General features: G+C 46.2%; 1 protein-coding gene across 2 annotated transcripts; it reads left to right on the top strand.

Annotated features, from left to right (window-relative positions):
- The first annotated feature begins 20,118 nt into the window (after positions 1 to 20,118).
- Positions 20,119 to 69,002, top strand: GOLGA7B (golgin A7 family member B). Of its 2 annotated transcripts, none has more exons than XM_083149581.1 (5): positions 20,119 to 20,605; positions 37,881 to 38,006; positions 52,430 to 52,582; positions 58,983 to 59,084; positions 63,086 to 69,002. In XM_083149581.1, the coding sequence occupies exons 1-5, from the start codon at positions 20,597 to 20,599 to the stop codon at positions 63,194 to 63,196; spliced, it is 501 nt and encodes a 166-aa protein (XP_083005707.1). In that variant the 5' UTR covers positions 20,119 to 20,596; the 3' UTR covers positions 63,197 to 69,002. The 2 variants fall into 2 exon arrangements, with proteins under 2 accessions (XP_083005707.1, XP_083005708.1); XM_083149582.1 differs by lacking the exon at positions 20,119 to 20,605 and adding an exon at positions 33,816 to 34,108.
- Positions 69,003 to 72,089: the final 3,087 nt, after the last annotated feature.

Below are 72,089 nucleotides of genomic sequence, written 5' to 3'. Positions count from 1 at the left end.
TGTCGCCAGAAACCTCAGGGTCACCACCAGCCGTTCCTCAGCAGGTATAGCCATGCGATACTTGGTATCCTGCTTCTCAATGTGGGGAGTCACCAGACGCAGCAATTCCTGGAATGTGGCATCATCCATCCTCAAGAAGTTACGAAAATCGTCTGGGTTATTCTCCCTGATGTCCCTGAGCAGTGGCATGTGCGAACGAGTCTGACGCTGAAGTAGCCACTGCTTTGTCCAGCATGATCTTTCTCTCCTGCGCTGGGCTCTCTGACGCCTGAGCTTCAAAACTGCATAATAGAGCAGGTACTGCTGCTGGTGACTACCCATCACTACATTCTCCATAGTGCAGGGTTAAAAGACACTTTGTAATGGCAGGCAAAACAAAGTAATGTGTAAATAGCTATGTCCAGCGTTCAGCAGGTATAAACCAAGCCTCACTAGTAACAAAGCAGAAATACACTGGTTTAAAATGGCTGCTGCTATTCCTATCCCCCTCTGCTAATCCTCCCCCTCTGCTAGTCCAGCCCCTTCATTCAAATTTCAAAGGCCAATCTGACGACGGTCGCATGTGTTCTTGCAAAAAAACAAAAACCAGCGATCCGACCGTCTTAACGACCATCGCGGGCGCATCGGGATCGGATCTGTATCGTTCCGCCAAAAAACCACAATTTTTGCTAATCGTTTGCTGGGGACTGCCTGGGAGCTCCCGGGAAGTCCAAGGGAAAACGTTCCATGGTCGTCTATCGGTCGTATACGATGGTGGTCGTCCTGGTGTGTACCCTACATAAGAAACAGTATCCTGGTTCCACAAATGGCATGCTGGAATTATATCAATGTCCTTTTGATACAGTGGCATTTGACAGCGAAACTGTCCTATGCTGATCAGTGGGCACAATAGGAACCAGCTCCTCCATCTTTGCTTGGACAGTTTATTACACGGGAATGTTGACATGGTTTTAATATTGACTCCAAACTGTAAACAACTGCAAAATGCTGACACATGAAATACTGACACATTTTAGGATCACAGTTTAGAGGTGGGGATTCGTCCTAAATCTGTCAACATTCGGTCCCTGCCGACACTATGGTGTGGTTGTCGACAAAACACACTCAAACAGCTCTGACCCCTGCAGTGTGCGACTAGTTAGGGTGGACGGTGGACCATCCCGGGACCCTGCTAATCTCGCACTTCAAATGTTCCTCACCTCTTCCCCCTCCCACGTTTGTCCTCCCATTATCAGCTCCCCTTTGTCCTCCCACCCCTTCGCTCACAGCACCCCCTCTAATCCCCACCTCTAAATCCAGCACCCAACAGGTTTTGCCTTGGAAAAAAAATTATGAATTGGCGGCTACATCAGTGATGTAATAATGAGTTATTCCGAGAGACTACAAACTGGGTCATTAGAAAAGCAGGTGACTGTGTGTTACTGAGTCACAGCTAAAAGCAGATACAGTACAAGCGTGTTCTAATCACTATGGCAACGCTATGAATAGTTAGTGAAATCCCATTGCCTCTACCTGAATACACCGAGGACAGTCTCCAGCGGCAACATCTGAGCGTCACATGACCTGCAACATGACAGATACATGCCACACCATTTCCTATTAATACTTTTATTTTTTTATTACAAAATCCAGATGAGAGAAAAGCAGATATACATGATGGTTAATAACCAGGGGAATGAATACACAGGGCTAGCATACAGTAGCAAGCATGAAAACATTGGAGATACAGGGACAGATGTATCAAGCTTCAAAAAAGTAAAAAAGTGGAGAGTGATAAAAGCCAGCCAATCAGCTCCTACCTGCCATGCTACAGGCTGGTTTTGAAATGGACAGGTAGGAGCTGATTGGCTGGTTGTTTATCGCTCTCCGTTTTATCACTTTTTGCCAGATTTGTCTCTCCACTGTCCCTCTTTGTGTATAGTCATACTTGCCTACCCTCCCAGAATGGCCGGGAGAGTCACAGAAATCAGTTCTACCTCCCAGGCTCCTGGAAAGGGTGACAAACCACCTTCCACGACCTCTCCTCGGCAGGGGGGACCGTGGGGACCAAATCACATGACTTGCATCACCGTGGTCACAGAGGGGGCGTGGCCATGATGGGGGCATTACACAGAGGGGGCGTGGACATGCAACTGCAATGACCCCGCCCCACTCACATGTTTATTTGGATAGCCCCTATATACTGTATATTTATCAACATCATTGATACTAAAATAATGTGAAAAGGGGGAGTTTTTACACCCTTTCCACATTATTTTAGTTTCCCCTAAATGTACTAAAGGGCGATTGGATGAGGTTTGTAAAGTTCTCCTCTAAGCCCTTCATATTGCATTTTTTTCAATAAATTACATTTCCCATATTTGTAATAGCCTGGAAAAATTGACTAAAAACCAATGTAAGAAATACCAGTGAGAGCCCTGTGATTGTGCTGCTCCTTCAGATACAGCTGCAATATCAGGGCTTCCCTCTGGTTCCAGTCACGTGCGGTGTTAGATTGGCTCACAGGTGTACAGCGCAAACCCCTGGTGGTCCCTGCTGCCAGAGGGTACATCTTCTCCTCTAGGAACCTGATTCACAGACTGTGTGCACTTGTGTTATACATTATACATAATTTATATTCTCCTGCACGGACTGTGTTGTATCTTCTACAGTGCATTCCTGATATTAATCGGGTACAGTGTTATGCATGAACTAGCTGTACTTACTATTCCACTCTGGGAGAAGCCTGACCAATGGGAAGCAAGTACATTATGCTGCATTGGAGGTGGATGACTCGCATCATTAGGCCGAGCCCACTTGCAGGTAGTTATCACGATTCGTGTACGCTTAAGTAGGGGCGGGGCTAAAATGATCCAATTACAGTACCATAAAATTTTGTCATTATGCCCCTCCCACTTCCGGCAGACCACAAATGTACTGTAATTTTTCTCCCAAAGGGATAAAAAAAGTGATCAGCGCTAAACATCATATCATGAAGATTTTCACCTTTTGTTTATGAAAAACTTTCTGTGCTAAATGTATGCACTTTGGGGGTGATTCAGCTTGAATCGGTCCCCAGCATATATGATGGTGTGGCTCTGCGCATCGAAGATAATACGCATGTGCAAGGCTGCTGTGCAAATACGTTTGGCAACTATCACAGTCGCGGAGGCGTTTGCACAGAGGGGGGTGAGTAGTGGACAGACAGGGGGCTGGTGCATGGGGATGATCAGACTGTATTTTACAGTATCTGCGATCGGGAGAAAAATCCTTCGATGGTCTGCCACCATCAACAGATCTTTCTCCCAGACGGCTGCATCCGAATTCATGTGCCAGTGAACACATCCATTCGTATGAAGATGCGGCCATTTGCTCTGTGAAGGGGGGGCAGGCGTTCACTTGCCTGGCGGGTAGCATTTAACCTCTCGCTAAGCAGCAAATTTATGCTGTTTTCCGAGCCAAGCTGAATCACCTCTTTTATATGCAGCTTTGTAATAATGTAGGGATGGGCACCGGCCACTTTTCACGTTTTGGGTTCTGATTTATTTATAAAAAAAGCATAAAAACTGCTAAAATCGCAGATTTTTTTTTCCTGCTCCTACGCTATATTAACCTCAATAAAATTCATTTCCACTCATTTCCAGTCTATTCTGAACACCTCACACCTCACAATATTGTTTTTAGGGCAAAAGGTTGCACCGAGGTAGCTGGATAACTATGATAAGCCACACAAGTGTGCGGCACAAACACGTGGCTCATATAAGAGTGGCACTGCAGCGGCAGACAGGATGGCAGTTTGAAAAACTAGGCCCCAAAAAGACCCCTAACTGGCTTGATCGTGTTTACCATGTGCAGCCGAGGAGCGGTGGGCGTTTCGTGCAGCACTGAGTTTGTCTGCAAGCGTGTAACTGTTTTTATCAGTTTAATACCCAATAAGCCAGCTAAAAAATAAAATAAACTAAAAATAATAAAAAATTGGGCAGTACTAGGCACCAGACAGGTAAATACGGCAGTACTAGGCACCAGACAGGTAGATTCGGCAGTACTAGGCACCAGACAGGTAGATCCGGCAGTACTAGGCACCAGACAGGTAGATAGTTAGATACGGTAGTACTAGGCACCAGAAAGGTAGATACGGCAGTACTAGGCACCAGACAGGTAGATACGGCAGTACTAGGCCCCAGACAGGTAGATACAGCAATACTAGGCACCAGACAGGTAGATACGGCAGTACTAGGCAGTGTGCACCAGACAGATAGATACGGCAGTACTAGGCACCAGACAGGTAGATAGATACGGCAGTACTAGGCACCAGACAGGTAGATACGGCAGTACTAGGCACCAGACAGGTAGATACGGCAGTTCTAGGCACCAGACAGGTAGATAGTTAGATACGGTAGTACTAGGCACCAGACAGGTAGATACGGCAGTACTAGGCACCAGACAGATAGATACGGCAGTACTAGGCACCAGACAGGTAGATACAGCAATACTAGGCATCAGACAGGTAGATAGTTAAATGCGGCAGTACTAGGCACCAGACAGGTAGATACGGCAGTATTAGGCAGTGGGCACCAGACAGGTAGATACGGCAGTACTAGGCAGTGGGCACCAGACGGTAGATACGGCAGTACTAGGCACCAGACAGGTAGATATGGCAGTACTAGACACCAGCAGAATGATATTATAATAAATATATTGCAGTAGGTAGGTACTGGTTGGCAGGGCACCAGCAGCCTGGAATTTATTACAGCACTGCAGGACAGGTATTATGTATTAATTAAATATAGTAGCCTAGGTAGTAGGTACTAGGCAGTAGCACTGTCAGTGGCACCAGTGAACTGAGTAGGTACCGGCAGCCTCTATTCAGTGCAGGCACTAGCAGCACCAGTGGACTATATATATATATATAATATAATATTATATTATATACATCACAGCACCAGAGGTAGGCCCCAGCACAGAGGAGACAGTAGTTCTACAAGTACACAGTTAGTTACACACAGCAGAATCAGTTCACTAGTTTACTTTACACTGCAGTAGTTACACAGCTGACTGTCCTCCTTGCTAGTGTGATCCCACCCTAAGCAGAGGACAGAGTACACATCAGCACTGAGGGAGCCCCAGCAGACAGCCCCAGCGACAACTTCAGTTAAAGTTCAAGCCCCAGCACCAGAGTGTTAGGCGCCGTGGGAGCGCTTCTGAAAGGACAGAGCGGCATGTACGCTTAGCCGCCTGTCCTTCCGGCTCTGACGTCCGGTTGCCTAGCAACCAGGGACGCCGGAGGACGCAGCGTCGGAGCGTGACGCCCGTCCTCCCTCCTCACGTCTCTCAGCGCCTGAGACGTGGCAGCGCCGTTGCTTAGCAACGGCAGACGCTGCTAGGCAGAGAGGAAAAGCCGCGAAATTCAACAGGCCGCAGGTGTCGGAAAGGACTCGTTATGACAGGCGGGACTCAGGCCTCCATTCTCATTGGCTCCTAGCCTTCTTATCTAGGAAGCCAGCCCTGCAGTCCTCGCCGGTGATAGCTCCTGTTTGGACCTATCTGTCTGCTGCTCTCCGGTCCGTTTCCCTGCTGTTCCCAGCGGCTCCTTCGTGGTCTCCTCTTCCATTGGTTCCTCCTGTGTCGTGAGTTGCCCCTTTGGGGTAGTTTCATTCACACCTTCTTTATTGTCATTACCTTACTCATTACCTGTGTTCTCTGTCTGCCGCATTGGCAGGTCATTTATGTTGGGAAGGTCCATTTCTTCCCACTCATTCTCTCCCCTTGTCTCCCAGTTTTTCTGGGGTTTTCCAGTCCCTCCTGCTCTTTGTATACTTTGGTATTGTGTCTTATATTTTGTATGGTTCCCTGGGCGACGGTTGTCGCGGGTTGTGGCGACCAGGTCGCGGGCGCTTAGTTGCGTTAGCCAGGGCCCGGCAAGTCGCCGTTTGTTAATTTCAGTTAGGCCCCTCAGTCAGCTTTCCTCTTGACCGTACCCTAGGAGGGTCCCCGGCTCCTTGTCCTCTCATAACACCTGGCTGCACCGGAGCTTGGGTGGGCTTAACCTACCCATTCAAACGTGGCGGCTACAGGCGAAGCCTAGTAACACCTGCAGGAGTCGGTCACCCAGCCTGGGGGGTACAACAGAGGTAGTATAGGGTTTGGCCGTGGCTGTCCTAAACAGCAGTCCCAGCGGTGGGGTCACACCTGAAACCTAACACAGAGCCACCAACACACCCTCTCCCAACCCTCTCCTAGACTGGAGTGAAGATGGCGGGTGCGGGAGACGCTATTTAAAGCATCGCGAGAATCCGGCCCCGGGGCGATGACGTTTTGCGGCCGGATCCGAGTCAGGAGGGAAGCGCCGATCGCCGCTCGGCTCCAGGCTCGGATTGATGACATTCGTGCGGGCTCGGATCTAGGAAATCCGAGCCCGCACATCCCTAGTTTTATTAAGTCAATATTACTATGATATATGATATATACAAGGATAAAAGCATCAGACATTTATAAAGCAAAGATTAATTTTGGTTTCCCACCCAACCCAAACCTAATTCTCTCTGCAGTGCAGCATGGTTTTGCCCAGTTGCTTACTTTTTTTTTTACTCTAGTTACAAATTAGAATCAGGCCTAGAGTGTGTATTCCAGAGCACTTTCTTGTTTTTCCATGAATTACCGGTAACTACTTTTTCCCCGGCCTTTCCAAGCTCCGTTTGCAGGAATGACAATGAGAGGATAATATGCTTTTTAGCTTAATGACATTTAGAAACCACTCAGAGGCATTCTAGAGATGTTTACAAACTTGAAATGTTGATGCATTTCCACTAGCAATTGGATTTGGATAACGCCGGTAAAATTACTTAAGGTTTTCCATAAATCTTGAGACTTGGGTAGATTAAGTTAATCAAAAATGGACACAGATGATTTGGCAGCTATATACGTTTTGTACACAGGGCAGGGAAACTATTCCAAGAATAATCTTCCACAGACCTTTTTTTATATTCAAGTTGCTGTTCATTATATAACTTTTAGACAATTGAGGGGTACATCAAGCGTTTTCCCAAAGCCTGAACATAATACCTGCAATAGAGTTTTTGTACTAGGTGCCTACTGTATTCATTGTACACAAATTTCATAAACATACTAATAATATCCTGTAAGCAACTGCTATCACCAAACAGTATTATAAACCATTTATATTGGCCCTTATTCTGGTCCGTTCGCACGGACCAGAATCTTCGCAAGGGCATCGATGGTGGGTCATTTCTGCGCATGTACATACGCCAGGTGCATGCGACCGTGGTGAACAGATTGTTTGCTGGGAGCACCCACCCAAGTGTGCACCGAACGTCAGCTGTCCGCCCACTTCCTTCAGAATACACACGCACATCTAAGGTTGCCGATCGAATGTCGTGCCGATAGATATTTTTTGACCACATGCCTTAGCTCGAATGCAATTTGTGGGTGGGGGGCAGAAGGAAGCTTTCTGCGGCGTCGTGTTCGGGGAGAGGGACCGCTGGCATCGTCCGTCTGGGTAATTTAGCACTGTGAAAGAGCACTAACGGGCGGCGTAATTTGGAAAAACTGTTTAAAACACTAAGGGGCCCCCTGATTGGCTGAGAGAGCTCAGCCAATCAGAGGGCCGTCCAGTGTTTTAATTTTGTTTTTAAATTCTGCTGCCGCGCTGACCCCCGCTGCCCGCTAGCGCTCCTTCACAGTGCTATGCTACTCCGCCACCCTCTACAAGCACCCCAAGTGCCGTCTCAAGATGGCATGTGACATCGGGTGCTGAAAGGGGGCACTTTTTGCACCATAAGATGCGATTGCATGTGACGGACATCGCACTTCGATGTCGCATTGCATCCGATTGCATGTGTATGGGCAGCATAAAAAGCTAAGTATACTGTATATATATTCTTTATTTTATGGCACAAGTTGTTTGCAATATATATACACATATATGCCCGATGGTCTCTACTTGGGTTATTGTATAATGGTTCAACGGTGTCTAGAATGACCATGTTATGGTTGACCACGCTTAGTCAAACCCGACTAGTTAGATGCCTAAAGATAGTCAACTGCGTCTACATTGACAATAACAAAAGTTAGATACAAGCGTAAGTCAACGGGAGCATGGTCAACAGTCACATGGAGTTTTTCACGTTGTGACTGTTGACCATGTTCCTGTCGACCTAACTCTTGTTTCTAACTTTCTTTACTGTTGATCTGGACATGGCCGACTTTCTTTAGGCGTCTAACTAGATGAGTTCGACTAAGCATGGTCTACCATAACATGGTCAGTCTAGACATCATTGATCCATCGACCGTATACATGTAATGCCATTATTTGTCATTTTCTGTTTAAGACGGTTGGCACAGTGATGGGCACTTAATGATTTCCTTACTGCAGGAAACTTATGGCCCAACCACCAGTGACTGCTCGTTACTGAGAGATCAATAAATATCAGTTGTGCTGTAACTTGTTATTTTCTAATTATTTTGAACTAATTCTTAATACAATGTTCTACCTCAGTCAAGCAGCACCAGAGTTTAATCCCCTCCCTTGGACTCTGTGCGCTGAATAAGCTCCGTAGAGTTTAATGGGATGACCAATACATTTCTCGTCCATGAGCTCTTTGGCGATACTGTTGCATTTTATTTTCCTAAGCTCTTAATACCATAATTGATGAGACTGTAATTGAGGCATTCAGCCCAAGGCTTAACTGTCCCAGAGTTTAATACGGTCATGATGTGTTCTATTTCCAACCTCCAAACATTTTTTATAGATCATCATAATACTGAAGATTATGGGAGCCTTGTAAGTGAGAGAAATATTTGGCTATTTGGATCTGGATACGAAGGGGATCATAGATTTTGGATTTCAGAATTTCAAAGGAAGCCTTATTTTCAAGATTAGCGGGAGGGCTCAGAAGGAACTTTGATTTGCCAAAGATTCTTCCTTCAGATTTAAAGTATGGGTAATTTTGAAATCTTCTCCAGTTATTAGTAGACCTCGTAGAATTTGACCTTTACTTACAGTAGGGCGACTTTGTCTTTCGGAATTAGAAAGATCTCTGTTTATGGATGTAAATTAGTACCCGGTAGTGCAGATATTGAAAATAAATTCCATTAATACTTTTCCTCTGAGACTTGGAGTGTAAGTATTCGTTCTCAGCTTCGTCCATCCACGTGAAGTGGTTTCATAGGGGAGAGTACCGGGAGATGCAGACATTCAACCAAACACAGTACAGCACTCCTGTACTCTTATGTCCTTCTTATTCTAGTGCGGATCCTTAATATGTTTTCCCAGCACTCTCTTGTATTTGTTTTATTTGTTTCTTGAACACGTGTTGAGTCATGTGATGTTTTTTTTATATGTGGAATTTACCTAGATTCCCTCCCGTCCCATTTTCTATTCTGTATCCTAATCTGTTTCCTCATAAATCTCAATAAAAATGATTGTTACAAAACATTATTTAAGTCATTTTGGTTCCTAACAGTTACCAAGTTCTGGAATCAATGGATAGTTTCTCATCATGGCTATTATTATTTTTTTAATTGTAGTACTGGAACCAAAACACATTAGCACAAGTTGGTCAACAATAGTTTCCCAATCCAGGCCAAAGTTTTGTAGGGTAGTCTACTAATTATGGTAGTTTTATACTCACATATCTCACACTTCTCTAGAGAATTGAGGTCACCCATGAACTCCTTAATTCAGATCATCATGACCACTTTTAAAATGTACATTAGGTGTTCCTCGCTCTCTGAATCCAGTTCATGAAGGACTCATAAGGACAAGGACAGCTATTGGTTGTATGAATTTACTGCTTAGTTCCACATTCAGAAGAAATGAACTAGGGATGATGTTTTACTATGCTCCAAGATGAGAGCCTTCTCTTACCCCTTTCACACCAGCCTATATTCCCGGGCAAATTTGCTGGAATTTCAACCCTGCTAACTAGCATTAGCATAGCGGGTTGATCCCACTAGCAGCCTGGGTTACTGGCAGGTGTGAATGGGTCCAACCCGGCTTCTACTCAACGGAGTCGGTTTGTGGATCATGGGAGACGGCGGCAGCCAGGGTGCCGGACCCTCGGGATCCCGTCCATGAGGGGGTGGTGCGGGTGCCGGTTTGGGAGGTCAGGCCTGTGGGGGGCGGGTTCCGGTCAGGGGGGTCTGGCCTGTAGTTGCAGGTGTAGAGCGTGGCGCTGGGTGGAGAGCGCTGAGCCGCTGCCAGCAGTAACGTCACGCATCTCCTGAGGGAAGCCGCTGGGTGACTAATGGGCATAGTTACTCCCTGAACCAATCCCCGGCCGGCCCTGCGAGCATCATCCCACTCACTTAGGTGGACACATGAATTAGGTGGACATGGCTAAGGATGACAGGGTCGGAAGGTCGATACAAGCATTAAGTCGGCAGGAAGGTAGATGGTCAAAGGGTCAACATGAGTTTTTCACTTTTTTTTTTGAGCCGACATGTGCCGACAGGCAGTATTTCATACCCTACCATCCACTACGGAGTGGTGAGAGAATATAATAGTGTGCCAGCGATGCCGAGCGCAGCAAGCCATGCGGGGGGAACGCGGTACTCTGATAAAGTGGCTATGTTGACTTACTTTAAAATTTGGAACAAAAAAGTTAAAAACTCATGTTTATCTTTTGACTTTCGACCTTCCCATTGTCGACTTAATGCTTGTGCTGACCTTCCGACCCTGTTGATCTACTTCATGTGTCGACTTAAGCCCTGTTGACCTTTAGTGGTTGACCTAATGTATGTCGACCTTCATAGGGTCGACAATATCTAATTTTCTCTGCACATGTTACATCTGCCCCACCTGCAGTGCACATGGTTTTGTCCATCTGAGAAGGAATTTGCCTCTGAGAGTGAGCCAAAGTCAAAGTACAAATGTATTTTCTATATGTAATATTAAGCGAGTACGAAGCGGAACATGACTCTGAACTGTATGACAATTGCACTGGGCATACAGCCGGCAGTCACGTCCTACAGATCAAACCTTTTAATGCCATTATATGTGAAAAGATTTTTATTAGTGTTTTCATTTTATAGTGAGTACATGTAACAAATAAAATAAAAATAAAGATGAGTCTCTAAGAACCCTATAGGTAACAAATATTAATATAGTATAATAATGCGTAGCCTACATTAGGCCTGATTCGCAGCATCATGCACTTGACTATACATTAGATGTGGGTTTACTCCTATATTCAGAGACTGCTGAATGTACATGACTGTACCCCTTCTATACATCTCTGTGAGAGTATCAGCCTATCCTGGCTGCTCACATCACCTGATCTTTGGAGGGGTACTTGTGTATTATCACGGCGCCCACGAAATCGGCCGAAAATCGGCCGATTTTCGGCCGCAAATCACATGGAAAAATCGGATGCGATTTTGCGACCGATTTTTGGCCGATTATCGGCCGATTTTTCATGCTGTTCCATCATTGCACACCTTGCACACCCCTGATTTCCATCGTAGTGCATCGCATGCAATATAGTGGCATGTGATGCATGCCATGCGATGCATGTGAAGCGATTCGATTTGTAATTGTACAATCACCCTGATGGCTGCTTACAATGTTAAATGCACTGCCATTGTTAACGCCACCCCCACTATCAATGCCAACCCGAAGCGTGGCGAGCATATCGAGCCCGCGAGGGGTGGCGGTACACGTCCTCCGACCTTATCATACCCCCACTATCCACGTCGGCGTGGAGTTGATTTTAGATAGTGTGGACGCGGAATACATGTAAAGTAATCCGCGTCCCCTCGCGGGGCTCGCTGCACTCGCCTCGCTGCGCTCGCCACACTATCTAAAAGCAACTCCACGCCGAAGTGGATAGTGGGGGTATGAAAAGGTCGGAGGACGCGTACCGCCGCCCCTCGCGGGCTCGCTGCGCTCGCCACGCTTCGGGTTGGCGTTGATAGTGGGGGTGGCGTTAACAATGGGGGTGCATTTAACATTGCGAATCACATCGCATCGCATGCCACTTGCTGGCATGCGTTGCTATGCGATATTTAATTGTACAATCAGGGGCATTTTCCCGAAAATCACATCGCATACCATCGCATAGTACCTGGGGGTGTGCAAGGATGGAATAACATGCAAATCAGCAGGAAATGGCCGAAAATCGGCAAAAAAATCGGCCGAAAATCGGACGCAAATCGGATGCAAAATCGCATCGCAGATCAAATCGGCCCAAAAAATCGGCAGAAAATCGGCCGCAAATCGGCGATAAATCGGATGCGATATCGGATGAAATCGGGCGCCATGATAATACACAAGTACCTTTGGAGGATATTCTGGTTGATTCGCAAGGCTGTGAATTCGCAGCCTTGCAAGTCCGCCTTTTAAATGGTGGCCCTGCTGCCACTCAGTGTTCGTGAGCACTGGCTGTGAATGGATGTTTAACATAAACCTCCAATAGCAGGCTGCGGAGGAACACTCCCAAGATGTGGTGCGTGCACGTGTATATAAAGAGTACCCCGGCCAACCAGTTTGTTTGCCTTAGCCACACGCACCCGACATATGCACATGTGCAGAAATGCGGCTGCGCATACGCAAAACATGCGAATGAATGAACCTGAGTAACCCCCTTTGGGTGTGTGCTTACCTCTGAATAGGCTACAACGGAACGCCATACAGATGGAGCCCCTCTCATTCAGCTCCAGCGCCCGCCAGACTATCCCCGCTGGCGAGCGCTGGCTGACGGGGACTCCATCAGAGTGGGACACGCAAGCATCTCACACGCATGCTCATCCCAGTCACTCTGTGGCTCGGCGGTGGAAACCCTGCCTGTCTCCACTCCAGGGAGATGGGCAGGGTTAGAGGGATGCAGGGAGGCGGTGGGGGCCCGTGAACAGTGACGGTGAGGCGGCGGGGGGCTCCGTTGGAGCGTCTCATGCGCACCCGCTTCTGATTGATGGTGGTGGCTGGTGAGGGCTTGCGATTCTATCGCCAGCCCTTGCAACAATGAGAGGGGCCCCATCTGTACACACCCAGTTACACCCATTACACCCAAGTGGAGATCCCGCTGACGTCTTTGTTGTTCTCTGTAGCCCTGCAGACAGATTAAAGAAACAATGGGTGAGATTCTATGCTATGCGCTAAATGCGCATGTTTTATTTGCGCACCACATCGCCGCAAATCGCCAATTTTAAAATCGCATTTTTCAGTCAAAATGCGCATATTTAATGTGATGCGCATTGGAGGCTGAAAAGTGCGAAGAGGGGCGATTTGCAGCGAAGTGGTGCGCTGTATTTAGTCCTGAAAATGTGCGATTTTCATGTCTGAAAATCGCACATTTGCAGGACATCGCAAAGTTGTAAAAAAAAAAACGAGCGCGGGGTCCCCCGCCCGAGTGTAACCAGCCCCGGGCTCACTGAGCCGGTGCTGGTGACATAAAATCAGGGTCCCCGACAAATAGGGGTCCCCTTGATTTTATGAAACCAGCACCAGACTCAAGGTCCGGCGCTGGTTCCCAAAATACAGGGGACAAAGTGATTAGGGGTCCCCCGTATTTTAAGAACCAGCACCGGACACAACCAGCCAGCAGGGTAATGCCACAGCCGGGGGAAACTTATTATATAAGCTCCCGCGGCCAAAGCATTAACCCCCTGGCTGGTCAGCATGGGCAGGGGTCCTGGGGAAGTGGGGACCCCCCCAATGAAGGGGTCCCCCCCCTCCAGGACTTAGCAGCCCATGCTGATAGTCCGGGGCTGTCCCCGATGCCCCTGGCCGGTGGGCATCGGGCTGATGATTTGTGTAAAAAAAAGAATTAAAACTATTGTTTTACACTGGCGAACTATGAGTCCCAGCAAGCCTACCCCGCATGCTGGGACTTGGGGAACCACAAGTCCCAGCATGCGGAGCATTAAAGGGCCCGCTGGCACTTGTAGTTCTGCAGTGAAAAAAATAGTGCACAAAATCACACTGACACCCTGTAAAATAAAACTTTAATACACACAAAACACACACACACTGATACTTACCTACCTTGAGCCCGTATGTCGGTCCCTGGATCCTGGGTCCGTCCTCCGGGGCTCCAGGGCTGCAGAATCCGGGGTCCGGGATCCGAGGAAGTCCAGAGGGGTACCTAAGGAAGCAAATCCAACTTACCTGGTTCCCGGCGGCGACCTCGGACTCCTCACCGGTGACTGCGCTTCTCCCATCTGCTACCCGGCTTGCAGGACTTTGACCGGCGCTGAGATGTTTCCTCCTCGGCGTCTCTGGACAGAATGATTTCTTGGCCAATCAGGAGCCGAGAAAGTCGGCTCCTGATTGGCCAGAAATCATTCTGAATACAGACGCAGAGGAAGTAACATCTCAGCGCATCTAGAGCAGAGATGTTTCCTCCTCGGCGTCTCTAGTTAGAATGATTTCTGGCCAATCAGGAGCCGACTTTCTCGGCTCCTGATTGGCCAAGAAATCATTCAGTCCAGAGACGCTGAGGAGGAAACATCTCAGCGCCGGTCAAAGTCCTGCAAGCCGGGTAGCAGATGGGAGAAGCGCAGTCACCGGTGAGGAGTCCGAGGTCGCCGCCGGGGACCAGGTAAGTTGGATTTGCTTCCTTAGGTACCCCTCTGGACTACCTCGGATCCCGGACCCCGGATTCTGCAGCCCTGGAGCCCTGGAGGACGGACTCAGGATCCAGGGACCGACCTACGGGCTCAAGGTAGGTAAGTATCAGTGTGTGTGTGTTTTGTGTGTATTAAAGTTTTATTTTACAGGGTGTCAGTGTGATTTTGTGCACTATTTTTTTCACTGCAGAACTACAAGTGCCAGCGGGCCCTTTAATGCCCCGCATGCTGGGACTTGTGGTTCCCCAAGTCCCAGCATGCGGGTTAGGCTTGCTGGGACTCATAGTTCGCCAGTGTAAAACAATAGTTTTAATTCTTTTTTTTTACACAAATCATCAGCCCGATGCCCACCGGCCAGGGGCATCGGGGACAGCCCCGGACTATCAGCATGGGCTGCTAAGTCCTGGAGGGGGGGGACCCCTTCATTGGGGGGGTCCCCACTTCCCCAGGACCCCTGCCCATGCTGACCAGCCAGGGGGTTAATGCTTTGGCCGCGGGAGCTTATATAATAAGTTTCCCCCGGCTGTGGCATTACCCTGCTGGCTGGTTGTGTCCGGTGCTGGTTCTTAAAATACGGGGGACCCCTAGTCACTTTGTCCCCCGTGTTTTGGGAACCAGCGCCGGACCTGAGTCTGGTGCTGGTTTCATAAAATCAAGGGGACCCCTATTTGTCGGGGACCCTGATTTTATGTCACCAGCACCGGCTCAGTGAGCCCGGGGCTGGTTATACTCGGGCGGGGGACCCCGCGCTCGTTTTTTTTTTTTTTTTTAACCCTTTCTTTTATTTTTGACAGCAGAACCCTGCACAGAACATTGCGATCTGTGCAGGGTTCTGGCTAATTTGCCTAACAGACCCAGGTCTGAAATTAGTGCGATAATTAGGCACCTAAAAAATGCGATGTGCAAATGTGCATAGCATTAAATATGCGACTTGTATACTTTTGTATTGGAAAACATCTGGATGCGATAAAAATGCGAATTAATCTCGCATTTTTATTCAGCATACCTTATCGCACATAATATGCGATTTTAGTCCCTGAGCACATCACATTAAATTTGCGATTTCTATGAAAAATGCGATATCGCCATTTTGTGGTCTAATTACCGCAAAATAAGCAAAATCGCATCCCATAGAATGTCACCCAAAGCCTCATTTATCCTTCTGGCCATACATGGTTGACAGTTCATAATAATAATAGTTATTTATATAGCACCTTTCTCCTAATAGGACTCAAAGGGCTTTATAGCAATGGTTCCCAAACTGTGGGCCTTATTCTAGTTCACTCTTTCTGACAAAATCCTTCTTAGATGGACAAAACCATGTGCACTGCAGGGGGGCAGATGTAAAATGTGCAGAGAGAATTAGATTTGGGTGAGATATTTTGTTTCTGTGCAGGGTAAATACTGGCTGCTTTATTTTTACACTGCAATATAGATCTCACTTTAAAGTAAAACCCCACCCAAATCTAATTCTCTCTGCACAAGTAACATCTGCCCCACCTGCAGTGCACATGGTTTTGTCCATCTAAGAAGGAATTTGTCAGAAAGAGTGAACCAAAATAACCCCCGGTGTCCCGGGACACCTGCAGGGTTGGTGGTTCAGGACCAATTAAAATTATTTATGGTCAATGTAATAGGCAACACTATAAAAAACATGTGGACAAATAGAAGTGAAACCTAATGGAAACATAGAAATAATTTTACATAATTAAATAGATTTTTCTAAATTTCTCAGTAAGGGTAGCCATGAAAATGATTTTATGGCACCATGCTTCAAAAAATTTGGAAACCACTGATTTACAGCATAAAATACATAACAAGCTTAACAATGGGGATTTGTGAAATGCCGATTAACAGGAAAGCCTTGAGCTTTCTTGAACTGTTCAGAGAAAAAGAGTTTCATTGAACCAGAGGCATAAATCTGAAAGCTTGACCCCCAACTGACTTCATGGAGATTCTAGGAGCAGTTAAAAAGTCCATCATCTACAAATCGCAGTCATCGAGCAATGCAGTACAGAATCAGAAGCTGCTTCAAGTACCTTGGGCCCTGGTCATGCCACTATCCACGACAACACAAATTGTTCAGTGTTTTGGAATGTGGAACCCCAAAGTCCTATTGGCTGGCTATACTGTATTCTTGTCCTGTGATCTACTGTATCAAAAGGACGTCTGTTTTATCACGGTTCACTTAAAGCCAGCTGGCACACCTTCATTCCTGGAGTTCAGCAAAACAACCTTTTGAGGGTTGTTACTGCATTTCCAGTACCTGGCACAAATCACATATACATATATATATAATTGTGTATCACCAGCATAGCAGTGGCAGACCAGGCCATAATGTCTGATTATTTCACCCAACGGTAGTACGGATACACCTAAAAGTATGGGAGATAGTATCGAACCCTGTGGCTACAATGAATATACTACAGAAGAAACTCTGGGATCTGCCAGTGAGAAATTGTTTGAACAAGCCAAGGACTGTCCAGCCCTCAGTAATTCTTCAGGTGCTTAATTAGAAGTACATGGTCCAGGGTGTCAAATGCTGCCGCAACAAATGCAACCAAGCAGTTGTGATAAATGAAGATACAGATGGAGCCTTCTTAAGCTAGCCTGCGTTATTTTATTTCTGTGCAGGGTAAATACTGGCTGCTTTGTTTTTACACTGCAATATAGATATCAGTTTGAAGTAGAAACCCCACCCAAATCTAACTCTCTCTGCACATGTTACATCTGCCCCACCTGCAGTGCACATGGTTTTGTCCATTACAGAGAGAATCTGCTTTTGCAAGTGAATCAGAATCAGGCCCAGTGGCGTAACTATAAATTTTGCTCCCCCCTGCCAAAAAGTTTGTGGCGCCCCCCCTTCCCCCGGCTCCTCTCCAGCGGGTTTTCCCAGCAGGTGATGTGATGACATCACATGCATAATGGAGAAGCTGAAGCAGGAGAGAGGAAGAGAGACCAGCAGACACTGCTGCTTCTGTTGGCTCAGACGCATCGCAGGCCGTCCTAGCACACCCATCTGCCCGCCCATCCTGTACACAGTAGCCAATAGCCAGCTCTGTGTACAGTCAATTGAATCAGTGGGGGGATTTGTCGTCTCTGCCATAGCCACACCCGGGCTGTGGCTGACTCGCCTCCAGTGCTCAGTCAGAGGGCAGCGGCAGGCAGAAGCATGTCAGTGCGTCGAGTGGGTGCCAGCGCCCACACAGACCCCAGTGCTGCTTGCTCCCCCAAGCGGCTGCTGGGGCTGCCTTACAGTAGTTACGCCACTGATCAGGCCCATAAAGTGTAAGCATCACTGTGTCCGAGAATGATGTGAATGATGAGAAATATTTTCTATAAAGCACTGCAGAATATGTTTGCACTATGTACATAACTATTAATTAATAAATGATGACTGTGCATGTAAAAATAGCAGGCGGCGTCTATGCTGGAAGACATTCATACAGCCAATGTACTATAGCAAAATATTCTATAAGCTGCATGGGTACTTATGTAGTATCTGGGCTGCCGATTTTTTGATTGTATGCCTTAAGTTAAGGCATACAATCAGATGCGATGCGATGCGATATCGCATCGCATCGCATCCGATATCGGATGCGATGACCCGATTTTTCCATAGGAATCAATGTTAAAATGATTCCTATGGAAAAATGGGTCCTTTTCATACCCCTACTATCCAAGTGGGCATGGAGTTGGATATAAACCTGTGGCGAGCGTAGCGAGCCACCGAGCCCGAAGCGTGGCGAGCGAAGCGAGCCCCGCGAGGGGACGGTATTCGTCCCCTCGCGGGGCTCGCTTCGCTCGCCACGCTTCGGGCTCGGTGGCTCGCTACGCTCGCCACAGGTTTATATCCAACTCCATGCCCACTTGGATAGTAGGGGTATGAAAAGGACCCATTTTTCCCATTGAATTCCATGTTAAAATGGACTCAGTCCATTTTAACATTGATTCCTATGGAAAAATCGGGTCATCGCATCGCATCGCATCGCATCGAATCGCATGGTCGCATGCGATGCGATGCGATCTCCCGATCCGACCCGATTTAGAAATCGGCAGCCCAGATACTACATAAGTACCGCTGCATGTGGCTCGGAAGCCGGCTCCACTTCTTTATGTCTCCCTGTGTCCCTCTCTTACCAAACATTTCATATCTATACCGTATATAGGGCCGGACTCAGGTAGCCCTGTGAGGTCACATTGCCACTGCAGTCTGAATCATCATTGGGGATCATTGGGGATGGCAACAAACTGTTGCAGCAGTGGCAATGCAGCATTGAGGGGGTGCATTATGGCCAAAGTAGGTGTGTCCTGACCATTTGGGGGAGGTGTAGTGGCTGCATGACATACCACGCAGCCACTGCGACCTCAAACATGGCTACGCAGCCAAGGGTCAGACAGTAGCAAGCGACCACTGAGTTGTATAGTGAGGCCCTTACAGTTCAGCAATGCAAAAAGTGAAGTTGTAATATATATATATATATATATATATATATATATATATATATATATATATGGTAGTTAGATGCTCAAAGACAAACTGCGGCACTCCAGGGTCTTGTACAAAGTCAAAGTGGCATTAGTAGCCAAGGGTCAGACAGTAGCAAGCGACCACTGAGTTGTATAGTGAGGCCCTTACAGTTCAGCAATGCAAAAAGTGAAGTTGTAATATATATATATATATATATATATATATATATATATATATATATATATGGTAGTTAGATGCTCAAAGACAAACTGCGGCACTCCAGGGTCTTGTACAAAGTCAAAGTGGCATTAATTACTTAAATGCAAGAAAGATCCGACGTTTCGAGGATCAAGTCCCCGTTTTCAAGGTGTAGGTGAGACTCACCTACACCTTGAAAACGGGGACTTGATCCTCGAAACGTCGGATCTTTCTTGCATTTAAGTAATAAATGCCACTTTGACTTTGTACAAGACCCTGGAGTGCCGCAGTTTGTCTTTGAGCATCTAACTACCCTAAATATTTTCCGGAGGGCACCGGGGCGATACTGTCTTGGGAGAATGCCAGGCCGCAACGCCGAGTGTATATATATATATATATATATATATATATATATATATATATATATATATATATATATATATATATATATAATGTGTGTATATATGTATATACAGCTGGAGCCCCTCTCATTCAGCGCCAGAATGTCCCCACTGGCGAGCGCTAGGTGAGAGGGACTCGGACACGTGCTTCAGGGAGACGGGCAGGGTTAGGGGGTACTGGGAGGTGGCGACAACCAATGGGGACTGGCGGGGAGCTCCAACGGAACCGGGCACGCAAGCTTCTCGTGCACACGCGCCCCCATCCGTATATATGTATATGTGTATATACATATATATATATATATATACTGTTTATAAGCACATATTTAATGTATATTTTAGTTGACATTACTTACTGTGATCACTGTATTACACAGAAACCCTCTTAGAATCTCATTGGCATTATCTGCACCCCTGTGTGTTTGATCCCTGCCTATATTTAGCTGACGTGTCATATAGGTGTCAGGCTGTAGCATGCAGATTCCCAGTCTCCTCCCACGGATACTCCAAGCCCAGCACAAGACAGTGCGGATGTTCTTGGCTGTCACTAGTGGAGCCTGTACAATTCAGCACCGCGGACAGCGGCACGGAGAGCCCGGCCAGAAGCTTCAGCACCACGGACAGCGACCACGGCAGGCTGATCATTGCTTCAGTCCCGTTCAGCACCACGGACAGAGGCGTCAGCACATCATCCCGGGGGTGCAGGGAGCTCCCCCCACACCAGCCCCAGGGCGTCAGATCCCCGGGTAAGCATCCAGCACAGAGACATTTAAATCCTAGACATTTAAATCCAAGCGTGAACCGTCAAGACCCAGGCAAGACAATCTGCAGCTTGTATCAATCATTGGATGCAAAGTGTCACACAGACCGGGCTCAGAGGACAGGTCGAAGCCTTATCTCCCCCGGATCCTGCACTGGACCTCAAGGTTTCCCCTCTCTGTGCATCAGACCTGCGCAAAACATGGCCGAGGTAAGGAAGTCCCAGTGCCTTGGTTTTTTTTTCTCTCTCTTTTGGCTGGGGTGTAGTTATCTGCAGCAGCACGGTCTATCCTAATAGCAATGTGGCATGGTTTGCATGATGCAGTCAAAGTTTTAACTCTATTTCTGCCTCATGGTTCAGTTTATCAGTATATAGAATATACCTGTATCCCCAGACAAATAGCCATTTGCTGAGATAATGATACTGGCAGCAGTAATTCAGTCATGCACCATTCATTATAGTAGCACCTACTATGGTACTGCGCGTGTGTGTATGTGTGTGTGTGTCATTTTCTCCTGGTGTGGACACGTGTAAACCAAGTCTATACACATGTAAACATCTGTACCAACTACTTATTCCAAAAGTGACACTAGCAGGCATGGTTGGGTGTGGATTATTAGGTCAATATGTAATAGGTCGACATGGGCAAAGCCCTCAATTATTGTAACGTGTATCCTCGCCTGGCTCGCTTCGTTCAGCAACACCTTACCATTTCCAATTGTAGTCCAAGTGGATCCTAAAGTACGACCAAGTTATCTGAGTGAAAAAATCACCTTTTCATGTGTTAATCATTTACCTGTCAATCTAATGCTTGTGTCGACCTATTGTCAATGTCAAAGTAGTGAATGTTGATCTTTTGGCAATGTCCACTTTTTGCCTATCGACCAATAGTTGGTGACCTATTGACGGGATACCAGGAGCTGCTCGCACGTTCTTTACAATCCAAAGCACATACTTTTTATTTTTCTAACTTTTGTTTCTATATTATGTTTAGAAACATAAACATACAGTAAATTTTGCTTCTTGTTATTTCCTGAACTATTTTCTTTGGCGTTTTTGTGATTCAGTGTAAACATAGCAAAAGCCTGTGCAATAGTGGGGCAGATGTATTAAGCCTGGTGAAGAGATGAATATATACAGATGGAGCGCCCTTTATTCTTGCAGGGGCTGGCGGTAGATTCGCCAGCCCCCGCCAGTTGCCGGAAGGGGACACGCGCATTCTTACTGCGGAGCTCCCCGCCGGTCCCCACTGCTTTGCCGTCGGTCCCCGCTGCCCGATCCCACCTCCCCGCCCCCCCTAACCCCACCCGTCTCCCTGAAGCAGAGACAGGCAGGGTTCGCATCCCCCACGACCAGGAAACGGAGACGCGCGTGCCTGTGGGATTCTCGCGTGTCCCAGTCAGTTGGCTGGCTGAGAGGCGCTCCGTCTGTAAGTGATGAAGTGGAGAAAAAGTGGAAGGTGGTAATGCCCGAGCCAATCAACCTCTAACAGACATTTTACAAACATAGCTGATTGGCTGGTACTTTATCGCCTTCTACTTTATCTCTTTACCAGGCTTAATACAGTACATCTGCCCTAGTATCCTGTATATATAAATATCTGTGTATATATTCATATATCTACTTTATAATATCCACCTGACAATGCACATTTGTATTGGACCCCTAATGTTTATTACATCTGTTTGTTTTGACAACGTACAACGCCTCTCAGTCAGTGTCGGGGATTGACAGAATGTCCCCTCTAGTGACCGCTGGTGGAGTGGCGCTCCATTTGACTGGGACATGCGAGCCTCGCACACGAATGGGCATCGCAGTTTTTTGGGGACGGGAACCATATTGTGCTGTCTCCCCTTCCGGCGGCTGGCGGTTGGCGATCCGACCGCCGGACCCCTGCTAAACGAGAGGCATCGTACAGAATTTTTTAAAATTACCTTATTAATAACTTATACACTATATTCCTCAAACTCTATCATTTAGATTGGTCCCTATTAGCTGTTGTGTCTTAATACTGCAGTTTATACTGTATGTGGCAGAAGTTAGTAAAGTGCTGGAATTGTGGAGTTTTTGTTTGCAGCAGCATAGGGCTCTGTATAATAATCCGTGAATCTTAGTAGAGATTGGGCCGCAGCAGTCACGAATTGCAGCTTTTTTGCCAGCATCTCTACACAATGGCAACTTGCCTCCGTTAGCTGTTAATTGGGCATGAATACAGGGCACACTCATCATATGAAGCTTTGGTTTTTGACTTTGGTCTTTTTGTAGTAGAAAACTTTTCAGAACTTTTTATTGCAGTAGACCAGGGGTGGCCAACCCGCGGCTCTCGAGCCGCATGTGGCTCTCCCCCTTGCTAAGTGCGGCTCCTGCTGCCCTCCGTCCCCGCCCCCCCGCTGCCGGTTCCCCGGCCCGAATCCATCTCCTTGAGGGGAGGAGAGCGCGCATTGTGCATCTCTCCTACCCCTTAGTGTTCATCATTGTGACTGGGCCGTCCGCCAATCAGAGCTCGCGGGCCGGCAGCCAATCAGGAGCCAGCCCGCGAGCTTTGATTTGTGGATGGACCAGTCACAGGGAAGTGAGGGGGGGAAGGAGACGTGCGCTGTGCTGTGCTCTCCTCCCCTCTGTGACATGCAGGAGTCGGACTGCAGGAGGACTGTCCCCCCCCCCCCCGGGATGATGCGGACTGTCCTCTCCCCGCCCGGCAGCAGCAGCAACAATGGTAAGTGCTGCTGCTGGGAAATTATCACGGGGGGCATAACTAGCACTGTGGGGGGGGGATATGTGCCATTGTGGTAACATATCTGGCACTGGGTACATAACTAGCACTGTGGGGGCATATGTGTGGCATTGTGGGGACATACCTGGCACTGGGCACATAACTAGCACTGTGGGGGCATATGTGTGGCATTGTGGTAACATATCTGGCACTGGGCACATAACTAGCACTGTGGGGGCATATGTGTGGCATTGTGGGGGTATATATGGCACTGGGTGCATAACTAGCACTGTGGGGGCATATGTGTGGCACCGTGGGGCATATATGTGTGGCACTGGGGGCATATCTGGCACCGTGGGGCATATATGTGTGGCACTGGGGGCATATCTGGCACTGTGGGGCATATATGTGTGGCACTGGGGGCATACCTAGCACTGTGGGGGGCATATCTGGCACTGGGGGCATAAAGTTTTGTCATGTAGCCACTCCCCCCTTGTGTCATATGACTACTCCCCTGACCACACCCCTTTTTTGCCGCGCGCGCGCATGATGTCGGCTCTTTGGCTTGATTGCCGATATTTTTCGGCTCTTTACCTCGGACCGGTTGGCCACCCCTGCAGTAGACATACAAAATACTATAATATTATTCTCTATTAACCATTGTTACAGCTTGCAGTGATTGAAAAATACATGTATTGTATGCCAAATTGACCCCATCACATACATTACATGAAAAAGAAAAAAATAACTACAATCAAATGCTTCGTTTTTTGATGTTAGGAAGTTGCCCATTTGCATCCTGCCTAAATATTTTATCATCATGAATGGAATTTAAATGAACGTACAGTTAATGATTTATATAGCAGATTATTTTATCATTCACTGTATCCAATTATTGATCATAGACAGTCAGTTTGAAGTTCTGTTTCATTTTATCACGTGCCGATTTCCTTCATTTTATATAAACTTCTGGAAATGTGAAGTAACTCCCTGTCTTGTCCTATCAATTACACATTTACACGTTGTAACTCAATAAATGGTAATCCTTCAGGCTCCTAATGACTAATCCAGCTCAGACTACAGTATGTCTGTTAGATTTCAGGAAAATCACTGTAGATGAGTGTAATTGGAAGGAGCAGTAACTGTAGTGGGTTGTCTGGGTGCCATAGATATGTCTATTGGATGTCTGTCTCAAGCTTACTTTGCCTTTCCAAACCGCGGTAACACTTCCCAATGATTTCTGTTGACCTTTATATGAATTAACCTGAACATATACATTCATTACCCCCCATCTATCATATTTAACTTTGTTCTAGTGTCTTGCATTATTTCATTAATTCACTTTATTTATTTATTTATTAATTGACAGTATGTTATTGTTATGATATTTTACAATGGGTAATGCTGGGTACAAGCTGTGTGTACTGTGAAACGGAGCACATGTTGTACACTGGATTTACATGAAGTCTTTGGTCTTTATTTTGGTTAGCAGGTCACAGCATACCATGTCAATGTCAAAGGCAAGTGTACAGATGGAGCCAGCCTTGTCCTTGCCCGGCGCCTGCTAGAACATCCCCTCTGGCGAGCGCCGGCGGACAGGGACTCTATTAAACTTGGACGCACATGCGTCTCACGCGAATGCGCGTCTCAGTCTCTCAGTAGCTGGGCAGCGGGTCGCTGCCCATCTCCTCTTCAGGGAGACGGGCAGGGTTAGGGGGGGGGGGGGGGGGCGGCGGTTGGGACGGCTCTGTCGGTGGGGGAGGTGGAGTGGAGCTCCGTCCTCATGGGGCGTGCGCGTCTCGTGTGCGCACGCCCCCTGGCGGGAGCTGGCATCTGGCGGGGGCTGGCGATAGTTTCCCCGGCCCCTGCAAGAACAAGGCCAGATCCATCTGTAGTTACAGCATGCAGCATACAGGTAATTACAGCATAGACTGTTCCCAATGCTCCAGTGGTCCCTACCGTAGCCCACACCCTGGCCTATCGCTTGGGCAGCTAATCCGCCATTAAGAGCATTTGAAACACTTATATCAGGAGAGCACAGGTGCTGCTGATTCCACAACTCTGCTGATGCTACTGCTTCCAAAACCTGGCCTGGATCCTCCACATTACGCTCATGCTGTCTCTGCCACATTATGTTCAATATCGTTAACGATGCACGCGGCTGCGGGTCCTTTATGACCCCCTCTGTCATCTGTACATGCACCTCAATCTGACAATATCATCAGTGACTGCATGTACAGAGCGGTTGATGTCACTGACCGATACCATGAACGATATCGGTCAGTGTCTATGCATTATATCGTTCTCCCGCGGCACCACCAATATAGTTATCCATGCCAGCGGCCATTGGAATTGCTTCAGTGTATACCCAGCATAACACACATACAACAAGTAAGTGACCTGTTCACCACATGTCTTGCGATACAGAAGAACCAATACAGTTGGCACATACAGAGGTCTTTTATCAGTTGTCTGGTGGTTTAGGTCCTTTTTGGTTCTTAATATTTGACAATAAGCAAACCAAATGAGTGTTTGTGTATGTGAGGAAATATGTGTAGCCCCAACATTAAGTCATTTTTTCATACACGACATGATGGTGAATATTAAAATTGTTCCCTTGGGCAGGAGAGCAGTTATGTCTCTTCGTCAGATGTTGTTTATCCACAGAAATCATATTGCATCTATCTCATTTGTCTTTAATAGCCTCCAGGAAGCAGCAGACAAACAGCATGTGCACGGAATAGATTAAACCATTTTTACACTGAGCCACAACTTCCAGTTTCAACAGAATTACATGTTATTTTCTCATTCGAATCCAGCCGAATGTCATTTTTAAATGTAGTAGCCTAGATTTGGTCACCTCCAGGAGAAGGCATAGGAAGAGGATGTTCTAAAAAGCCTTGGACCTATTTATGGCTGTATTCATCTAAGTGTTGTAATTCTCATCTATTAGCAATTACAATATGAGTCATTTTTCACAGAGCACAACAGTGTCAGCAAATAAAATAATGTGGGTGATTGTGAGTGGAGTGAGAATAGTTCTATTTTTGGTGGTATGAGTGGGAGGACACTCGTATTCAATGTATCTGAGAATTATACATAAGGGGGAAAGGGCTTTGGTTCATTCCAGTGACTCATGCTAGGACGCCTGACAGGGAACCATTATAATTATTATTATCATTAGCTGCTCCTTTGTACTCATTCAATAGTTCCAGAATACAAAAAGATTATCTACCGCCATATTTATAGAAGAGAATTTAGAACTCCATTAATGTTAATTCCAATAGGAGCGATGCACCAACTGCTACTTCAAACTGACTCACTGGCAGTTGGTGAGTCTCCCCTGTTTGAATTTTGAACTGTGCTGGAGCCACCACTGGCTGTACCTCATTGCCACAGATTTGAATGCGTACATACGTTATACACAATACATTTGGTTGTAGGCGCATAACTAGTCCTATAAGTTTCTGTGAAAATTGTGCAATTATGTTTAATTGTTTTGAATCCCGTGGTCACCTGCCGATGTCATCATCATCATCGTTGTTACCTCAGTAACAGATCACACAAACACCCCCCAAATATAAACCGATTTTGAAGCTCTGTGTATATTCGCTGATGCACACGTGCAGGGCTTCTATGCAAGCACCTTTGGGGACTTGCATACTCTCCGAGGCGCTGGCAAAGTGATGAGCGTGGAGGAGGTGGGCAGGGGGGCATGCTCATGCCACAAAAACAATGGGTGCGCCCAGGAAAACTCTGGGCATCGACATGTGAATGCTGTTGGGTACCTTCCTTCCTCGGGGGGTTGGCTAACATCACTGGATGCCAGCCGCCCGCCGGGTTCTCGAAGCAGGCTGAGAGGTGATTTTCGAGCACTAGAGAAATCATTCGATGGTCGCCGAAGAATCTATTGTTGGTTTTTCTGTATCAATGTGATTGGTCGGGTGACCTTTTTCTTTACATTGTCACGTGGCTGCTCTAGAGTGCGCATTTAAGGGTACTGACTTTTTTCTTCCCTTGATTGATTTTGGACCCGCAAATGGATATTAATGCACAACATCCATTCACAGTGCAGTGGGTACATTCTCTCTATGGCGGGGGGGGGGGTTCAAATGCCCGGTGGGCGGTGTTAGGAGGCTCGCTAAGCAGTACTTCCACTTCCCAGACCCTAAGACCAGGGCTGGGTTAATGGTCTCATGGGCCTGGGGCTTAGAATGTTCAAGGACCTATTATGAGAAGTGTAGGAGGTGAGGCCAATGTCATGTAGGCACGTAGAACCCATACACTATAAGCTCCAATGTCTCCCTAAATATATACAAAAATTTGTAGATGGCCCAGATGTGCTAAGCTTAAAAAGTGATAAAATGTAGACTGATAATCAATCAGCCAATCAGCTGTCATGGTGTGTTTGAATAATGTGATTTAGCTGCTGATTGGTTGGGGGTTTATCAATCTCCTTTTTATTGCCCTTAGCAGCTACTGTACTAGACCCTGCATCAGGGAGGTCTGGAAAGGGGTTGGAGGAGGCTTGGAGATATGGCCGAAGTACAGCAAGGGTATATTGAGGCAAAATGCATCCCAGGAGTGCCAGCAAACAGGCTCAAAAGCGCCTTAGCACAGGCTAATTCAGGTTGGATCGGTAAGCTGCAAACATGGCAGCTTAACGAGCACCTGAGATGCTACCTGGCCAATTCCCCCCCCCTCCCCCAGTGCATCCTCTCGGTACCATGCGAGGAAAGGTGTATGGGAACACATCCCCTCGCATGCCATCAAATTATTTCTCCTGCCTTCAATTTATTTACGAGCGCCACCACGAAGATGGGGCAGGCAACTGTCGTCCTGTGACATCATCCGCCTACCCCCAGCAGGCATTGGCCTGCCCACATACCCATGGTCCAGCGCCATCACCACCCCTGGCCCTCCCTCCCATCGAATGATTTCTCCTGCCTTCAATTTATTTACGAGCGCCACCACGAAGACGGTGCGGGCAGCTGACGTCCGTTGACATCATCCGCCTACCACCGGCAGGCATTGGCCCGCCCATGTACCCATGGTCCAGCGCCATCACAACCCCTGGCCCTCCCTCCCATTGAATGATTTCTCCTGCCTTCAATTTATTTACAAGCACCACCACGAAGACAGGGCGGGCAGCTGATGTCCTGTGACATCATCCGCCTACCACCGGCAGGCATTGGCCCGTAGGCGTACCCATGGTCCAGCGCCCTCAGCACCCACATCCACCCCTGGCCCTCCCTCCCAGCAAGGAACGGCCCAGCGAGTGTGTAACTTGCCTATGCCGTTCATTGCCAGCGTCTGTACATGCGCAGATATGTATTGCGCATGTTCAGACCCCTAAACATCGGAACGCGGCCGGATTCATGTTGTTCCGAGTGAACTTGAATCAGGGCCACAGTTTAATTTGCTGCTGTGTGAATTCTATATCAGGATTATGGTGAGGTGAAGCATGATGTGTTTGGGGAGGACAAGGCTAAATGTTCGATTGTTTGACTTAAAAAAAAAAGTTCAAAACATTTCATATTGGGCTCCATGTGATCTGGATCCTTATTACAGTACATATACTGTATACCTGCCACTTACTGTAAGGTGCATGGTTTGTAATCTGGGCTTCTTTTCCATGTGCATACCATTTGTGTACCCCTTTTCAATCTACAAGCCGGGATTTTGTACCCGGCTCCAACCTGGATGCGACCTTCGCTTGTGCACCCTTTCACACTAGGGTCCCCACCCGGCATAATGCCTGGCGGGTGATGTCATTGGGTGAGGGCATCTCCCAGCACCGGATTTTGCACTGTAATGAACGGGACCCGGGTCGCATAAATCCAGGTTACCCGTTTACACTACACAGTGACCAAGGTTGAACCCGTGTTCAACCCTGGTCACTACCTGGGTTGAAATGCCAGGTTTCACAACCTGGGTTATTTCAACTGGAAGCATTTCCACCTGCCTAAAATCCCAGGTTTTGCGTGCTCCTATGCAAAAACCCAAGATAGGGGAAAAGGCCTATTAGCTAGCACCCCACCCACTATAGATTGAGTTTATTACATTACAGACATGGGTTTGAGCTCAATATTTCTTCTTCTTTGCATATAACAGTAGAGCGTAGTGGGAATGTGATGCAAACAAAGCCCGCCCGCTGCACTTTATTTACTATACTGCTATATACCGCTATACTATTCATTAAAATGAATGGGATGTGGACACCAGCTCTTGTCCACTTCCACTGGAGTGGATCTTTTACCACTCAACATTCCAACTGGTGGTAGATTAACACATTGATGAGGTAGGTACCTTATCTGTCTTCTGGTAAGTATACTTGTCCTTGTAACGTCCCCCATCTGCTACTTGCCTAATTTGCAAGAAAAGAAGGGGGTATGGATCCGCACAGACTAATACATTGAATTTATATATATCTGGAAAACATGGAAAAACCAATATATTGGACTACTTATAATAGATTAAAGTAGTCGTGGATTGGTGGTGCGCCCAACACATTCAGTATTTGTAACTGAGTGAAGGGGGGTTGTCTGCAAGAAGCAGACCAAAAGACAAATGTGCCTTTTTGGGCGCACTCTTTATTGTACAATATTCGATATGATTAATACATTAAAACATAACTTTTAATAGGCTTCTTACACTAAAATACTGGGAGCAATAATTAATTTACAATCAGTCGTTTGATGCATATTCAATTGACTGTCCATCAGAAATCAGAATTCACATATAACATTGAGACAAGACATAGACAAACATACATTGAGAGACAAGCTGTACCAATCGCTTGTCTTGATGTGCAACAAAATCTCTAGTCGCACTCTGAGATTTGATATCCTCAGCAAGATATCGATTTATCTATAGTACCAAATTACTTCGAATATCAATTGCCTCGGCAAAATATCAACTGATGGCTCAGCCGCTTCAGCTCTGACCATCTCTCATGCTCTTCAATTGTGATGTAAAGCCAGTTACTGCCCCTTATGATCAGGTTGAGAGGAGAGAGACCCTGTATAGTATTTCGAAATGAAGAAAAAAGACCCCGTGAACAGTACTCCTACAACCGGTGGCTCCTGAGCATCTACTGTTGATTCACCCGTCTAAGTTACCAACCAGTCAGTTCGCCAAGAGTCTCCTCTCTGGCTAGTGAACTGGCCCCCTCCAGACTCTGCTGGATTCTGGCCTATAGGGTGGGGGGTTTAGGTAACCTATTGGACTGAGTGTCGAGTGAGAATGTCAGGTTGGTTGTTATAAGGGAGTTATGATATAGTGCACTTCTGCTTTCCAATTCAGCTTCGTGAGTCACCCTGGTGCTTTGCAGTATTGCAGGGAGACACTACGGGCTGGATGGATGAGAGAGTGTTTTTGAAAAAAGTGAATCCCAGTAATAGGTTGTCGGTTGACCAATTAATTGGGCTTCTGCTTTCAGAGATCTGCAAGCATCGAATCACTGATGAGAGAGTCCCAATTGAACGGTTGCCTAACCAACATTTAGGAAAAAAGTTTTTTTTAAGATCAAAGTAGAATTGTGACAGAGTAGAAAAAATGTTTTTGTAGGGATTAAATTCAACAGTGATATTCTCCTCCAGGTACTCTGTGCTTTTTTATACTGGGTGAATGAGATCCAGCACAACTCTGGAAGTCCCAGTGTGTACCGAATCACAGTCAATCAATTAGTAATCCTTTAATTGGATAAATTATCACCTGAGGGGGTGCAGCAAGTTTGATAATTCATGTATAAACAGTCAGTTCCTTGAATGTTAAATCGCTAATATACTTTATCTAAAATGGATACAGTGTAGATTATATGCATGTCTACAGACAACAGTAACATTTGCACTGGGGAATGTTACATTGATGCAATTCCAGACACTCAATATATTTGGTTAAACTATCTGTTTATTAGGAGGTCAAATAAGTGCACAATAACGTATCAGTTAATGATAACACATACACATATCTAGCATAGAAGATTCAACTGTAACCACACTAATTTTGAACATAAAACAAGTATAGGCTGCTGTCAAATAAATATATCGTGAGGCTGCTGTAACTTGACAAAGCAGAAGAATGGACCAAAAAGAATAAACCATTGGGCTGTGCCTGCTCCGTTAAATAAGGAGTTATGCTGCCGACAATCAACCTGAAGCTGCTATGAAGGTAACAATCGCTGTATATACTAGCTCAGGTTTGATCTATATAAGATAATAGACCAAATCCCTAAAAGTTCGCTATGTCAGTTATACTCTGCTAATTGACAGGTGCCGGTTTATTGCCCGTGTTTGGCTGTGTGAGCTTGATAAATGTCCAAAATTCATATGAATACACTCAATCCAATAATTAGCACATATCTTGCCTGCATAAGCACATTGCTATTATTAATGCCCCTGGATACACTGAGTATATAAGGAGAGAGGGTCATGCCCCTAATTACGGTCTATCACATAGCATATGGTACCTAAATAGAATAGTGTATTACACTCGGTGTAGACCTGCAGTGTCTAACGCTCGCAAGCTCAGCTGAGCTGCGGCGTGAGTTACCTCCTCTGTACGCTTGTATTTACCCAGCCGGGGACAGCGTTTCCTAGATGCGGCAGCTGGCAGGTAACTTCTCTGTTCTCTCTGACAGTGTGTGATGCAGAGGATGGTCCGTGCATGTGCGGCTGGCGGTGGCGGGGACGCGTTTCGCCTGTGGCTTCCTCAGTCCGCCATCTCTGAAAGCAGAAGCCCAATTGATTGGTCAACCGACAACCTATTACTGGGATTCACTTTTTTCAAAAACACTCTCTCATCCATCCAGCCCGTAGTGTCTCCCTGCAATACTGCAAAGCACCAGGGTGACTCACGAAGCTGAATTGGAAAGCAGAAGTGCACTATATCATAACTCCCTTATAACAACCAACCTGACATTCTCACTCGACACTCAGTCCAATAGGTTACCTAAACCCCCCACCCTATAGGCCAGAATCCAGCAGAGTCTGGAGGGGGCCAGTTCACTAGCCAGAGAGGAGACTCTTGGCGAACTGACTGGTTGGTAACTTAGACGGGTGAATCAACAGTAGATGCTCAGGAGCCACCGGTTGTAGGAGTACTGTTCACGGGGTCTTTTTTCTTCATTTCGAAATACTATACAGGGTTTCTCTCCTCTCAACCTGATCATAAGGGGCAGTAACTGGCTTTACATCACAATTTGAGAGCATGAGAGATGGTCAGAGCTGAAGCGGCTGAGCCATCAGTTGATATTTTGCCGAGGCAATTGATATTCGAAGTAATTTGGTACTATAGATAAATCGATATCTTGCTGAGGATATCAAATCTCAGAGTGCGACTAGAGATTTTGTTGCACATCAAGACAAGCGATTGGTACAGCTTGTCTCTCAATGTATGTTTGTCTATGTCTTGTCTCAATGTTATATGTGAATTCTGATTTCTGATGGACAGTCAATTGAATATGCATCAAACGACTGATTGTAAATTAATTATTGCTCCCAGTATTTTAGTGTAAGAAGCCTATTAAAAGTTATGTTTTAATGTATTAATCATATCGAATATTGTACAATAAAGAGTGCGCCCAAAAAGGCACATTTGTCTTTTGGTCTGCTTCTTGCAGACAACCCCCCTTCACTTGCCTAATTTGTAATGAGTGTGTGCCCACAACGCAGACTCGATAATCCATATAAACAAACGACGTGACCATGGTGTAGCTGGTGCTGTCACTGCTGGGAAATTGTTTAATAAATGGCCTTGCAGCAGATGATGATGTTACAGCATCCCTGATTGTTCACTTAATATGTTCCAGTCTCCGAGGAAGCTCTCCAGCTCTCACATGTGCTCACTTTGTCAGATCTGGCGCTGGCGATAGAAGTGATGCTCAGCACAAGTTACTAATTAGCAGCTCTGTCTGAAGAGTTCTGGCAAAAACATGTGTTGTAAATAGAAAGATTATTCCGTACAGTGACAAACAGGCTGCCACTCATGTAAGGGGACGTTGTTTCTGCAGGAAGAGGCATTTAAAGGAAGACATATGTTCTGTGTATACCCTGAATGTAATAATGTAATTTCTTCATTTCGCTGTGAATTTTACCTATGGGCTGCAGGAAAGCAGCCCCCTCACCCCCAGTAAAATTTGCCACCTTGCTCAGTGTCAGTGAAGCCAGATGCAGTGCACTGACTTCACTGGCTGGCAGTGACTTCCTATTGGAAGTCCTACCTGCCAGTCACCTGCAGTAAAAGCAGTCCCATTAGTAGGTGTTTCCTCCCTCCTGGACTGCCAGGTGGGCTTTGATAGGTAGAGAGCTGGCTTCTGTGGGAAGCCACTTCCTGCTTTCCTGTGCAGACCTAGCAATACTGCACATTTTCCTACAGTTTATTTAGAAAATGTGGAGGTGGCATCTTATGGCATACCCTCCAACATTTACAACTCAAAAACTGGTACAGGGGGTATGGCCATGGGTAAAGGGGGGTGGCCTTGACCCTACATATGCCAATTTCTTTAAGCGTCCCATTTAAAAAAAAAAATACTGCGTTTGTTGTCTCTACCTGGAATAGTCCATCTCGACAACTGTGCATGGTCTGGCTGGAAGATTGGCCGGCGCTGTCCCTGCTACCAGGTTCTCCAAGCTGCGGCACATCAAGCCGCCCGCTGGTGATGTCATGCCGCCCACTCTTCGATCCCCGCGGCGGCACCTTGTGCTGTAACGGTTGGGTGCAGCATGGGAAGAGAAATCCAAATTCTGTCACTGGCACTGCTGATTGGCCATACAGTATGCCAGGACTTGTAGTCTCTCCACAGCCGTGACATCCCCCAACCGCATGAATTTCCCTGAGCAGTGAGAGGCAGGCCTGCCATGTCCCTTCGCCGTGCACCCTGGGAAATGTAGTCCTGGCCGGCCGCTCCCCCATGCTCTCTGGGGAGCAGTTGGCGATGTTATGAACTACATCACACAGAGTTCCTCAGTCAGCCAGAGTCCCTCAGTTTATTTTAGCTGGTACATACCGTTAAAAAATGTTATTGTACCAGTTAAAACGGTACAGTTGGAGGGTATGTTATGGTAGAGCCATGATTGTCTGTAATGGTCACTATTCCAAATAATACTGTGTTGAGACTGACTATACTGATCTGCAGGCCTAATGACATTGGATTGAGTCCTTTGGCTATTACTTAACACACGCTGCTGTGGATCCGTAGAGGAGAGTTATATTAATACCATAAAATACTTTTTATTATTCCTCCTTCTGGGTTATATTTGTATATAAAGCAGTGGTATAACTAGAAAGTGTGCGCTCAATGCCCAAAAAAATTCTATTGTATTTTTTTTTACCTAAATGCTTGTTGCCAGGAGTTTCATGCTTGTTGCCAGGGGTTACATGCGCATTGCCAGGGGTTTCTGATTCATTGCCTTGGTTTTTTTTTTTACTTGTTACCAGGTGGTTACATGCTCGTTGCCAGGGGATTTCATGCTCATATATATATATATTCCAGGGCCTACATATAAATATAAATATATATATATATATATATATATATATATATATATACGCGGAGATGAGGACCGGCACTTGGCTTATCCAGATGGATGACGCTGGGGTGCCTTCCACAACGATAATATACATGCGGATTCCAACAATAATGGAAGCAAGAGGCGGCACTCTCCAATAGTGAAAAAAAGCTTGTATTAAAACATGGTTAAAACGATGTCAGTCATAGGTGGTCTACAGTTTCGAGGCTTACGCCCCTTCCTCAGGACCACTGACAATATCACAACAAACAACTGTGAAATGCAGCAAACAAACGAAATAGTATAACAAACCACTTTAAATAAGCAAGCACACTTACGTGAACCATTAGGCCGCCCGGCTCTGCCTAATGGTTCACGTAAGTGTGCTTGCTTATTTAAAGTGGTTTGTTATACTATTTCGTTTGTTTGCTGCATTTCACAGTTGTTTGTTGTGATATTGTCAGTGGTCCTGAGGAAGGGGCGTAAGCCTCGAAACTGTAGACCACCTATGACTGACATCGTTTTCACCATGTTTTAATACAAGCTTTTTTTCACTATTGGAGAGTGCCGCCTCTTGCTTCCATTATTGTTGGAATCCGCATGTGTGTATATATATATATATATATATATATATATATATATGTATATATATATATGCATTTTTTGGGGGATAACGGATTATTCTGTATTTTGGAATATTTTTATATTTCAATGATGTATCTTGAGGTACAGATGGAGCGCCTCTCATACAGCACTGGGAATTGGCAGATGGCACCATCAGGCGAGCGTGTCCCCGTCACTCAGCGGCGGGCGGTGGAATCCCTGCTCGTCTCCACTTCAGGGAGATGGGCAGGGCTAAGGGGGGTATGGAGAGGCGGTGGGAACCAGCGGAGAGCTCCGTCAGAATGGGTTGCGTCAGCGTCTCTTGTGCATGTGCCCCCTTCTGTCAGATAGTGGGGTCTGGCGGAGGCTGGCGATCCTGTTGCCAGCTGCAAGCTGAATGAGAGCGGCTCCATCTGTATCTTGCATTTATGTTGTATGAACAAATCAAACACACATACAAATATATTTTATGTGTGTGTGAAACAAGGTACTAAAACAGAAAACAAAGTTTGTGTAATATCTCAGACACTGAATTTCAATGCCAAGCAATCATGTCCTTGCACATATTTACTGCCAGTTACAGATGTCCCCAGTAGTGCCAGTTACAGATAGCCCAGTAGTGCCAGTTACATATCATGTCCTCAGTAGTGCCAGTTACATATCATGTCCTCAGTAGTGCCAGTTACATATCATGTCCTTGCACATATTTACTGCCATGTCCCCAGTAGTACCAGTTACATATCATGTCCTCAGTAGTGCCAGTTACATATCATGTCCTCAGTAGTGCCAGTTACATATAATGTCCTCAGTAGTGCCAGTTACATATATGATGTCCTTGCACATATTTACTGCCAGTTACAGATGTCCCCAGTAGTGCCAGTTACAGATATCCCAGTAGTGCCAGTTACATATCATGTCCCCAGTAGTGCCAGTTACATATTATGTCCCCAGTAGTGCCAGTTACATATCATGCCCCCAGTAGTACCTGTTATATATTATGTCCCCAGTAGTGCCAGTTACATATCATGTCCCCAGTAGTACCAGTTACATATCATGTCCCCAGTAGTGCCAGTTACATATCATGTCCCCGGTAGTGCCAGTTACATATCATGTCCCCGGTAGTGCCAGTTACATATCATGTCCCCGGTAGTGCCAGTTACATATCATGTCCCCAGTAGTGCCAGTTACATATCATGTCCCCAGTAGTGCCAGTTACATATCATGTCCCCAGTAGTGCCAGTTACATATCATGTCCCAGTTAGTGCCAGTTACATATCATGTCCCAATTAGTGCCAGTTAATTATATATTATCTCCCCAGTAGTGCTAGTTACAGATGTTCCCAGTAGTGCCAGTTACAGTTGTCCCCAGTAGTGCCAGTTACTTACATATCATGTCCCCAGTAGTGCCAGTTACATATCATGTCCCCAGTAGTGCCAGTTACAGATGTCCCCAATAGTGCCAGTTATATATCATGTCCCCAGTAGTGCCAGTTATATATTATGTCCCCAGTAGTGCCAGTTACATATCATGTCCCCAGTAGTGCCAGTTACATATCATGTCCCCAAGTAGTGCCAGTTACATATGTCCCCAGTAGAGCCAGTTACAGATATCCCCAGTAGAGCCAGTTACATATAATGTCCCTAGTAGTGCCAGTTACTGATGTCCCCAGTAGTGCAAGTTACTTATCATGTCCCCAGTAGTGCCAGTTACTGATGTCCCCAGTAGTGCCAGTTACATATCATGTCCCCAGTAGTGCCAGTTACAGATGTCCCCAGTAGTGCCAGTTACATATCATGTCCCCAGTAGTGCCAGTTACAGATGTCTCCAGTAGTGCCAGTTACATATCATGTCCCCAGTAGTGCCAGTTACATATCATGTCCCCAGTAGTGCCAGTTATTGATGTCCCCAGTAGTGCTACTATTGACTGTCTATCTGTTGTCCCATCATCCGGAAAATGTTTCTATATACAGTATAAATGGATTTGATCAACTGTTTTCCTGTTCAAGTAACCCAGCACCAGTAATCATTTGTAGCGGCCTGACAGTCAGGATTCCGATGGTCTGTACAGACCAGTGTCGTAACTATAAATTTTGCTCCCCCCTGCCAAAAAAGTTTGTTGCTTCCCTTGCCTCCGACGCATCCCAGGCTACCCTAGCACGCCCATCCGCCCGCCCATCCTGTACACAGAAGCCAATAGCTGGCTCTGTGTACAGTTAATTGAATCAGTAGGGGATTTGTCGTCTCTGCCATGGCCGCACCCGCGCTGTGGCTGACTCGCCTCCGGTGCTCAGCCAGTGGTCAGAGGCAGGCAGCAGCATGTCAGTGCTTCGAGCGGGTGCCAGCGCCCACACAGACCCTGCTGCCTCTTGCTCCCCCAAGCGGCAGTTGGGGCTGCCTTACAGTGGTTACGCCACTGATACAGACATCGGAATCCTGACTGCCCATGTGCTTGCAATGAGGGAGGATAACCCCTGTCAGTCGGGATCCCAATTGTCAGGTATTTAACAGTCAGGATTCTGTTGTCGACATCCACACTCTGAGTTATATATATTTGTATCTGTTTTATTTACTAAGCCGCTCATATATTCCAGCATCTCTGATCATTTCTATGTGTTCCTGGACAGCCCTGACCTCTCTTTTGCCTCTTCTATCTTCCAGATGCATAACCTTCAGGAGCTGCGGAGAAGCGCTTCCCTGGCCACCAAAGTGTTTATACAGCGGGATTACAGTGAAGGAACCATGTGTCAGTTCCAGACAAAGTTTCCAGCAGAACTTGACAGTCGGGTATTACTGCATTCTGATTAATCCGAGTCACACTGAAAATATTACCATCGCTCTCAGCTCTTTCATTTGTACCTATGTAATTCTTCAAAGGGGAAAAAAAGCAGCTAGTGTATACAGTATGTGATTATGCAGACAAAAGGTTGTTATCCAAAAACTGGCAGATGAGTTGGGCTAAGAATATCATTGCTGCAAGCTGTGATTGTATAGTCCTTATACCATAGCTGCCTATCCTCCTGCATTCTGCAGGAGACTCCCTGAAATAGCAGCAATCTCCCTCTCTCCCTCATTAGTCTAGCAATCTCCCTCATGTCACCTAGCCCACATTACACTGTTACATCATAGTTACCTTCCCTCCTGCATTCCGCAGGAGACTCCCTGGCATAACAGCAATCTCCCTCTCTCCCTCATTAGTCTAGTAATCTCCCTCATGTCACCTAACCCACATTACACTGTTACATCATAGTTACCTCCCCTCCTGCATTCCGCAGGAGACTCCCTGGCATAACAGCAATCTCCCTCTCTCCCTCATTAGTCTAGCAATCTCCCTCATGTCACCTAACCCACATTACACTGTTACATTTTTTTGGGGAAAAGGAATGAGAGATAGATACATTTACATTAAATCATCAGCACCATTTCCCAGCTCTTACTAACTGCTTTGGGCTCATCTACATTTGTATATAAGTAATTTTAAAAGATTCTTCTCAGATGCAGCAGTACACACCCACGCTTCTAGGTGCAACGTGCACAATCTCTTTTCACAATCTCTCCATATATGGAAATAGACACGCCCTTTGGGCGGAGCATGACACCCCCCCTCAAAATTCTATTACCAACTATAATCTCCCTTAAACTAGTTTTCAAAAGTAGGCAAGTATGCCCTATACTGTATGTGTGTATAAGGCGCCCATAATTTATTGCGTCATACCTATACATTAACTTAAGCTAACTTCACTTAAAATAACTCACACTGACACAAAATAAACCACACGGAGCACAAATAAAGACAAATAAAGACACGGGCAACCAAGTGCTAAGGTTAACAATCACTTATGGTTTGGTGACCATGTTTAATTAAATTGAACTAAATTTTGTAGCCGAAATGTAAATGCTCTGCCAGGTTAACCCCTTCAGTGGCAATCCCGAGAATTTTCCGGGCTGTGCCTCAGTGCCCAATCTGGCAAGCCCGGAAAATTCTCGGGATTGCCACTGTTTGGAGCCGGGCAGCGCCGCCTCCTCCCTCCTCCTCCCCCCTCCTCCCCCCTCCCCTCCGGGTTCCTTATTGAAGTCCCAGGCGCCGGCTTATGACAAGCCGGCTGCCGGGGACAGCGACGCGGCGCGGGGGGTGCAGGTCCGGGCAGCCGCTGATTGACAGTGCAGCCGCGCTGCCCGGACCCAGGGAGGTAGTGGTGGTTTTTTGTTTAAGGGAGCGCTCCCCATAAAAAACTCACCCAGTGGGTAGGGCACCCCCCCAAAAAAAACACCACTGAAGGGGTTAAAGGGTGGTGAGTCCCGCACGATGCAGGTTATGCTTCTCCTGGAATTTTGGGCTTTGTTGACTGGGCTGGCGTTGGTAGCACCCCAACATGGAAATGGTGACAGCATGCATACACCCCAACTTGGGAATGGTGAGTGCAGGTGTGCACCCCAACCTAGGAATGGGGCGTGCAGGTATGCACCCCAACCTGGAAATGATGAGTGCTGTAGATTTGTGTATGGATTTTTAATGTTATCATGACCGTTAGAAAAACATATGTACTGTAAGGAATAATGGCATTCAGAATGTGTGATATTAGAATACAGCTTACAGTAATACTGTATCAGTCATCTTGGTAATGAATGTTTGTATGCACCAGGTATCCAGACCATAAGTCGTGGGTCAGGACCAAATACATGGTTTAGAAATATACTAATTATGAATCTGATTGTTAATATTCCGTCACTTTTTATTATTACCTTATAGATAACACCAAAGTAATCATAATGATACAATAATGGGAGACTGTGCATAGAGCACAGATATACAGTATAACCATCACATGAGCCAATAGGTCAGGGACCGGATAGAGGTCAGGGACCGGATAGAGGTCAGGGACCGGATAGAGGTCAGGGAAGGGGGAAAGAGACCAAGCAGGGAGGCGATAAATCCTTTCTTTCCTGGACAGCAGCTGTTATTACAACCGGATTATACTGGGTCTTGTAGTGATGACAACATGAGAGAGGGTGTGGATTTTTAGATAGACAGGGGGAGTACTATTGTACGTTTGATGTTGCTATGAGCAACCAAATACGATATAATTATCTTCTATGCGCATTTGCTTGCTGGTGTGTCTTGCGGCACAGGCCCCTGGCAGGATCTGAGTGGCATTACCCTGAACTCTTGCCAGCGTACCACACTGGTCCCGGGCCGGGCCCACGACACATGGGCACCGCCATGACACCTGCAATCATATGACTCTGTTGTCCAATGATTTCCCTGTAACTTTGCTTCTCTGACCTGGGCAATGACCCATGTGACCAAAGGTGTGCATAGCTACTTCCAGGACTTAATTGCTGCTGCGGCTTGCAGCCAATCACAGGCCAGTAAGGGGGATATAGCTGAGGCCTCGGCTCTGGCCCATTTTCCCTGCCTTGAACAACTTTCAGCTCAAAGTCGCCCAGTGTGTATGGCCCTTAAATTTTTCATGTCAACCTTTTGACCCTGTCGACATACTGAATGTTGACCTTTTGGGGTCAACCTATTGACTCTATCTAGACCAGGGTTGGCCAAACCTGTCCTCAAGATCTACCAACTGTGCATGTTTTCCTGGCAACCTGTGGATCTATAGTAGGAATGAATGCAGCAGGTTTTAAAATGTGACAGTTAGTAATGACTACACCTGTGCACCAGCTAGGGAGTCTGGGAAATGTGACAGTTAGTAATGACTACAGCTGTGCACCAGCTAGGGAGTCTGGGAAATGTGACAGTTAGTAATGACTACAGCTGTGCACCAGCCAGGTAACCTGGAAAACATGGACCATTGGTAGATCTCGAGGACCGGTTTGGCCACCCCTGATCTAGACACTGCCTATCTAATAATCGACGCCCCACAAAGCTACGGTATCTGATTTATACGGCTGCTTTTCGGAACAACGTACTAGAACTATGGCCCTTATTCTGATCTGTGCGGCCAGATCAGAATATGCGGCCAGGACTGTGCAGGCGAATCCCCGCCTTCCATACGGCTCGCCACCTCCGTCCGTACGCGGATATGTGGCGATCCGCATGAAATTGGACGGGGATACGCCTCCTCCATCTTGGGAGCAGCCCCTGCATTCGATGGTCGCCGAACATCGAATGCAGGGCCGCACGCTCCACCAGCGCCCGCCACCCTAGACCACACGGACACTTGTCCGTGTGAAATCATGTATGGGGGCGGGCAGCTGACATCCGGCGATGTCAGATGCCCGCCCCCTACACACGCGTCACGGCTTCATTACCATGCATACGCCCTGCGTTTGCATGGGAACGCCCATGAAACGCGGGGCGTATGCATAGGGTAATGAGGCTAAGTAGCCCCTCACGCCCCCTTTTCCGCCCCCTGTGCGGTGTCTAAAGAATAGGTACGGCGAAACCGCCTGCACATGCGCAGAGTGACCTCTGCACATGCGCAGTCGGAAACCATCGGCGGTCCGACCGCATGCGGAAAACTCCGCACCGATCAGAATAAGGGCCTATGTTATATTCACATTATGACTGTCTATGTAGACCAGGCATTCCCAACCACGGTCCTCAAGGCACACCAACAGTGCAGGTTTTAGTGATATCCAGGCTTGAGCACAGGTGACTTAATTAGTATCTGAGGGATTCTGATTAAACCATCTGTGCTGAAGCCTGGATATCACTAAAACCTGCACTGTTGGTGTGCCTTAAGGACTGTTGTTGGGAAAGACTGATGTAGACACTGTAGATCAGTGGTGTCAAACTCATGACCCTCCAGCTGTTGTGGAACTACATGTCCCAGCATGCTCTGCCACAAATTCTATAGTATGGATTGCTAAAACTGTGGCAGGGCATGCTGGGAGGTGTAGTTCCACAACAGCTGGAGGGCCATGAGTTTGACACCACTGCTGTAGATCTATAAACCGGAACCACGTGGAAGAGACCCACCAGTGTCTCCTCTGATATAGCATAGCCTTTGTACAGCAACTGTACCTGCTGCAATCCCTCATCACAGCCTCTGCCTCCACCTGTGACATGGCCTGTGCCTCCCATTCAGACCCTCTGCCATGCATAGGGCCTGTGCATGTGCTGTGACTGCTTTCCATCCCTCCACAGTTTCTGCATACCATCTGTACAAGATTATAAATAACACGGAAATGTGGTGACTGATATACCCAGTCTATGGATGTATCCCATGGAAACCACCTGTAATCTGCAAAGGGACGGCTGCTGTAACACAGACTGTAATATATACATACCGTAGTGACTGACTTTTATTCCTGCAATAGCTTTAGTTTAGAGTGACCAACTCCCATTGTACATATACCACTATAAGGCTTTTCCTGGTGTGCGGCAGGGAACTACAAGGACAGAGATGCCCACTTGGATGAACAAATACTGCTTGGTGCTTGTCGCAAGCATCACTCACACCATCCAATAATACCAGCTCCATGTTAGGTGTAGATTCTCCATTAGATTGTTGCCTCCAATGTTATCGATTACGCAGCCATGCACACTTTAGGGGGTTATCAATTCATTAATTATCCAAAAAATTCACAACCGAATTTAATCACAGGCATTTTCTCTTGTTTTTGAGTACGTTGTCGCCCATACATTGGAACTTTTTAGTTGTCGGATAAAATTGAAACGTTCTAATTCGTCACATGGGCTTCTATGGAGCCATGCAGAGCCTATCAGGTGCAGAGCTCCCCCAAAGCTTGCTTCTGATTGGCTGAGGGAAGAGCCGGTGACTCACGTCACTGGGGATTCTCTCATTCTCGGGGAAGGACTGCAGGTGTCAACACACATGCAGCTCCCTCAGTCCGCTGGAGCCGGGTATTCGGTTAATTTTTTTTTTAATACTGGATGCTACTTGGACCGAAGAGGAGGAGATCTTCGCCGGATGGGATGGTGAGTATGATTTATATTCACAGGTGTTGATGTGGATTCTACTGTAGAAGAGGACAGGCCTACTATAGACCCTATAGGTCAGTATGTATGAATGTATGTTGTATGTATTAAAGTTTTCTTTTTAAAGGGGTGTGTTTGTGTATGTTCTCAGGGTATTAGTTCTGTAGTAGGACTTCAAGTCTCAGAGGGCACTCTAACCCCTTGAGTTTTGGGTTTTGCTGGGGCAGGATAAACCTACCAGGGCAGGTTTGTCCTGCCCCAGCAAAACCCACCACAGGTCGTCAGAGGCTGCTCCCCCTCCCCTCCGCTCCCCCTCCCCTCCCCTTTCAGCTTCGCTCCGGTGTTAGTACGCCGGAGCTCCGCTACCGCTGCTGCGCCAGCCGCCTGTCAGTGTGATCACACAGGCGGCAGGCTCGGGGATGTTTCGAGGCTGCTCGGGAGGACTCGGGTGCCTGAACTCTACCGAGTCCCCCCGAGCCGCCCCGAACATCCCCGAGCTTGCCGCCTGTCAATCACTACAACTAATGTCGGCGGGGGGCAGGGGAGCTCCGGAGCTCCGGCGTACAATCACCGGAGCTGAGAGGTGAGGGGGGTCGAGGGGACATGATCAGAGTGGCCACTGGGGGGGTGCCCGTAAAGGTGATTCGCCAGTGGTGCACACCTGGACACCACTGGTGCACACCTTCATTTTAGTGGTATGCCTGGAGATTTTCCGGGACAGCCCGCTGCGGCAGCGCAGCTGAGCCCGAGAATTCTCCGGGCATACCACTTAAGTGGTTAATGCCCCAAATGCTGCGAAATCTTGTTCTCCAAGTCCCAGCATGTGGGGGAGGCTTGCTGGGCCCTGTAATTCTATTACAGAACCCAATATCTATTTTTAACATCAACAAACCACCACCCACAGCCCAGGTGTGGCGGGGACAGCCCCGGGCATCAGTCCAGGCTGGGGTGCCCCAAGAGGAGGTACCCCTTTATTGCAGGGTCCCCACTCCCCCAGGGACTCGGTTGGCTAATCAGCTATGATGCTCATGCTTTGGCTGAGGAACCTTATGTAAAAAGTGTCCCCCCGGCTGTCATATGACACCACTGGTTGTTTGAGCCCGATGCTGGTTTCCCAAATATAGAGGACCTATTACTCTTTTTGTCCCCTGTATTTTGGGAACCAGGACTGGGCCACGACATTTTTTGTAATTATTTTTTTATTTTTCATATAGAACTCTTTGGCCATATAAGGCTGAGTTTTATCAATGGTGTATTCATTCGTACACCTAAATACGACTAATTGTCAATTTGCCAGGCACCGGGTCCCGGCTGTTAATTACAATGAATGGGTGTATTTCGTATCCATTGGATCTTAATACATTTACCCCTGTCTATCTAATAATGCACACAATACAAAGCTGGGGAATCTGATTATACAGCTGCTGTTCAGAGTGACAGGATTTTCAGAATGCCATTGATACTATAACTATGTTATATTCACATTATGTACAGCGTGTTTTCCCTAGTTAAATTTATGCCAGGATGTCAAAATTGATGTGAAAAAGCATCGCTACAGCTCCTCATTTCGGATATTATTCTCTCCACCTTGGGGAAAGCCTCAGCAATAAGCTACCCCAGGCAGAGGTCACATACAATATTAATGAGACCTATTGGAAATCAGTCTTAAGTGCAGCATTGTGCGTTTTCCTGTGGGTACCATTTATATGGAGACTTCCGTACCGTAGGGCTTATACATGTATCACAGAATTGTAATGCATAAAATTAGCAGTTTATATCACACCCTTATAACAATTCTGCCACTGATGTAACCCTTATTATATATATATAGAAGGAGGGAGGGATGTATTGTCAAAGAATGGGAAAGGCTGCAATTACTATTACTGTCTTGCTGTGTACAGTGGGATTCACAGCGGAAGAACAGAGATCTATATTTATATCTGGATTTATATTCTGAACCTGTCTATTGTTAAGTCTTTTCAACTTGTGTTAGAGCATTGTGCAGGAAGCTGAAGAATATTTATAGTGACAGTGTCATCCTGCATAATGTCCTAAGCCAGCAACTTCTCCTGCATAATGTACAAAGAGAGTGTTTATCCTGGTATATGTCCTAAGGCAGTGTCCTCTCCTGCTCAATATCCTAAGGCAGTGTCTTCTCCTGCCCAATGTCCCAAGGCAGTGACTTCTCCTGGTATATGTCCTAAGGGAGTGTCTTCTTCTGCTCAATGTCCTAAGGCAGTGACTTCTCCTGGTATATGTCCTAAGGCAGTGTCTTCTCCTGGTATATGTCCTAAGGGAGTGTCTTCTCCTACACAGTGTCCTAAGGCAGGAACTTCATCTGGTGTAGGTCCTAAGGTAGTGTCCTCTCCTGCACAATGTCCTAAGGCAGTGACTTCTCCTGGCCAATGTCCTAAGGCAATGACTTCTCCTGCCCAATGTCCTAAGGTAGGGACTTTTCCTGCATAATTAACCAAGAGAGTGTTTCTCCTGCCCAATGTCCTGAAGGAGTGTCTTCTCCTGACCAATGTCCTAAAGGAAGTGTCTTATCCTGCCCAATATGCTAAAGCAGTGACTTCTAATGCACAATGCCCTATGGATTGGCTTCTCCTGGGCAATGTCCTAAGCTAGCAACTTCTCCTGCATAATGTACCAAGAGAGTGTCTTCTCCTGCCCAATGTCCTTAATGGAATGAATCTCCTGGCCAATGTCCTAAGGCAGTGACTTCTCCTGGCCAATGTCCTAAGGCAGTGACTTCTCCTGGCCAATGTCCTAAGGCAATGACTTATCCTGCACAATGTCCTAAGGCAGTGACTTCTACTGGTATGTATGTCCTAAGGGAGTGTCTTCTACTGCCCAATGTCCTAAGGTAGGGACTTTTCCTGCATAATTAACCAAGAAAGTGTCTTCTTCTGGCCAATGTCCAGAGGGAGTGTCTTCTTCTGGCCAATGTCCTAAAGGAGTGTCTTCGCCTGACCAATGTCCTAAGGGAGTATCTTCTCCTGACCAATATGCTAAAGCAGTGACTTCTAATGCACAATGTCCTATGGATTGACTTCTCCTGGGCAATGTCCTAAGCCAGCAACTTCTCCTGCATAATGTACCAAGAGAATGTCTTCTCCTGCCCAATGTCCATAAAGGAATGAATCTCCTGGCCAATGTCCTAGGGCAGTGACTTCCCCTGCCCAATGTCCTAAGACAGTGACTAAGGTAGGACATCTCCGGCACATCGTGCCACGTAGTGTCTTCTTCTGCATATAATGCCAATAGAGGGTATCTCCTGGTATATGTCCCAATGACATTTCCTGTCCTGACCTGAGTATCTCCTCCTGCATAGTGTCCCACATAGTATCTTCTCCTGCACAGTGTCGCAAGGGAGTGTCTTCTGCACAATATCCCAAGTAGTGTCTTCTCCTGCACAATGTCTCAAGGGTGTGACTTCTCCGGAACAATCTGTTCCGATTCAGACCTGATCGCTGCTGTACGAATTCACACAGCGGGCACTTATTGATACACTGCATATGAGTATGGGCCGCAGGTGACGCACCGGCTAGCTAAGGAACCGGGCTACTTTTTTCCTTCGCTGGTCATTCGGATGGTGATTGACATGAAGCCATAAACATCCAATCGTACAGTGAGCACATTCATTGTCAAGGTGGGATTTCACTCTAAAGTGGTGGCATGTATGTGATCGCTTGCCGCTTCTAGTTCACTCAGCAGCAATTCGGTCTGAATCGGGCCCATGCACAGGCAGGGCCAGCATTTTCCCGGACACTCTCAAAGTATTTTTCCAGATTCCACCCCAGACACGGGGCAGCGATCAGAAAAAGTAGCAGGCTTTCATCGCCTGGACAGTCTATCGATAACTGGCCACTGTGCGAATATCCAAAGTACTGTCTGTTCCTGTACAATGGGCCTATCTCTTGTAGCAAGCCAAAATTAGGATCAGCAAGCACCAAATGTTCTCTGTCATCAATCAGGCTCATTTCTTTTTATTATTATTTACCATGTCTGCGGGGCTGTCTCCCTGTTGTTCATCCATCCATTTGGGTCTGCAACATGCCTGAGCACATGTGTATACAAACAAGCCAGCTGTATGGGTGTGGCCATGTTGGATTTCCCCGTGTGACTTTTCAGTTCAATCACTGTGTTACAGCTGTGCTCACATGATCCTGGTAGCCTATGGACTTCCACTGCTGCCTATTTAAACCCCTTCAGGAGGACAGCCTATTGCCAGAGCAATGTCTTAAGCCGTGTACACACGGCTGCGATAGGGGCTGAAATCGCTGGGAATATGGTCGCTGGCGACCATATTGTCAGTAATGGGAGTGTGCCCCGGCGATAAATCGCCGGGTGCGCAGTCCCATTTTCAGCCCCGTTCTAATCGCTGGTCGCAGGAGCTTGCTCCTGCGACCAGCTGATTACCTCTGCAGCACCGCCCGGCAGAGGTTCCCTTTCATCAGTGACCATCTCTGGTCGCTGATGAAAAGGAGAAACTGAGCAATATATTGCTCAGCAATATATGGCTGAGCAATATATCTCCCCCGTGTGTACGCACCTTTACTGAGATAGTTCCTGGTCCTATGTTCCAGTATTTCCTGATCCATAGTAAATCCAGCATTTCCTGCATTTCCTCATTACCTGCGTTCCAGCATTTCTTGCATTGCCTACGTTCCAGCATTACCTGTTTTACCTGCATTTCAGCATTTACTGCAGGGATGGGGAACCTTCGGCCCTTCAGCTGTTGTTGAACTACACATCCCAGCATGCCCTGCTACAGTTTTGTTATTTGTCCATGCTAAAACTGTTGCAGGGCATGCTGAGATGTGTAGTTCAACAGCTGGAGGGCCGAAGGTTCCCCATCACTGATTTACAGCATTACCCTCCATTCCATGGCCTAGCACATGGGTCTTCAAACTGTGGCCCTCCAGATGTTGTTAACCTACATGTCCCAGCATGCATTGCCACATTTTTTCGTATAAGAGCATGCCAAAACTGTCAGGGCATGCTGGGACATGTAGTTCCGCAACATCTGGAGGGCCACAGTTTGAAGAGCCATGGCCTAGCATGTCAGTAGGCTCCATCAGCAGATTAAATGCTCCGTGATAATGACAATGATTTTTATTTTTCACAAGTCAAACAACAGCGCATTTATTACATTGTTTTTCCATCTCCAATTTTAACATGAACAGCAGCAGCTTCTGCTATCCTGCTGCTTTTCAGTATGTACCAATGCAGTGCAGTTCACTTAAGTGATGGCAGATGTTTTTGGGCCAGACACATATGCTCGGACCCGTGGAACCCGTTTGTCTGTCATACTCAGGAGAGCAGCTGGGGAGATAACACTGTAACACTCTAGAACCCATTGACAATGAATCGCCATCCCCACAGTACTTATTGCTCTGCCTCTCTCTGCAGCTAGATGGATTCCTTCTATGGCTGCTCAGAGCAGCTGCACCACTTTACGCCTGATTACTTCTATTAACAGCCATGTGGCGGGTCTGCGCTGTTTTAATAATGAGCTTCCATTATTGCATAGTGTCCCATTGCAATACAGTGATAATCCTGAAATGTCATAGAACAAGGAAATGGCAATTCTCACAGTCACCACTAGGTGTGAGCCTCTGACCAGTGGTCAAAAATGGGTGTGGTATAAATCAATGACAGTTAATACTCTGACGTCGGAATCCCGACTGCACAGCGGGGTGAGCGCTCGCCACCTATTTTATTCTCCCTCTATGGGGGTCGTGGACCCCCACGAGGGAGCAGTCGGGACTCCGACGTCGAAGTATTGACTGTCGGAATCCCGACTGTCGGGGAGCCGTCCGGCATCTGTCAAAAATGTCTAACCGGTGTAGTCACTTCTCCGGTATGCCAAATCAAGATCAGTTCAGTCCTTCAGCTTCTATTTGGGATAGCCATATAAAGGGTATATGGTCGTTAAGTTGACACATATTAGGATGACATGTATTGGGTCGACCATTGAAGGTCAACACAAGTCGCTCATCATCGATGATTCCCCAGTGTGTGCCGTCTGTGCGTAGCCCAGGACTTACTTGGCGGCTTTGATAGAATCAGGCTGATTGGGGCCAGAACTTTTTCCACACGACTCTCCCTAAAAAGCCAGTTACCACCCCCAAACTCCAGCTTCTTGTCAATCACCTTGCCTATGGCCAGCGATAAAAAAATAAAAAAGGATTTTAATGCAGGATGGACTCACGCATGCGGACTACGTTCTGTACACACACCCAATCTATCGATACCCGCCCAGCCTGGCAGCCGTGCCATCCGGTCTGAATTGGGCCCACTGACTGTATCCCCTACTTGGGGGCCAATTCAGAAATGATCGCTCAGGTCCGAATTCCTCCTCGTCCCCGATGGTCAAGGTTTGCAAACAGTGGGAAATTATTTGATGGTGCGCGCCCGTAAATCCATTCTCCTCCCATGTGTATGCGTGTGAGGGGATTTGCTTAGCTGGGGGGGGGGCATTCAGGAGCATTCCGCAGGGTTGTGTTTATCTGTTCTCTAGGATACGAATATACGCAACAATTCCAGGATCCCAGTATGTGGACACAGCAGTAATTCTGTGCTACCAGGAATTACCTATCACAGTATCAAATATCTCTTCTCATTCCAAACGAATAAATAAACATGAGAGGGCGCGGGCGCGGATATTTCAGTGTCTTCCTTCTGCTGATATTACACATATTGTGCTATTTTAGGACAGTTGTACGAGGTTCCAGTTAATGCTAGAACTGTCTCGGGTGCTTTAGCTGCTTGTCAGCTGGAAGACAAGTCATTAATCAATGGAGCAGAAGGGGATTCTTTCTTCGGAGCGGAGAATAACCATGGGGGGGCCCAGGGAGAGATCGTTAGTTATGTCATTTTTGCTCTAATTACTGGAATGAAGTTAGACGTACAGTAGGCAGAAGCTGTTCCGGAGAAGGACCTTTTTTATCAGATGTAAAAACACTCCAATTAGATAAGCATATTGTTTTTGGCAATGTAAAGGGAACAAAATGTGAACGGAATAAGAAATTCGGAAATTGTGTCACAAAAGATCACAAGAAGTTTTATCTATTTTGGCTCCGCGCTGTACCGCAGTGTGTGTATAGTATTGTGGGGGCGATTCAGATTCACTGGGATCGGGCCGAATTACCTCCCCCATGGCGATCGTTGGGGTTCGCGCATTAGATTTACCATTTTGCAGCTGCCTAGGGTGCCAGGATCTGGGGAGGGGGATGCAGGGGGAGGGGGGGGGGGGGGGGTGCCGGGATCTGGGGAGGGGGATGGGGGGTGCAAGGATCTGGGGAGGGGGATGCAGGGGGAGGGGGGGGTGCTGGGATCTGGGGAGGGGGATGCAGGGGGAGGGGGGGTGCAAGGATCTGGGGAGGGGGAGGCAGGGGGGGGGGGGGGCTGGGATCTGGGGAGGGGGATGCAGGGGGAGGGGGGTGCCGGGATCTGGGGAGGGTGATGCAGAGGGGGGGGGGTTCGCCGGGATCTGGGGAGGGTGATGCAGGGGGAGGGGGGGTGCCGGGATCTGGGGAGGGGGATGCAGGGGAGGGGGGGTGCCGGGATCTGGGGAGGGGGATGCAGGGGGAGGGGGGGTGCCGGGATCTGGGGAGGGTGATGCAGGGGGAGGGGGGGTGCCGGGATCTGGGGAGGGTGATGCAGGGGAGGGGGGGTGCCGGGATCTGGGGAGGGGGATGCAGGGGAGGGGGGGTGCCGGGATCTGGGGAGGGGGATGCAGGGGGAGGGGGGGGTGCCGGGATCTGGGGAGGGGATGCAGGGGGAGGGGGGGTGGCGGGATCTGGGGAGGGGAATGCAGGGGGAGGGGGGGTGCCGGGATCTGGGGAGGGGTATGCAGGGGGAGGGGGGGGGTGCCGGGGTCTGGGGAGGGTGATGCAGAGGGAGGGAGGGGGGGGTTCCTGGGGGGGGGGCATCAATGACTCAGCCTATCACAGAATTAAGGATGTCTACCTTGTGGTAGTTGTGTATATCTAGGACGTCACCTCCACAGGCCATAGGTCAACACGAGAAAAAGGTAATCAGACTTTAGGTTGACATTGACAAAAAGTCGACACAAGGAACAGTTCGGCATGAATTTTTTGGTGTCTTTGTGGAAATCTGCCAACATGGACACTGTACAGTATAAGTGTACCGCCTCCATCGCATGGCCCGCGGCTTTGGCATCTCTATGACTGGCACACTATCATAATCTAACTCTATGCCCACTGGGATCGTGAAGTAAGAACGGTTTTAAAAAATCCTGGAAAATTCATGTTGATGAATCATTTTGTCAATGTCGACCTACTGTAAAGTCTGTGAATCCTTTTTATGAGCTGACCTATTGACTGTCTACCAATCGACCAGTTCCCATGTGGGGTTGGAGGAGTATTGGCTTGACGTTCGGCCTAGGGTACCGAGAAGCCTTACACCAGCCCTGATTGTGCAGTGTGTAGCATTGTATTGCTGTATACACAAGGGCACAAGTATACAGTGCCACTATTAAAGCTACTGTATGTTTGTGTTTTAACTTCATTTAACACTCAATTCTACAAAAAAATCTTATTGGGGCTGTCACACATTGTTACAGGTAATGATGCTGAGTATAATGTGGCTGCCCCGATCACCCACTGTTTTTACCTGTCACCCTCTGCCTCTCCCTGCCTCTCACTGTCACCCTCTGCCCAGCGGCGTAACTATAGCACCGCAGCCCCCGCCACCGCGGGGGGGCGCTGTGCATGTGGGGGCACCGGGGGCTGTGGTGCTATAGTTACACCCCCCCCCCAATCCCCAGCAGACTTACCTATCTCGCTGGTCCCGGCGGCTCCGTTCTTCTGGTGGTCCGCCCCCATATAGCACACAGTTCTCTGAAACTGTCTGCTGTATGGGGGCGGCCATTTTGTGGTGGTCCTCAGCAGAAGAAGAACGGAGCCGCCGGGACCAGCGCGATAGGTAAGGCTGCAGGGGATTGGGGGGGGGGTTTGCATGGGCGGCGGGGGATTGGGGGTGCTTGGCGGGGAGGCGGCGGGGGGGCGCCCCCCCTTAAGGCGGGGGGGCGCCCAAAACTTAGTTACGCCACTGCCTCTGCCGTGTTGTATATGGTGATATTCGGGAGGAGGAGTGGTACAGATTTATATTTTTGCACCTGGGCTCACCACTCACATGCTCCGCCACTCTGTATTACCTAATACTTAATCAAGCCTCAAAATGTGGAAGTTGATGGGAAGAGGTTACACAAGGGGATGGTTTTTCCGGTATCCCAACATGACATTAAAGTATTACATGTTCTTTATCATCTTCCACAAAGATTGAGAAGCAGCTGTTTGAAGAGACGGTGAAGACTCTGAACATGTACTACATGGAGGCTGAGAAGATCGGAGGCAGCTCCTACCTGGAGGGTTGCTTGGCTTGTGCCACGGCCTATTTTATCTTCCTCTGCATGGAAACACACTATGAGAAGGTGAGCTGGTTTTCTTTTCATTGGTGGCGGACTCTACAGATAAGAAAATGTGACAAGGAATCACACACTGTACATGAAGTCTTGGTCTTTATTTTTGGAGCAGGTCACAGCATACCCGGCACACAGCATAGGCAAGTATAGTTACAGCAATTAGCATACAGGTGTCACAGCATATTGTAGTTCAAACTCTTCAGAATGCTCCAGTTATCCATATTGTAGCCCACACCCCGGCCCCTATTCCGCCATCAAGAGCAATGACACTCTGCCCAGGAAACACTTTTATTAGGAAGACACAGGTGCTGCTAATCAGCCCAACCTTGATCACATCAGTTTTCGGGCTGCTGCTTTAAAACCTTTTAATCTTCCACATTACTTTTATGTGTAAAGATGCTGTCCCTGCCACACTATCTAAAATTGAATCTTGTTTGCTCTGCCGTCAGGATAAATCTGTATCACAAATAAGAAGAGTCTAAACAATATTTAATGAGCTACTGAAAATAAATTCCATTTTCCCATCTGTATAAGAGATACCAGTAACAAACACAAAGATATATGTTAATATTTCAGGCTTATGTCCCAGCTGGAGATAATATTCAATAATAATTTTTATCAGGGAGATTATCTTTCCTACATAACGCATGTGTTCTGTCTCTGTCTGTTTAAAGACATATTAATGGCATCAGTATAAAGAGGAAATGTAATTGCATGGAATACATTGGAATATGTGTCTTATTCATTGTATATTTAAATTTGTAAATAATAAATAAGGAGGAAACATCTAAAAATGAACAATAAACTCACAATAAGGAGGACAGGATACAAATTTGGGGATCCTCTAACTCAGGGCTGGGCAATTGCGGCCCTCCAGATGTTGAGGAACTAAACATCCCAGGATGCTTTGCATTAGTTTTGCTATGTGGCCATGCTGAAACTGATGCAAGGCATGGTGGGATGTGTAGTTCCTCAACATCTGGAGGGCCGCAATTGCCCAGCCTAACTGGTTTTGTTTATTAGCATCAACATTCCTATAAAATATTATCCATGGTAGTAGACTGTATAAGTAGACTGTATATAAGAACCACAGCAAAACAATCGGGCACGGTGGTTATGTAATCGCTCCGCCATTACATATATATATATAATATACCAAAGTATATTAAATTATAAGAGTATTTAGGCTGCTCCCAGAAGCAATTCTGGAAATTGCTCAAAGCGTAAAAGATAGCGTATAATTAAATATTCAAAGCAATCAATCTCATAAGAGTGTATATCTATATATATGAAAGAGAGCGCCACATATCTGGAAAAATTATGAAAACATTTACAAATGTATTTACTAAGATTTAATTACTTAAAAATATAAACATAAAAATATATGGATATATGGATTTTATCAATGCAACATATCCTTTCCTCAGAGGATAAATCTTCTAGCAATTAATATTATTTAATTAGACCAACTCCGGAGCGGTACCACACCTTCAAAAAAAAACTTTTTAGGAGAAGTCTCTGAAATGAATAGTAAAGGATTCACCGTTAGGGATGCCAATCCCGGGGGCATTTTTTCAATCCCGGGATTCGGGATTGAAAAATGCTCAATCCCGGGATCCCCGGTATTGGCCTCTCTAATAATAAAAAGAAAAATAACCCGCCTCCTAAACTGCCTGCTCTGCACATGTCATTTTTCAAATTATTTATTTTTCTCTTTTTTTTACACTGAAGCCTGCATGGCTCTGACTGATCCGTGCAGGCTTCTGCCAAATACGCCAGGAAAATGAAGTGTATTTTCCTGGTGTATTTGGACGGCAATTAGCGTCTGTATCCCGCTAATTGCCGGTAATTAGCTATACGGCCGCTTAGTAAATTAGGAGTCACCATTCATGGTGATTCCTAATCGTATTCTGTCAATGGCGTATACGTTCGTATTTGTAAGTACAAATACGAATGTGCCATGAATACAAATTAACGTATTTTCAGCATAGTAAATCCTGAAAATACGTATATGCCCAAAAAAAAATTATTTTACTATACAAATACCAATTTTTTTTTGCCGTTTTTGTCTTAAAAAATTTCGCCCTCCATGTTGCCATGCATGAGGGCAAATAATTTGTTTCTCTATTACTGGCTGCTTTTGCATGTAGATTACAGATGTTCGCCCCTGAATGCACCGGACAAGCATACGTTGCCCAATCTGCTCCCAGAGAATGCCCCGTCGCCGCGCCCCGTCGCCGCACCCCGTCGCTCTGTTGACTGCGGTTGCATTTTTTTCTGCATCGCAAAGCACTTTTTTAATTCTCTAATGGACAAAACCATGTGCACTGCAGCTGGGGGCAGATGTAACACGTGTGGAGAAAGTTAGATTTGGGTGGGGTATGTATGTTCAAACTGAAATCTAAATTGCAGTGTAAAAATAAAGCGGTAGGTTTTGTCCGTTAGAAAAAAAATGTGCTTTGCGATACAGTCTGAAGGGGTTATTCAGACCTGAATTCACAAGCCGATGGATTATCGAACGAGGGCGCACGCCTATGGTTCGTAGTGTGCATGCACGATCCTGAACGGCCCACTGCTCAGCACGGATAGAGGATTAATGTGTTCTCATGTTTTATCCATACTGTGTAGTGCCAAGTATTTAGCATGGGCTGTAACCTTACGTACTGTCTCGCTGTGTTTGCTAAGACGTACTGAATTGCATGAGAGGAAGCTATTGGTGGGAAATTTGGTTCCGTCTGAAGGACAGTCGGCCTGTATGAAATGGCATTTAGAGTTTGCAAAAGAGTCACCGAGCCTCCGTGCAGCATTACAGCTTTGAACTCCGTCCAAAATCGACACAACGAAAGTTTTGAGAGCAGGACGGAGTCGCACGTCAGGCTCGCTATTTCACATTATTATCTGTCTATTTCTTGGTGAGCACATTTAATCCTTCCTTCAAATGCTTGGGAACGGTTGTTTCAACATGCAGCCACGCAGCAGGCTAAGCTTTGGGGAATAATTGCCCAATCTCTTTATATCGCACTGCCAACCTGGGCATTTTTCCAAAGCAAACTCGACCTTTGCAAGTTGGAAATTAATTTCCCAGCAGATCCCTGTTCCCACTTCAGCCCGAGTTGATACGGAGAAAGGATGCACTGTGCGGCAGGATGGATCCCCGGTGCTGCCTGCTGCCCCTTACACAGCGTGCGCCAGCATTGTGGCTGCACGCTGCAGTATACAAGTGTTCTGGGAACAGGTACAGTATGGGAATGATCAGCTAATTCCCAGAGCACCATACGGAGCTGATTAACATAGACAGTCAGCGGTATGTATATATATATATATATATATATATATATATATATATATATACAACAAAGATATTGCGAGCGGCACTCAGAGACTGGATACACTACACGAAGTAACACTGCAAATACGTGTTTAATGCAAACTTCAACGTTTCGTCCTGACGAAGGGGACCAGCGCCCCGAAACGTTGAAGTTTGCATTAAACACGTATTTGCAGTGTTACTTCGTGTATCCAGTCTCTGAGTGCTAGTGGACCCAAGCGGCCACACCTGAAGGCACCAGAGCAAGTGAGTCCAGGGGGACAGCAGAGTGCCGGGGCCAGCACAGAATATATATATATATATATATATAAAATGGAGAAGGCCTGGCACTCCCGCAGCTGGGTCCGAATACCCCTGTGCCTTCCAGGACAGGTAGGTAGAGGAATGGAAGAGGCGGCACTCAAATGGGATTTTTCAAAAGTGTATTGTTGCAAAAGAAAGGACCAACGTTTCGGGGTCTTAATCACCCCTTTGTCAAGGTGCAAGTGGAAATCCACCTTAATCATCTTGCACCTTGACAAAGGGGTGATTAAGACCCCGAAACGTTGGTCCTTTCTTTTGCAACAATACACTTTTGAAAAATCCCATTTGAGTGCCGCCTCTTCCATTCCTCTATATATATATATATATATTTTATGGAGTGAACACTGAACACAATATAAGTAGTTTGGTGGGTACTTGTTTCCTAGCACAGCCACAATTGCGACCATCGTGTACCTTTAAGTTAAGGTACACGATGCCCGCGATGGACCCGATTTCCTTTGAAATCAGGTCCATTTTGCCGGCAAAGGCAAAATCGGGGGCATCGCATCGGTCGCGTGCATTAACATGGCCCCCCGACGCGACCGACGCGATGCCTGCGATTTTGCCATAGGCTTCAATGTTAAAATATTTTTAACATTGAAATCGGGAGCATCGCGTCGGTCTTGTGCCATTATAATGGCACAAGATGAGATGGACTTGATTAAGTCCATCTCACATAGGAAACAATGTGAAATGGGCCAATATGACCCATTTCACATTGTATATGGCCCCGTCATGGGTTACGCAACCCCATTGTGAGCGTCACCCCACGATTGATGCCAGAGAGCGAGCCCGCGAGGGGCGGCGGTGCGCGTCCTCAGACCTTTTCATATCCCTACTATCCACGTCGGCGTGGAGTTGAGAATATAAAGTGTGTCGAGCGCAGCGAGCCACCAAGCCCGAAGCGTGGCGAGCGCAGCGAGGCACCGTGCCCGGTACACTGATATGGTTTCCATGTCGACTTACAGATGGAGCACCTGTCAGCCAGCCCTGCAGGATTGCCAGATGTGCTGCGCTGGTGCAGGCTGGCGGAACGGCGCTCCATCTGTCTCACAGGCTCGCGCTTCCCCATCAGGAAGGCGGTGGGGGGGGGGGTGGGGCTTCCCTGCCGTCTCCGCTTCCCGGAGCTGAGCAAGGAGTGAGGGCAGCTGGTGGGGGGCTGCAGGGGACCGGCAGCAGGCTCCGATGGAATGGGGCACGTGCCCCCCTCCATTGGCTGGCGCAGGGCGGTGAATGGCGATTATATATCGCCAGGAGCAGCTCCATTGAGAGCCGCTCCGTCTGTAGGTTGTAAACAGGGTGACTGTAGAACTTCCCATTGTCGACCTAATGCTTGTGTTGACCTTCCGAACCTGTCAACCATAGATATGTTGACCTTTTTCATGTGTCAACCTAAGCTCTGTTGACCTTTAGTGGTCGACCTAACATGTCGACTTTCATAGTGTCGACTCTTTGACCCATACCGGTAATACACACGTGATGTGAATGCATGTAACACATTATCTATCAATATACTGTACACAAGAAGGTACAGGCACTCTGAAAAGAGCCCCCCCCCCCCCCAGCCCCAGCGATGGGCTTTTAGTGACATGACCATATCCTCAATCCTCTATGGGTACTCCTGCGCCTTCTACTGACCACACATATGCAATGCCCATTGCCAGGGAACCCTTTCCTGTACATTTTTGCAGACTGTAGTCCATAGGCTACAACATAAAAGCGTTCTCTTCATATGGTGTTAGCTGCTGGGGCCAAAATCTGGAATGCGATTGCGTTGCTGATGTTATTCAATCAGATACTGACGTTTTGCGTTTCCTATGTAAACTATGGTGGCTGTTGTAGGAAATGGGGACGACGCGGTAGATACGGAGACCCTCAATAGAACAGCCTTAATATTTGCAGGAATCCCATACCCTCCGACATCTCAAGAGCAAAAACTGGTCCAAATTCAGAAAGGGGCATGGCCATGGGTAAAGTGGGTGTGGTCACACCACCTTTCCTTACAATGGGCAGTTGGAGACCCAACAAAAGGTACAGGCTATAAAAAAAAACAGTACTGTACTTGCCAAAAAGGTACAGCTGGAGGGTATGGAATCCTGAAAAGATGGCTGTTATTAGGAAATATCCCAGAAATATTATTTGATAAATAGGTTCCGAAATTTCGTCCAATGCAAGTGAAAACTTAAATGGCCAATTGATCCTTTCAGACTAAAGAACCCCCCCCCCTCCCCCCTTTGCAGCTTATGTTTTAGATTTTAACATCCCATCAGTTTCCTGTTCCTTTGAAACAGCCATACTTGTCCGTGCATTATTTAGTTTTTAATTGGCACAGTGTGTGTCCCCCCACTTACATCTCGCAGTGTTTAAGTCTCGTCACACAGCTCCCCTAAGCCCCTATTAATAGAAAGGCCTCACTCCTCTCTACAGTGAAGTGCACTTGCCACAGCTGAGTCTGGGAAGGTTCCCAGATCCAAGCGACAAAAGAGAGTCGCTTATAATGAGCTCGCTAAGTAGGCAATAATGGCAGCAATGTCCTCTTCAGGACCTTCCCCGTGTCCTTAGCCTCGCTGCTGCTAAACTTTGCACAATAACCAAACAATACTTGGTTGGAAACTTTATCTTGGACAATAAGGATCTCAGTGGGTGGCTGTTGTACCTCATGATATTGACACAACCCCAAAGTAACATATACAGTAAAGAGCCAGTATACAGTGATACGTTTCCCGGTCTCACGAACCCTCAGTTTTGCGTCGCTAATATCTGGTTTGATTCTTGAAGGTGTTGAAGAAAATCTCGAAATATATCCAGGAACAGAACGAGAAGATCTACACGCCCAGGGGGCTGCTAATTACTGATCCGGTTGAGCGGGGAATGCGTGTTGTATCCTTTTGAAATAATATTTATTCGGTAAGTTCGGTTCTTGTCGCTGTATTTTATATTTTCTATGACTGTGTTCCACAACCGTTGGATATTAAAATCTGTCCCGTAAAACATTTCCCTCCTGAAAGTGCGCTCAGGGAACCTGATAAGGAGTCTTTAACATTAGTCGCAATTAAAGAGGTGCAATTTCCTCGGCATTTTCTCCTTATTTATGGCTGAACTCTATTCCGTTTTCCTTGCTGTTTAGTCTACTGCTTCAGTCTGGTACTTCCAGGCGGATGTGAAAAATACAATATCTCCCTACGGTTTCACTGGGGAACACGTCTGGCAGAGAAATATGTTATCTCGCCGCATGTTTCTCAATGTAATTTCATTTGCCCAGCGTGTTCCATTTAGTGCATAAAGGATTCTGTTTCCTGCAACTCTCCAGGAATTTTTCTTGTACTTGTGTTGCCGTTTGGACATGGCGGATTGGCAGCTGTTATGGGGAGGGCACGTTCCTCCTGGGCACTACAAATGCCATTAATAATATTGCTGGGAGATATTTATTTTCCACGGGGACTGCGGCATTGCAATTCTACATTTTAAAGAGGTTGGTCAAACTGAGTAGATGACAATTTATGAACAATGTTGACTGAATATCATGTATCATTACTGTACCTTTTATAATGTAATCTATATCATCAGACATCATTGTTTACATCCCCTGCCCTTGGATACAGCACAAATTTGCTTTGCATAATGGATTAGGAAACAATTGTAAAACAATTTTGTATCCTACCACTGGGCAGTGAATGAAAACATGGAACATTAATTGGACAGACTTATTAAGGTTCATGTGGAAACTGATCAAAGGCCTACTGTGAGAGGTGGAGATTTGGCCAATGGCTGTGTGGCCAGTGCCATGTGGGTGTGCATACTCTAGTTGTATACTATCACATACAAATGGCCGACAGTGTGGACAAAAGGCAGCTGGTCATCATCATTATTTCATTGTGCTGTGCCTAATAATTACTTATGCCCAGTGTTACTCTACCCTTATTCATTGTGCAGACCAGGTAAACACAGTTTAAAATGGTTTATCTGCTAATTCTTCTAGTTTATTAACAATGCCTTTGATGTTCCGGCAGTGTGTCCGGGGATGGTCACACTTATATTAATATACCTACCTTTGGCACTCCCATTTCTAGAAGACTGCAAAGTGTAAATGTGACTCACACTATCGTGGCTCCACCCCACCCTGTGCCATGCCATGATTCGTGGCATCACACGGTGGGAGTGGCGCTATAGTGACACAATCTACTGCCATTTGAGCCATAGAACCCCCTCGTCTTACAAACGTCACTTAAGAAATATGTAGGATCTGGGAGTGTTAATTGCTCTTCCAGGAGCACAGGAGTCCTCCCAGCCAATCTGGAGTCTCCCATTTTCCAAGTGGAAATGCAACTATATTTAACACTTAAGAGGATGGCAAACCTAATGCTGTTGCATAGAAATATTAATATCGAAGTATTATACACAATAATCATCACACATTTGGTTCTACTCTGCTTATACATATATATATATATATATATATATATATATATATATATATATATATATATATATATATATATATATACTGAGAAATGTGCTCCTGTGCCCTTTAACTTATTGTAGCCTTGTAACTAAAGTTTTTGTACTGTTTCATATAAAAATCTGAGGGCCAGATGCACTAACCTTCAAAAGTGATAAAATGGAGAGTGATAAACAGCCAGCCAATCAGCTCCTACCTGCCATGTCACAGACTGTGTTTGAAATATGTCTGGGGAACTGATTGTTTGGTTGTTTATCACTCTCCATTTTATCACTTTTGAAGCTTAGTGCATGTGGCCCACAATCTGATGTTGCCCTAATAAAATCCAGTCTGTGTAAAGTACAAAGGTGTGTGGAAAAGATGTATGAAACTTTGGAGAGAGATAAAGTACTGTACCACCAACCAGCTTTTGAACGTCATTTTTCAGACTGCAGGACAGATGCTATAAGCTTCGAAAAGTGATAAAGTGGAGGGGATAAACAACCAGCCAATCAGCTCCTACTTGTTATGTTACAAACTGGGTTTGAAAAATGACAATTAGGAGCTGATTGGCTAAATGTTAATCACTCCTCACTATATAACTTTTTTTTTTTAAATCATGTATTTTTTATAGAATTTTGAGAATACAAAAATAATAATAACAAACAATAAGAATTGGTGCATTATTCAAACAACACTGTACGCATAACACATGTTTACAACAGGGCAGTCATCAGGAGTCGTAGACAGTTAATAACGTCATAGGGTAGGCACTGGGTGTAGGTGGTGGGCCGCCCATCTGGGACAATCACACAGCAAAAATAAATTAAGAGCGATGATCTTGAATATATCGTAGAAGCCTGCCATAGGCCCCAAACTTTACTATACTTGCTCACACAACCACGTTTAGAATACATAAATGATTCATGGGACAAAGTAACATTAACAAGTGCAACCCACATGGTAGCGGACGGAGGGCCAGGTTCTGGCGATACAAACACGGCTAGAGTTAGAAGGTGATTAACGTTTATCCTATGATGAGTAGGGAGAAGCTCCTCCAAATCCAAACCGAAAATACAAATACAAGGAGTAGAAAGTGGTACCTGCACCCGTGTCTCGGATATTAGCCAGAATTGCTTCCCAGAAGGAAAACACTTGCGGGCATTGCCACAGCAAATGCCAGAAACCAGCCCCAGACTCCAGGCACTTAGGACAAGCATCCGACATAGCACCACCAATCCGCATCAGCCTGTGCGGGGTCCAGTAAACCCGATGCAGGATATACACGCTATATAACTTTTTTTAAGCTTGCTGCACCTGTCCCCGTTTTTGAAAAATTACAGTTAGAACCAGATTGGTTGGTACTATAATATTCGGTACTTCTTTACTTTCACGGCGCCACTAGATTAGGACAGATAGGATATCGCGGTCATCGCGGGCATTGAATGCACTAAAAAATCGGGTGCGACGCGATGCCCGCGATACCCGCGATTTCCCATAGGTACCAATGTTAAATTTCTCAATTGACACGATTTTTCTGTTCAATGCCTCAATTGACACGATTTTTCCATAGGAATCAATGTTAAATGGCCCACAGAGGCCAAATAGACACCCTGAAGTGTGAAATGGCCCCCACAATTGTTAACGCCACCCCACGATCAACGTGAACCCGAAGCGTGGCGAGGGCAGCGAGCCCGCGAGGGGCGGCGGTACGCGTCCTCCGACCTTTTCATACCCCCACTTTCCACGTCGGCGTGGAGTTGAGAATAGAATAGTGTGGCGAGCGCAGCGAGCCACCGAGCCCGAAGCGTGGCGAGCGCAGCGAGCCCCGCGCGGGGACGAGGATACCTGTGAAGCCCGCAAAGGGACGCGTTTACCTGTGAAGGTATCCGCGTCCCCTCGCGGGGCACGCTGCGCTCGCCACGCTTCGGGCTCGGTGGCTCGCTGCGCTCGCCACACTATTCTATTCTCAACTCCACGCCGACGTGGATAGTGGGGGTATGAAAAGGTCGGAGGACGCATACCGCCGCCCCTCGCGGGCTCGCCGCGCTCGCCACGCTTCGGGTTCACGTTGATCGTGGGGTGGCGTTAACAATTGTGGGGGCCATTTCACACTTCAGGGTGGCTATTTGGCCTCTGTGGGCCATTTAACATTGTTTCCTATGGAAAAATCGTGTCAATTGAGGCATTGAACAGTAAAATCGGGTCAATTGAGAAATTTAACATTGGTCCCTATGGGAAATCGCGGGCATCGCGGGCATCGCGTCGCACCCGATTTTTAGTGCATTCAATGGCCGCGATGCCCGCGATTTCTAGTGGCGCCGTGAAAGTAAAGAAGTACCTAATATTCTCTACTCTCTCCGTAAAGTTTGGTGCATCTCATCCTAGGCGTGTTTGCAAGGATACAACATTGACGGTATTCGCCTTGACCTTGGCGACAAAGATTGAAATCTCCATCTACGAAGACCGGTGCAGCAGTGGCAGCAGCAGCAGCGGCAGTTCCAGCAGCAGTAGCTGCGGTGGAGGAGGCGGGGTGGCAAGCCGCGCCCGATGACTGGCAGAGAGTCCCTGTGGGGACCTGTACTGCCGAGACGACGGCCTTTCGGAAATACGGAGACTGAGATATCAGAGCACAAGGTTTTAATTCTGGGCTTTGAGGACAACTTTTCATAGAACAACCAGACTAGGGAATATTCTTCTGATATAAACGTCGCCACTGACTTACGAGAGCCGCGACCTGAATCCCTTAAGCGAGAGAACATATTTTATCTGAACATGATACAAACAGGTCTCTAATGGCTTTAATGGTTCTTAAGAAATGCCAACGTTCTGCAATATGGTTCCCTTAGGATCATTGTGTCCTCTTCTGGATAAATTAAATCAGATTTATGTTTTGGTTCCTGATCAGCCAAATAGAAATGATACTGAAACTATTGAGCAAAAATAAAACAAACAAATCTCTTCCAAAATGTTCTGTAGGTCTCCAAACAAAAGTAATAAATATGACTATGTTGTCAGTCAACACTTGTGTTCCATCAACACCAGGATACACAACTCACGAAGCACCAGATGCGAAGCACTGACATTTTTTTTTGCCGCGCTCACCTAAATATATAGCCCTGTTATAAATATATGGATTACACCTTTGAGAATCATCCTGAGCTTAGTTCCAGAAGCATTGCAATTATAGCCCCAGACACACTATAGAAAGTCTGATTTACTGTATAAAGGCAGCCAGCCATGCATACAGTACACCTGTCTGCCACAAGGTGGCATGATAAAAGGTACTTTTGTTGATATCAATTGACTTCCTCATCCTATGGACCTCATCCTATGGTAATGCCTTAACTTATCAATGTAAAAAGCAATGTTATTGTATATACGGTATCAAGTTTAGGCACAATAATGTTTGGTGTTGGGTTCAGATGTTTTGTTTAATTATAATACCATTCAATGGAGATTCAGGAATGCTGTTGGTAGTGGTTCTATCAGTACTTATCTTTAAAGGTATGAAACCTTCAAAGGGAACCATCCAAAGTTTGCACCAATCAACGGTCATCCCAGAGGGTGGGATCAGCAGGCGGTGGGCCAATCATAGTTGGAGGTTGGCCTAAGCTTCCTTCTCCTGCATTGAAGGTGACAAAAAGATTCACAGCCGCAAATGTCGGGGTATCATTGGATATTTGCCATTGATGGTAAATCCATTGGCCAACGGTTGAAAACCGTTTAGTTCCTGCACCTCATTGTGAAGTCATGATGTCACTTGTCGGGGGCCTGGCAGGCACAGGGCATCTGTTAGAACAATTTTTCTTCCCCTTCCTCTTCTTAGATTGGCATCAGTGTGACATGAAGACAGGTCTGACATCACACATACTGTATGCATAAATGTCATGTACTTCACATACTTATATAATACCCACATCAACATCGGTCCCACTGGACCTGGAAACACCAGCATGGGAATCTTTACATAGTACATCTTTATAGTCCAATGATACATGCTCTATAACCCAACAGGTATTCTGTATATGGGGAAACACTGAGGATAAGGTAATGTGCATTTACAGTGATAATGCTGAATTCAGATTGCTGGAGGTGGCGTTCTCCCTAAAGTTGTTCATGATTCTGTAATATTACTATTTCTGGGTATTTTCAAAAACAGCTACAGTAATCTACAGGCTGTCACAAATGCAGTGTCCTTGGCCTCTGTGACTAGAAGTCTGAGTGAGGTCAGACTTACTCAGGCTGCAGTCCTACATGAACATCACAACTAATGTTTTTTTTAGCAGTTGTAGATGCAGGCAGGGGGTGGTATGCAGGCAGGGGTGGTAGGCACGCAGGGGGTGGTATGCAGACAGGGGTTGGTATGCAGACAGTGGGTGGTATAGCGTACAGAAGGCGCCCACTGGTTCTTTTTCTCAGTGGGTGGTATGCAGGCTGGGGGCGGTATGCAGGCAGGGGGCGGTATGCAGGCAGGGGGCAGTATGCAGGCAGTGGGTGGTATGCAGGCTGGGGGCGGTATGCAGGCAGTGGGCGGTATGCAGGCAGGGGTGGTATGCAGGCTGGGGGCGGTATGCAGGCAGGGGGTGGTATGCAGGCAGGAGGTGGTATGTATGCAGGCAGAAGGTAGTATACAGGCAGGAGGTGGTATGTATGCAGTGGCTGGTATGCAATCAGGAGGTGATATGCAGACAGGAGGTGGTATTCAGGCAGGAGGTGGTATGCAGGAAGAGGGTAGTATACAGACAGGAGGTTAGTATGCAGACAGAGGTTGGTATGCAGGAAGAAGGTGGTATGCAGGCAGGGGTTGGCATGCAGGAGGTGGTATGCAGGCAGCGGGTGGCCTGCAGGCTGGGTCCAACCTGAATTAGACCCGAGTCATTTTCCACTTGTAATACCAATTATAAATGTTGGTAAATTACAGCACCACTCAGTCACATTTACACACAAATGCATAATTCCAGCTGCTGATTAAATAGACATATTTAAAACAGCCCAAGAAACAAACTGAAAATGTAAAACAATAGCAGCAATATGTACGGCGTTACCGCGAGATTATTGTAACCTTTTATGCTTTTGGGTGAAGTATAAATACACATTATTAATCATTTGCCTGAATTCTATATACTCGTCTAATCTGAGTAGCTGCTACCCATGACCCCTACTTACCCCCGAGACAGCTTCCGTCCAGTGTAATTGTTGGGGCTCAGGAGATGGAACATTTCAAAAAGATTTTCAGGAGGCTGGAAATTAACCCTTTGAGTGCCTAGTAAATTCGGCAAAATAGGTGTGAAAATTGCCCAGCAAACATTTGTCTTCCTCATAGTGACCTGCAATGTTACCTTATATAGGAAATACAATGTTTTTATAGGTAAGAAGCAGAACCGCGCCATTCATTTCCTATATTAGTTGGTCATTTCTCATGCGGTACCTGCATGGGGGGTGCCAATTGTTTGGCAGGGCCGCCATGCACGTACCTCATAGGAAAACAATGAGGTAGCAATGCACCGGGGCCCCTACCCACCCATTAACAGGATTTTTTTTTTAAACAAATCCTAACATGCCCCTCCTGTAGTCCTGCCCCATCTCTCCAACTGCTTCCATACAGGGAATGGTTGTCAGCATTCTCATTGGTGGATAGCTCCAGTCATCTACCAATCAGCATGCTGACAGCCATTCACTGTCTGGCTGCAGGCTGGGAAGCAGGACGTGAATGTTGTACTCTGATTGGTGGAAGACAATGCTGCATGGCCGCTCTGATATTCTTGACTGCCTCCCCAAAAGCTCATGAGGAAGATGCTAACTGTCCAATTGGGCAGAGGGGGGGTGGGATGCCATTACTGTTGTCCAACCTTGGCCTCTATGGCAGATGACCTTTGAAATGGATATTGTGGTACTTGTTTCCTAGCACGGCGCCCATCGCATCGTATACCATAAGCCATACAATGGTATGCGATGCGACGCGATGGCACCTGATGTTATACAATTAAAATCGTATACCATTGTATATGGCATACAATGCGATGCGATGGTATACGATTGGGGTGCTTATACAATTTTAAAATAAAATCGCATCGCATGCATCGAATGCGGGCATATGGCATGCGATGTTATACAATGTATACCATGGCATACGACTGAATATCGTAGGCGCCGTGCTAGGAAACAAGTACCGATATTGTAATTCTTAATACTTAAGATCAGAATTTAAAACACCTTCCTGCAGAGGTCCCCTGAAAAATAAAAAAAGAGTTGTTGCCCATAGCAACCACATTATGTCTATTTTATTTCTCTATTACATTCTTGAAAATCTGATTAGTTGCTATCAACCTTTTTTTTTCTGAACTTTTAGTAAATTTACCCCAAATCTCAAATTGATTCTGGTAGTGAATGTGTTAAATAAGCATCATCGCTGTGTACACAATTGTTTTTATAAAAGTTCATTTTTGTATTCTCGATATTTTGGTTTCGGTGAATCATTTATGTTGGACTTTGTTTAGCTGATCTCAGTATTTAATTCAATTCTATACGGTTTAATAGGCAGATGTACGATTGGACACACAGTAAGAATTTTCATATTGTTCCAAACAAAAGGCAAAAAAAAAACATTCTACCGTCTCCAGTGGCGGATCCAGAGGTGGGTTGCAGCAACTGCCATGCCAAACTTTGGACAATGTTGCAGCTCCTCCTCTGGTGCTGCCACTGACCATATTCATCCCTATGTAGATTCTGACCTGTTTTAGGCCCATGGCTCCTTATACTTAGTGAAGCAGAGGGAGGGGTCATGCAAGTGTTGAGGCGTGTCCGACCACTTTAAAGATGGGGATAGGATGATGGTCATTTTTCAGGTATATCTGATTGGCTAATTGCACCATGATCCCACCTACTGATACTATTGCTGCTATTGGTGGAACTTCTCTTATCTATTTTCATTATGTCCTTGATTTGCCATCGGTGAGTGAAATCGGATTCCCTTATCATTTTTGTTCTTTATAAGGGAAAATACTATGGACGTTTATATGAATTAGAGTTTAATTAGCACTTTTATTTAGTATTTTATCCTTCTCTATAAATGAGATTTAGGATTCATGAATTAATTATGTTGGGAGCCAATTAACCTCCAAGTATATTTTTGGATTGTGGGAGGAAACTGGAGTACCCGGAGGAAACCCACGCAAGTACGGAGATAATATACAAACTCCACACAGTTAGGGCCATGGGTGTGAACCCATGACCTTGGTGCTGTGACACAGTAATGCTAATCACTACACCATCCATGCTGCACTTTTGGTTCCAATTGCGCCCAACTTTATATCAACTTAGTATTTAAACTTGTGACCCTCCCATAAAGTTGTACAGTCATTTTACAACCCTATGCTGGGGTCATATTAAATTGGGGTTGCATGAAATTAAACTGGCATGTTGTGTATATATTGGGTAGGCATCATCCTGCAGGGAATGTAGACACTACATGCTTTATGTACTAAGCCTTGGAGCTAAAGTGGAGAGAGATAAAGTACCAGTCAATCAGCTCCTAAATGCTATATAACAGGCTATGTTTGAAAAACGATAGTTTGGAATTGGTTGGTTGGTCTTTTATCTCTCTGCATTTTATCTCTCACCAAGCCTTAGTGCATAGGCCCCTTCCATGGTGGATCTAGAGGTGGGACTGCAGCACAGTTCAAAATTTAAATAGGGGAGAAACACCAGCTGCCAGTGAATCAGTTTGAAATGTCAGTTGGTGATAGTGGGTGTGGCTCCCCTATTTGAATTTTGAACTATGCTGCATCCCCCCTCTGGATTCGCCACTGGAACCCTTGATGAGCAAAGAGAAGGAATTATCATTGAATGCAGTAACCCAACACTGTCCCCAATGCTTCCCCCAAATTTGATACTTTATAGGTATTTTTCTACTTATGACATTTTGTAAAGGACAGTTCTGTAATCCACTGACCGCACTTACTCTCTGAAACGTGCTGTGAAATGTGAATGTTTTATGTTACATGTTGCACTAACTGTACAGATTACCTCACTTATTAGCAAGAGGCAGAATGTTCTTGACTTGATGTAAACAATAATTCAATTATTCAGACTTTGAACAGATGGTAGAGGGACTTCTAATTGATCTAGTAACCACAGCGAGCCCTCCGCTGCCAATCATCGCTTCCCAAAGGATTCTCGATCTTCCAATATTGTGCACCTCGGATAAAAGACATTCACAGAGTTGCATCGTACCAGTAACGTATCCACACAACTAAGCTTTTCCATTCACGCATGTTTATACGGACATCCTGGAGCACTAAGTCCTTTGTCTGAATGCTGGCATTACATAATGGGATAAAGACATAATCTAAACATGACCGAGTCTTCACTTGAATACTTCTTGTGTTCTTTTTGATGTACAGTGTATGCTGTAACTCTTTGTGGTTTCAAAGACAAATATATATGGCTTTTTCCAAAGTGCAAGGATTTTATTTTATGATGAAAAGAGAACATTTGTATTGATTTGTGCTTCCAGCATCCTGATGAGGAAGAAAGTGTATTACCATGGGTGAGTAGGCCAGGATTGTCAATATATATGTGTATATAGTTAAAGGCATACTTACCTACTTTTCATTGCTCCCAGAGAGCAGACTCTTGACCCCATCAAGACCCGCCCCATTATAGTAAATTTGCCGCTCTTCAGCGAAGGGGCCGGGCTACAACTATTTGCAACATTTTAGCCCCACCTCCTCCCAAAGAGCCACAAATCACAGGATTTTCACCCGCGGAGGTTGTAGTTGTGGGGGGAGGTGAGGGCTTCCACAAACATGTGGGGGGGCTTTCCCACCCTTCTGGGGGGCCAGGAGAGGAACCCGATATTTGAGAGCCTCCCAACCATTCAGGGAGGGTAGGCAAGTATGATTAAAGGTGTTTTTGTTACTTTTTTTTAACACATTTAGGTTGTTTTCCTTATCTGGTTTAATGAGGACTTTCACATATCCTACTTTGCCCTGGAAAGTTGCTAATGTGTTATTGTGGGTCAAGATAGTTTATGGAAAAGAGTGCGATATTTGACCCCATTGCAATTCCCTATATACTTGCACAGATGTGTCCCAATGTACCTAGAGGTAAATTTACTAAAGCTTCTAAAAAGGAAAGAGGTGATCTTGCCCATAGCAACCGATCAGATTCTCTCTAGCATTTTCTAGGATGCAATTGAGAAATGATAAACAGAATCTGGTTGGTTTCTATGGGCAACATCAGCCCTTTTCATTTTTAGAACCACTCAAATTGTACCACAGACCCCGGAAAATGTTTTTAGACATGTACAAAGTCGCAGATGACACACAATTGATCTTGGCATATGAAAAAGCCACGGTCTCTGCATAGTAGCACTTCTTACACAGATCCAGACCCCACCGCACAAATGTTGCACAGTGTAATCCAACAAAGTTGTTTTGTCGCTGCCAGTTTATTTATTTCTGAGAATAAGAAGCAGATTTTGAGTGAGAAAGATGCTCAGCGCAGTCGAGTTGCCCAGGACCTGGTGGACCAAAAGGGGCTGTCTGGTGCAACTGAAGCCACAGTATATGGGGACACATCTATTCGATAAAAATTGTAAAGGAGAGAAAAAGGGTTATTTCACCCCAGTAGGACAAGAAATTGATTACACCTGCGCTGCTGAGCCTATGAGCTTTTTGCTGAACAAAAGGACAACCGGAGACACTCAATAATAATGTAACAAATTTTATATAAAAAGAATATGAATAAAGATATATAAATTCATACAAATATATTTAAAAACAGATACAATAAAGCATGCTCAATATTGTATCTGTTTTTAAATATATTTGTATGAATTTATATATCTTTATTCATATTCTTTTTATATAAAATTTGTTACATTATTATTGAGTGTCTCCGGTTGTCCTTTTGTTCAGCAAAAAGCTCATAGGCTCAGCAGCGCAGGTGTAATCAATTTCTTGTCCTCTTAACCCTTAGTGAGATTTAGCACTCTCACTTACACCTTGCAGCAGCCATCCTTATATACGGTTTTGATTATATCATCTTTTTTGGTTAAGCCTTTTTGCTTATCTAAAACAGCGCCAGGATCTGTGAACTTGAGGGGCTCTTCTTAGGTCCTCTTACGCTCACAAAAATCCCATTTATTTCACCCCAGTAGGATAGGCAAAACTAGATCATGCATTGGGAAGTGAGCCCACCTCCATAAAGCAGTGCAATAGGCAAAAAATGGCTGCCAATTTTAAGAAATACAGCCATGAATTCAGCAATCCACATCCATTTCCGACAAAACAGATCCGACTGTCGGCTCTGACTGCCTTCAATGCTGTCGGTAATGGCAGCATTAAATAGGTGAGTGACAATTTTTCCGCTGGCAGAATTAGCGGCACAGCACATTTTTGATTTTCATTTATATAACAAATGTGAGCGATGCTGGCATTTTTACAGAGATGTTGGCACTCAAAAGTTTAATACATGCATTTATATATATATAAATAAAGTTCGCTGTTATACAGAGTGGAAACAAAAAATACAAGCGTATGTAAATAAAAAATAAATAAAAAAAGATAGAAGCTGTACAGTACCTTCAGCCCATCCCAGCCCCATGTGTGTGTCATTGGTTGATGGAATGTGTGCATTAAACATTTTGGTCATGTGTGTATGTTTGCTGCCAAAGTTCAGAGACGTATGATATTTCCATGCATTATCTCATGTTGGATGTAACAAGCAATCATAAACACAAACGCAGCCATAGTTTTCATCTTAGGCAACATTAAGGAATACCAGCAAGAATAAATGGTCCGCTGTCTTGGCATGTGTTTAGGGCAGTGTTTCCCAACCCTGGTCCTCAAGTACCCCCAACAGTGCACGTTTTCCAGGTCACCCAGCAGGTGCACTCATTATTCAGGCACATTTGAAAAGATCCACAGGTGGAGCTAATTACAGCACTTGTGATTCTGTGTGGAGACCTGCAAAACATGCACTGTGTGGGGTACTTGAGGACCAGGGTTGGGAACCACTGGTCTAGTGTTTGCAAATTTCCTTCTTTCTATTACATTACAAGAGCAATCCTTTACCGTCGTAAAATTTGTCTTGTCCCTCAGTTTCCTAGCTCAGCAGACTGATGTAAGCTGCTGCAGTCAGGCTGCAGTTAAACCCCTGGTTTGGCCCCTTGGCTTTCAGATATTTTCTTTCTCCGGCACTGCAGGTAAGAGTGCCTCTGCAACACGAAATATGATGGGCCCCTAGTCCCTGGGGACACCTACATACCGGTGTACGAGTTTAGCACTGATGGAACAGTGAACAGCTGTTACTGGCAGAAGATCCTCCTCAGGGCTCTAAGGGTCTCACACAATGGGGGGTATTCTGGTTCATTTGTTCGGATGTGAATGGTGGTACGCCTGCCGACCATTCGTAAGGCGTGTAAGTCCTTGAAAAAGCTC

This window comes from Crinia signifera, chromosome 6, assembly GCF_055691185.1.
Source record: "Crinia signifera chromosome 6, ASM5569118v1, whole genome shotgun sequence".
Classification (NCBI taxonomy): Eukaryota; Metazoa; Chordata; class Amphibia; order Anura; family Myobatrachidae; genus Crinia; species Crinia signifera.
This window is presented reverse-complemented; position numbering and strand designations above follow the sequence as displayed.

What these genes read in the sequence shown, in the direction of transcription:
- GOLGA7B (XM_083149581.1), top strand. An exon ending in TGGAAACACACTATGAGAAG is followed by an intron (nt 52,583 to 58,982) that starts GTGAGCTGGTTT and finishes TGATTCTTGAAG; the next exon opens with GTGTTGAAGAAAATCTCGAA. An exon ending in TTGAGCGGGGAATGCGTGTT is followed by an intron (nt 59,085 to 63,085) that starts GTATCCTTTTGA and finishes TTGGCGACAAAG; the next exon opens with ATTGAAATCTCCATCTACGA.